Source organism: Lactuca virosa, chromosome 3 (genome assembly GCF_052849685.1).
Source record: "Lactuca virosa cultivar CGN04683 chromosome 3, Lactuca_virosa_CGN04683_v6, whole genome shotgun sequence".
Lineage (NCBI taxonomy): Eukaryota > Viridiplantae > Streptophyta > Magnoliopsida > Asterales > Asteraceae > Lactuca > Lactuca virosa.
Genome location: NC_136428.1, coordinates 218,073,229 through 218,145,317, shown reverse-complemented (window position 1 = coordinate 218,145,317; position 72,089 = coordinate 218,073,229). Strand labels below are relative to the sequence as shown.

At 36.4% G+C, this 72,089-nt stretch overlaps 4 protein-coding genes across 4 annotated transcripts; 1 reads left to right on the top strand and 3 right to left on the bottom strand.

The window, feature by feature from the left end:
* Positions 1 to 26,326: 26,326 nt before the first annotated feature.
* On the bottom strand, positions 26,327 to 28,884 carry LOC145166989 (Pentatricopeptide repeat (PPR) superfamily protein). The gene has a single exon (XM_079086058.1). The coding sequence runs from the start codon at positions 28,882 to 28,884 to the stop codon at positions 26,779 to 26,781; it is 2,106 nt and encodes a 701-aa protein (XP_078942184.1). The 3' UTR covers positions 26,327 to 26,778.
* A 228-nt stretch (positions 28,885 to 29,112) lies between these two features.
* LOC145166990 (golgin) lies at positions 29,113 to 31,936 on the top strand. The gene is made up of 11 exons (XM_079086060.1): positions 29,113 to 29,243; positions 29,317 to 29,379; positions 29,489 to 29,539; positions 29,627 to 29,731; positions 29,823 to 29,915; positions 29,995 to 30,783; positions 30,870 to 30,931; positions 31,026 to 31,122; positions 31,212 to 31,291; positions 31,362 to 31,613; positions 31,748 to 31,936. The coding sequence occupies exons 1-11, from the start codon at positions 29,151 to 29,153 to the stop codon at positions 31,782 to 31,784; spliced, it is 1,722 nt and encodes a 573-aa protein (XP_078942186.1). The 5' UTR covers positions 29,113 to 29,150; the 3' UTR covers positions 31,785 to 31,936.
* A 14,096-nt stretch (positions 31,937 to 46,032) lies between these two features.
* On the bottom strand, positions 46,033 to 47,547 carry LOC145164405 (uncharacterized). Its single transcript, XM_079083127.1, has one exon. The coding sequence runs from the start codon at positions 47,545 to 47,547 to the stop codon at positions 46,033 to 46,035; it is 1,515 nt and encodes a 504-aa protein (XP_078939253.1).
* Positions 47,548 to 48,393: 846 nt separating this feature from the next.
* Positions 48,394 to 69,592, bottom strand: LOC145166988 (salicylic acid-binding protein 2-like). Its single transcript, XM_079086057.1, has 3 exons — positions 69,203 to 69,592; positions 48,859 to 48,996; positions 48,394 to 48,785 (listed from the first exon to the last, which is right to left on the bottom strand). The coding sequence occupies exons 1-3, from the start codon at positions 69,527 to 69,529 to the stop codon at positions 48,540 to 48,542; spliced, it is 711 nt and encodes a 236-aa protein (XP_078942183.1). The 5' UTR covers positions 69,530 to 69,592; the 3' UTR covers positions 48,394 to 48,539.
* Between the last annotated feature and the right edge of the window lie 2,497 nt (positions 69,593 to 72,089).

Here is a 72,089-nt window from a genome sequence, read left to right as displayed (position 1 = left end):
TAGTACCTGAAACACATAACACAACAACTGTAAGCATAAATGCTTAGTGAGTTCCCCAAACTACAACATACAACACATACGCCTTTCCAGGCCATAACTATGTGGGACCTTCCGGTCCAAGTGTCTCAGGGGACTTCCATCCCAAATCCCGGTAGACCTTCCGGTCCTACCCGTATCGACCTTCCGGTCCGTAACCTCCCGACCTTCCGGTCCATATCATCTTGACCTTCCGGTCTTTATCATACATAACATTCATAGCACATACATATCACATAACAGTATACAACACATACATCTCATAGCATATAAGACCTTCCGGTCACACATAGGTACCCTTCCAGGTACAGTATAGTGAGAAGACTCACCTCGTACGATGTCGGATAACCTCTCGTGCTCGATAACCCGACCTAGCCTCCTCCTATTAACATAATAACATTCCTGATTAATACCCTCTCTTAGACTCATCTCTAAAGATTGGGTAGAAGGCCATTCTACCCCTCCCTGAATTCCCTTGAATCAGTTTGACCAAAACCCTAAGGTCAACTAAAGTCAAAGGTCAAACTTTGACCCGACTAGTCGAGTGCACATGGGCGACTCGGCGAGTCCAAACGGGTCTTCTGAATCCTTCTAGTCTCACTTGGCACGTCGAGTCATCCCTCCACTCGATGGGTTACACCTGTCACGAATCGCGGGGCAACCCCGACTTGACTCGTCGAGTCCACTTATGAACTCGGCGAGTTGCTTCCATGCTCACACTCAAATGACCTTTTGAGGTCAGATCTGCTTCTCTAATCTATAGATCTGACCTTCCCAAGCATGATAATCACGTAAAGGTTCGAACTTTAGGCCCATGCATCACACTATCACCTCTATATGCCAAAATAACCCTTAATATGATAACCTAAGCCCCAAACTCATAAAGGACTGCATAAAGCTAGAGAATAGGGAGTCTCTGGACCTCTCAAGGTCTAGATCTGATGATATTGACACAAGGGGACATCACATACACTAGATCTCTTACCAAAAAGAAGAGAAAAAGCCCTAGATTCATGAAATCTATTACTCAATGAAAATGGACATGAATCCTTACCACCCACAGTAGCTCTGCACCAAATGATGGAAGATTTGAGTCCCACAAGACTGCCTAGCTCGAAATCCTCCCTTCCCTTTGCTAAAACACACCAAATAATGATGAATTAGCCCTCCTCTTGCACTACAAACGTTCTCTCTGCTCTCTAGGGTTTCTCAGGGGTGTAATGGCCGTAAATGAAGGCCATAAAGGCCTTTAAATAGGGCACAGACCCCGAGATTTAGGGTTTCTGTCCGCAGCGTGGACTCGTCGAGTCCACCCATCGACGCGTCGAGTCCCTTCACTAATCCAGTCAGAAAAAACGTACAATACCTGGGAATCCGGATGTTACATTTTAACACTTCATTTCAAGTGTTTCCTAGTCCCTAAGGTAGTTTCCTTGCATGTTAGTGGTTTTAAACACTAATTACATGCCTATATATGCCATTATATGTCATTTAGGACTCGTTTGTGTCTCAGGAATTCATTCGTGGAACTTCTCATCCTTACACGAAGCTTCAAATGAATCACCCACATAAGGTGAGTTCATACCCCTATAATCAATGTTTTAAATGCTTTGAAGAGGGGGAATACAAGTTGAACACAATGATAATTGTGTAAATTTTATTTGTGATAACCATCACATTAAAAGATTTCTTATGCTTTTATAAGTGATCAAATCATTTCAAAAACTCTTCTAAAGTTATGTTACTTTGTTGTTTATAAACTTTGTTTTTAAAGTACAATCATAACTCAGTAGATAATCGAGTCTTTTCTACAAATCAGAGACAGTTCAAACCAACATACTAGTAAACTATAATAAGTATAGTTTAGGAGTTCAAACATACTATAAAGAGAAACAGGGAGGAACATACTAAGAGAAACAGGGAGGAACATACAATACAAATACAAGAAGACTATAACATTAATGTGAGCCACTATTTCACGGCTTAGCAATATACTTGCTAGGTCGCGTTTTGTAACCAGAGTCTCCTGGAGGGAGAGCATGAGTTTGTGTATAGATCTATATGGGATTGACACCCCACACCTTGCTGCTAGCTACAGTGGGACTTGAAAGTCTACGGGTGACAAATGTCACATCAGTTTCGGCATCATAAGGTCGTCGTGTTAAACACGTGTCATATCAGTATGGTTATAACCACATCACATTTTAACCTTAATTAACAAATTGGTTTTAAGGTAGTAAGTGCTTCAGTAATTACTTATACAATATTACTGAATACTTTCATTTTCCCATTACATTCATATTGTGATCTTCTCACATAAAAGGTAATGCAAACTATTTTCTAGTAAAGATAGTCTTAAACTTGGGAAAACATACATCATTACAAAAGACAAACAATACAGTCGAGTCTTAGTACATTCAGTAAAAATGGGGCCTATTATGCTAACTTTATGATTCCTTGGTAGATACATCAGGGATATATAGTAATCGGGTCCGGCAGATAGTAGGATGTGTGCTTTCCGCTTCATTTCCTGTTCCTTGTTTGGTTGTGGGCTTAGAGCAGATGCACCCAGTCTACTATCTATTCGTTCTCAGCTATACATATATATATATATATATATATATATATATATATGTATATTCCGTATACACCAAGTAATCATAAGGAGTACCAGGTATGGGTCAGGTGGTAGTATACAAATTCAATATACCGTTTTCTACTACAAAAACATACTTTTAAGATAGAACATTTAGTAGGCTAAACTAGAAACTTATCAGAGAAAGGGTTTAATCCATTTTATTAAACCAGTTTAACTTAAAGGACCTTTAGTGGTAAATTCTATAATACCTTAGGTTATACATGTGGTTATATATAATTAATATCCGATAGGTAGTTGGATGTGCGCTTTCCGCCTTACTTCATGTTCCTTGTTTGGTTGTGGGCTTAGGGCAGATTCACACAACTAACTATTCGTTCGATATTAGATTATATATAGCTAGTATAAACTAAGTGATTATAGAAGGAACTATTGTGGTTACCATTTTTACTAAAGGAAATATATGATTTTCTTAAAGAATGTTTTCATCAAATAAAGGAACTATTACAGTTAACTCCGTAAGTACCAAATGAATACGCCAGGGTTCTCTATAATGAAAATCTAACAAACAATGGGATGTGTGCTTTCCGCCTTATTCCCTGTTCCTTGTTTAGTTGTGGGCTTAGGGCAGATTCACACAACCGATTGTCTGTTTTATCTGGATTGTATATAACTTGTATCCATTTAGTACTCATAGAAGGAATTGTAGAGTCACTTTTACTTATCTTTCATTACATCAGAAGATATAGGATTTTCTGAAGGAACATGCAAACTTTTCTAAAAAGAACTTTTAGTTTGCTTTACATCACTAAAATACTTATGAAATCACCAGCTTAAATGCTGATCTACTCTTTCAAAATAACTTGTATTCTCAGGAGAATAGTAGACAGGTACGCGCTCTGGGATTCAGAAGATGGAGCATAGTAGCTTCATGTCTTGTTTTGTTATTTACTTTGGAGTCAATCTTTTGTGAATCACATACTTTGTAAGCACTTTCATATTAATGCAATTGTTGTTTGTTACTTTGATTACTATGATGCATGTGTTGTGATACTAAACATGACGTCCTCCGCCCCCGAACGTTTCCGCCGTTCCGGTTTGGGGGTGTGACAGATTGGTATCAGAGCATTGTTTATAGTGAACCAAGTATATCAACCTATAAAAGATATACAACTATAAATGCAATGGGGCCGAAGTGCTCTGAATAAAAGTATATTTTAAAATATAACAATACTTTATAAAAGTATACATACTTGCTTATACATATATACATACTAGAACAAGTATCACAAGAAGAGCAGAACAAAAGTATTTAAAGGTTGAACACTGCGGTCAAACCTGGACAGTTATGTAATCATATCTGGGATCAATATAGCCTGATCAACTATATTCATTTGAGATGTGACCGACATGTGTTTGGGAGTGATGTGGTGTTGCAACAGTCTTAAAACTTACCTAACTCTATACACAAGGGATTTCTAGATCAGAACATGAAAGTTAAAATACTATAGGAGTATTTTATGATACTACAAGACAACAACAAGTTTAAAACATACCAAGTCCATTACATTAAAATACTATAGGAGTATTTTAGGCATTATAAATAACTTATGTGAGAACTTAAAAGACCCTTTTGGTAGGTCTATGATTCCAGAGTGTATACTGCCAAGGTTTTATATAATTGAGATTTTATAGACTTAGAATTTGAGATCTATGCTTCACTTCCTGTTCCTTATTTGGTTGTGGTTTTGGAGTAGGATCACTTATTCGAAGGTTTATTTAATCTTAAATTATATACAACTTGTATACATTGCGCAATTATAGGAGGACCCGGTAAGGATCACCCCATAATGTTACACTTAATCTCATAGATTCTTTAGACACTTCCATTCTCGTACGACAAACCCAGATAGATGTAACCACTTCCTCATAGTGGGCAGCAGAAGAGTCAATGAGGAACAAGAGCAGGTTCATGAGAAGTTTTCAAAAAAGGATCAGCCGAAGAAACAAAACATCTTATGCGTCACACTAATAAATAATAACCTTGATTGACTTAGTGAGCCAGTGGATACACTGCTCACATTATGTGTTAGGATTATTTCTTTTTCGTGCAACTAGTATCAGTTATTCAACTCACAGATATTCATTCGAGGTTAGCCACTCCTGATTCATAAAGTTTATTTGATATAGACTCCCTTTATGAATTGTTTCCAGAACCCTATGAAAGTTAGAACTAGATACACTCAGAACTAGGATAACTTTGTCATTCAGCTTTCGGCTTATAACCATTGCTATAAACTCATTTCCATCTCATCTTTGTATTCTTGTTAGCAAGATGCCTCCACGTCGATCAGCGAGATGCACTAATCCGATAACTCCAACTAAAACTCCACTACCTCCTCCACAATTCGATCCTGCTGCTCTCCAAGCACCGATATCATCCGTAGTAGCAGCTGCTCTAACTCACATCAGCGAAAGTGGTAGCAACGAAACTGGTAACGGTACCCACTTAACAAACCCCTGAGTTACCCACGGACACCCACAGGAGTGTTCGTACACGGACTTCATGAACTGCAATCCCAAATCCTTTAATGGAAATGGTAGAGTCATTACTCTGATGCGATGGTTCGAGAAAACAGATTCGGTCTTCAAAATCTGTCTGTGCCCAGAAGGGAGCAAAGTGAATTTTGCTGCCTACACCTTCTCCGACAGAGCCCTATCATGGTGGAATAGCCATGTTAAGTCACTGACCCTATCAGTGGCTAACTCAATAGGTTGGTAGAACCTATAATAGTTGATGTTGGAAGAATACTGCCCAAGAGGCGAAGTTCAAAAGTTGGAGCAAGAGCTATGGGAGCATACCATGATTGGCTCAGACATAATGACCTACACTGACTGGTTTAGCGACCTGGCAGCACTATGCCCTGAGATGGTTACCCCAGAAAATAAGAAGATAAAAAGGTACATCTGGGGTTTATCTACCCCAATTCAAGGAGATGTACTGTCTTCTAACCCAACTACATTTGATAGCGCCAAACGCCTGGCCCAACGACTCATTGACCATGGAGTCCGCCATGTCGTGGTGGTCCCCGTTCCCGAGCCATCAAAGGGAGGGGACTATAAACGAAAGTCGGGGAAAAAGAGGAAAGAGCGCACAACACAGGAAACCCCGCAGGAGTAACAATTGGGTACTATATACGCCGCTACAACACCTGGTACTCCAGCACCTGCCAGTCGATATGTTGGAACTCTCCCGAAGTGTGGAAAGTGTAACTACCACCACACCAGAGTATGTCGGGAAATGAAATGCCTGAATTGCCACAGGAAGGGGCACACTGCCCGGTTCTGTAGGGCTCTAGCACAACCAATCTCCCAAGTCCCCGGTGTAAAAGTAAACCAGGCCTGTTATGGCTGTGGTGAGACAGGGCACTACAAGAGGGACTGCCCGATCACGAAGAACTCAGGAGCGGATGGACGAATTCTGATGATCACCACAGGAGAAACTACCCCGGAGTCCCCAGCGACCAGCAGTACGTCTTCGAATTATAAATTGCTTTAAAATTTGATTTATATTTATATAAGATTAAAACTTGGGGAAAACATTTAAAAGTAATTATAATAACTCACTCATATGAACAAGTCACAACATTCATGAGAGAACTAAAGATCCGTTCAGGGAAGCTATGACGGCTTAGTGTGTACATCAGGGTTGTGCATAGCTAAGATTTTACAGACTTAGAGTGAGTGATTTCGCCTCAATTCCTGTTCCTTGTTTGGTTGTGGATTTAGGGCAGAGTCACTCAGTCGACCGTCTTATTCATCTTAATTATACATAACTTGTATATGTCAGGCGATCATAGTGGCACCGAGGAGGATCATAATATAGAGTATCGACACTAGTTATCAAAACACTTGCACTATTAGTACTCGCTCATCGCGGTACGATTTGTGGCAGTGGTAATATCAAGGAGAAAACAGAAAGCACTAGAACGTTTACACAGAGTACATTGTCGAGAACACTCGGGATACACCATTGTATAACAGATGTTTCTTTCAAATCGGCCTAACTTTTGTTTCTGTAAAGAGTCTGTTGTCATCATTCGTCATGGATTGGCGTGGTCCTCACCATACTAAGTTCATAACAGATGTTTCTTTCAAATCGGCCTAACTTTTGTTTCTGTAAAGAGTCTGTTGTCATCATTCGTCATGGATTGGCGTGGTCCTCACCATACTAAGTTCATATGTTTTCATCGCCTTGACCGTCAAATTCACGAAACTCTCGTCATTCGTAACGACAACCCGACCTAGACCTTAGTATTGTCTCTTGTTTTCTAAAACCCCAAAGTACTCATGCGAGGAGTACCTTGCCCTCCGATACCTTGCCACCGTATACTCAGCAGACCTTCCCCAAACTACCACTCGTCCAGCAGATCAAGTTCAAGCATAGAGGCTAAGGACGAATACAACCCACCTATCACTATTAAGTATATACGCGAGGATGGTATATAATTATGATTATGCAGATTTAGTATGTGTGTTTCCGCCGTATCTCCTGTTCCTTGTTTGGTTGTGGACCTGGGGCAGTGTCGTGCATCCGACTGTCTTACTAATCTTAATTATATACGACTTGTATACACGAGGTAATGATAGATGGACCAGGTTGTTGGGTTTTTGGTATAATACAACATCCTATGGTGCACATACAACCCTAAATACCTTGGATCTATATTTTCACTAATTATACATGCAAATGGTTTCCAAGGCATTAAACCTATAACTAGCATACATTTGACATAAACCGTATAAGATACTAGTTAAGATAACATACCTTTTGATGGAGCTTGAAGTCTTGGTGTATTTGGCCTTAAAGAGCTTAGCCCCAATAGTGTGGAAGCCTCAAATGAAGTCACAACACATCATGGACAAAGGTAGAACTTGAGAGAGAATTCCATGCACCCAAAAACACCCATGAACTCCAAGAATGACTCAAGTGGCGTTTTTGAGGCTAAGAGCATGTATTTATATGTGTGGATTCCAAGGGTCATGGGTATAACCCAAATCCATACCCATGGGTTTTATGATCCATGGTTCATGTGGCCCAACTCTTTATGTATCCATACATAAACTTGGTCCAACATGGATCATAAGCCCAACACATATAAATATAACTAATCATCATAATTAGTCCCCATAGATTTAATTAGTCTCTTTTGATCACTAAATTAATTCCAAATTAATTCTTGATCAATACTAATTAAAACATATGATTTCATATTAATATATTATAACTTATAATATATTAATAAACCATAAATTATCTTCTCTCAAAAGTCCATCCTAACAAATTGTCCTGATGATATGCAACCCAAATGGACCATGCTACACTCGGGTCGAGTACATACCAATAATAGTTATGGGCTTAGACATCTAATCCAACATTCTCCCACTTGGATAAGTCTAAAACTATTATTGCAAGTACGACTTCATAACCCGACTAGCAATCGTAGCTCTTAAAGCCGCTGTCGAACTCTGAACAAATCAATGACGCATCCATTAGATAAGGGATCATATATTCCTCCATTCTAGATATCATATGGACTGAGACATGGATTATAATAATTCTCTCTGTCTATTTGTTGTTTCCCGATTTTCGATTTATGACGACTAACTGATTGAACAAATCAAATCAGTCCTGGCTTGGCCAAACACTCACAAGTGTCATCATTAAATCATCGAGGGGCCCACAGATATCACTTTTATCCCTTTAAGGGTAAAAGGAATGGATAAACTTCGACTCATATGGCTTGTTCTACTACTTGTTGAATCATACACAAAGGCACGTTTTATAACATCGAGTTACCAATGCGTTTTCGTGCAATCAATGTATACAACTCATAGTAACAACTCATATCTCTAGGTTTGAAGAATATAGGATATTATCGTCTCATGATCACTCGTGATAAAATCCATGAAGTGATTCAAATGAGCGTGGGTTGAATCCAATACTCAGAACTTATGAGTACTCATAAGTGTTGTAGCAACTCTTGCCATGTCCAAGATCTTAGACATCTACAAGCCAACTCATGACAATCTTGATTTAATACCTACTTCCAATGTATTAACGACTGTGGATGGTTTGAATAACTTAGTCATTCGGGAAGAATGACCTAGTTATTCTGGAAGTCAAAACATGCAAAGTGAAATATAAGAATAATACTAATCCTATATGGCCCCAACACTTTGAGAGTAAATAAAACACCTTTTATCTAAGCACCATATTGATTACTCATTATTCAATGTTTCGATTTTATCAACTTTATACTTGAATTTAAAAAATACTAGTTGTCTCATGCTCCAAGCATGTACACTATGTTTTTCTAAACACCAGTTATGCCATACACAAAGTATGCACACTATGTTTGTTTACGATCATTACTTTGTGAAATAGATCGATTGAACATAATTCCAATGATTCTCATTTCACACTCCCAAATCCTTATCGAAAAATGTAAGAATTCCAAATTCCTGCCATTTACCGAAATCTGTCAGATTTTAAACTTATATGCACTGGTCCTCTGTAATGATTATGCACAAAGTCACAGTGACTTGTCACCAGACATTATAGAGTATTCCAATGGAGATCAACTCCATCGAAACGAAGTCTCATATTCAAAGTACATTGCTTTGAACATCCTTCTTGCATTAAGTTTTCTAATCTTACACAGATTGAATAACTTCCACCTATGAGAATATTTCCATATTCCCATTTTGACTATCACTTCTGAACAAGAGTTGCCTCTTTTCAGAATATGTCAATATGGTCCTTCCAAAATTAACACTATACTTCCAACTGTCCCTAAGCAACCAATCTTTGGTAAACCTTAGATTGTCCTCGACAATTGTTTAATCATTTTAGTCATATCCAATTCTAGACCTTTTCCCTTCTTAATGCCCCAGGCATTTGGAAAATTTGGAAAGGATAAATATTATAAGCACATGTAATCGATCCTATACCCGAAGCATATGGGACACGATTCATGCTATAAAATTTTTATTTGCCATGTTCTCAAAATTTGACTATGAGGAGGGATGCCGTAATCATAATCGAATTTTGAGAACGCAATATATAGAATTTTCTTATGTTGAACCATTCCAACATAAAATTCATATATATATATCCTTGACTAAAGTTGATTAAAATCTCAATCTAAGCTTTTAGAATTGAAATGAAGTATATCATCTCCCTTAATTATAGCAAAACAACTTTTTCAACCCCTGAAACTTCAAGAATTGAAACTTTGTTTTCTATAATTAACATTGATAACTTGCAATACTTATCATAATTATCATGCTCCCACTAACATGATGATTATTAGAATAACACTTCTGCTCCCACTAGCTTTGATATGTATCAGAAAACAGCTGAACTTCTAGAAGTCAATACTTTATTGACTTTCTTACTAAAGTTCAGATTTCTGATACGAGATTGCTTTGACAATACTTTATCAAAATCATACACCTTTTCTTAGATAGCTCACATGTGTGTCTAAACAATTTCAGAACTATGAAAAGGGATGCCGTAATCATAGTCTCAATTGTTTAGACCTTTGCCATTTCTCATAAGTCCATGTTAGTGTGCCGGTTAACCACGCACGCTCCACTAACGACTTTGAGAATGCAAAGATCACAATTGCTATCTACTTAAAATCTACTTAGTGAAAGCGTTTCCTCACCATCATTTTCATGAATCGGAGAGAAACCTTATGACACTTAGATTTTTTATGGTGTAAGTGTTCCTATCCATGTGAATTTGTCATAACCTTAATCACAAGAATATGTCAACACAATAGGTTACAAACCTCAAGTTGTGTGCTAGTGATTAACAATAGGTTTACTCTTGATTAGATCTTGAAACTATTCAAGATCTTTAAGACTCCCACTGTCCTCTTGACATATAAGATTCTTTTTGTCAAGAACCATTCCTTGACAAAACAAATATTCAAGAGTTAGTGCAGATTCTTATCAAGTTAAACACTTCTCACAATTGGTCTTAGTTGGTCTTTGTATTATCCAAAACATCACAACTTACCAATTTCAAATATACTAGAGTAAGAAAACATTTTACTCTACATTTGACAAGTGTTTTAAACCTTTCTTAAGATTATGTCACTCAAGTTACAATCTTATAGTATGACTCTAAGATTTGATTTTGGAACGAAGTACGATTTATCTTTTGATTTAACCCTTTCAACAATTCATGATTCCTCTCCTTAGTCAAACAAATGCACTAAGGTGTCCTTAGAGAATCAATTATGATATGGTTTCATAATCACTAAGATAGTCATAAAACAAGATACTCAAGTACTCTCCCATCTCTTCAGATTGGAGAAACTTTTATCTTTCTGCCTTATTTGATTCTTCTCATCCGTTCTGCCATACATTGAAACTTTTCCAATGTTTCAGAATTACACTTAAACTTGTAAGCATAACCATATTTACTAAACTTTAGTAAATCATAACGAATAATCGTATTGACCTTTGTGGTGAACCTGATCAGCCCACAACCAAGTGTACCTAATCCTTTAGTCCTTCACTCGACTCACACATACATGTGAACAAGGTCTTATTCTTAATTTCCCAAAGATGAAAATTCTCATTCATCACACAATACAACTTGCATGATTCCAAGTTTCTATCCAACTGAAACTTGGATGATGAGAATCTTTCCTTATTTGGTAAATTATGACACTACCATAAATGAAAGAATCAAATTTTATTTTCCAATATTGCTTTCAATGGAAACATATAAATAACAACTTTTTACAAATGCCATTGTAAGGATACTTAAAATAAATAAATCAAAACTTTTTTTTATTTTAAAACTTGCGGAAAAATCTTATCCTTACAATGCAAATACATATGAAAACTATGTTGATATCTATTCCTAAGCAATCTATCGTAACTCTTAAGCAGTTGCTCAAAATTCTGATCACCGAACCATTTTCGCGATCAGAATCAGCATACTCTTTCTTTAAGCTTCCTTTAATTTTCTAAAACATCAAAATGTAATTAGATTACATTATGTATTAAGAATCTCCAAAAGATACTTAATAAAGTTAGATAATGGACTTTACCTGAAGTAGAGTCAAACTTTTGACTTTACCAGATCTTTCAGGTAAATCTGGCAGCTTCGCAACCAATGCCCCTTCTTTTGGCAAAAGAAACATATGGACTCTTTGGAAATGGTACATGAGACTATCTCAGACTTATCCTTTCTCTTTACCATTAGGTCAAATGACTTGACCATGGCCGATCCCTTTCCATTGGGAAGAGAAAGCTTTTCTGGACTTCTAATGTTACCATTGTCAATGTCCATGGAAGTTTGGGAAGTTGATCTTCCAAACAAATTTTGCTTTACCAGTGCCCCAAATCATTGCTGATTTAGCAGCATCAAGCAAATAGTTAAGATGATTAAGGGTCATGTCTTGATCTGTCATCAGAGTGTGACTGAAGAACCAAGTCAACAGCCAGCTACCTCGAGACTTCGACACCCGACTCTCCCGGCTTGCCAATAGGGATTGAGTGACCTTGAACTTTTCAAGTATTTGAACTTGTGGGATAGGGAGAATAATTGGAGGAGGTGGAGGAAGTGAAGCATGATTTCCAGTCCCATTAATGCACAACAAAGGGATTAATCTTTCACCTTGATTGCCATGTGGGATATCATCTTCAATAGGAAAGCTTTTTCCTAAAGATTTGGGAAGACCATAGTTGTCTTAACTAGACATCTATAATGGGAGAAATTCAAGTTTAGTTGATTTAAAGTCCTTAATATAACACCCAATATGAAATATTAAGGCTAGGATCCAACAACCTATTTATAACCGGAAGAGGGATGCCGTAATCCAAGCTATAAAATAGTTGAAGGTAGGTAAATGACGATTTACCAATTTCCACCATGAAAATGAAATATAATTAAGTTTTAATTGGATTTGAAACTCCTAGATCTTTTGAGATACATTAAACTTTCAATGGCATGTTTGAATCTCGATTGTGCCCTCTCAAGTTTGTGACTGGGATGCCGAGGATCACAAACAAGGTGTGAATAACCATGCAAATTGACTTGGTACCCTCAACTTTGTCACCTAATTGATGTGCCGGTTAACCACACACGCTCCACCAATCTATGATAAACTTAAGTTACCCTTCGCCACACATTGTCAGTCACATGTTAGTGTGCCGGTTAACCACACACGCTCCACTAACGACTTAACAAAGGTGCAAAGTGTAATTTCATGGGTTAGCAACATTTCACATTTTCCTATGTAGCTAAGATTGGGAATTTATAAGTGTTTAGTTACTTAGTATTTATCATTATACTTTTAATGAAGGGAGAATTATAGTCTTTATCCTACCCGTTCGACTAACGACCCTCCACCAGTCAAGGAAGCGGTGGGTGAGAGTGGACACTCATTAAACTACCATTTTATAGGCAGTAACCTTATACCCCCCTTATAGACCGGCTTCGTGAATGAGGCCTACTAATGGTAAGATTGACTTTATCTTATACATATCTATATAATTAAAATTATAATAATAGTATAAGGGTTGAATTTTAAACTTTTAAAATTCTAGGGCTTGATTTGGAATTAAAGCATTCATAAGTAAATCTTTACAAATTCCAAAACTTGAGGGCAAGTTTTGGAACTATTCAAAACTCTTTGATTTTTATAACTTATGAGTTTAATTGAAGTTTTAGAGACTTAAATGAAGAGACTCTTGAACATCCATAACTTGAGGACAAGTTATGGAGTTCATAAAAACTATTTATGAGGAAAAGACTCTTCATTTTGTAACCTATGACATTATTTATGAGTTTTAAGAATCATAAATGTGTCTTTTCATATAACTTGAGGACAAGTTACAAAAACACATTTTATGAACAATTTGATTGAAAACAACTAACACAAAGTTTTTTCATTAATCTAAATTAACTCATAAAACAAGGTAACGCGAAAAAACTTTTGATAATCCATAACTTATGGAAGTTTCAAAACTCTTAAGATCATAACTTTTAAAAAAGACTTTTGAGTTCCAAAATTTTATGACAAAATTTGTAACTCCTTAAAAAATTTAGATCAAACTTTTAAAACAAATAAAATAATCATATCATTCTATCTTTTAATAAATTGACATAATTCAACTCTTGTAGTAAAATGACTCAAATTTTACAAATAATTAGTTTTCCATAAAATCAAGTAATTATCTTAAAATTGACAAACTTCATGTTTTTTTTCTTTTTTTTTTCAACTTTGAAAATCAAACATTTGCATCAAATATAATAGAAAACAACCCATGGCTCTGATACCAACTGTTGGGTTTTTGGTATAATACAACATCCTATGGTGCACATACAACCCTAAATACCTTGGATCTATGTTTTCACTAATTATACATGCAAATGGTTTCCAAGGCATTAAACCTATAACTAGCATACATTTGACATAAACCATATAAGATACTAGTTAAGATAACATACCTTTTGATGGAGCTTGAAGTCTTGGTGTATTTGGCCTTAAAGAGCTTAGCCTCAATAGTATGGAAGCCTCAAATGAAGTCACAACACATCATGGACAAAGGTAGAACTTGAGAGAGAATTACATGCACCCAAAAACACCCATGAACTCCAAGAATGACTCAAGTGGCGTTTTTGAGGCTAAAAGAATGTATTTATATGTGTGGATTCCAAGGGTCATGGGTATAACCCAAATCCATACCCATGGGTTTTATGATCCATGGTTCATGTGGCCCAACTCTTTATGTATCCATACATAAACTTGGTCCAACATGGATCATAAGCCCAACACATATAAATATAACTAATTATCATAATTAGTCCCCATAGATTTAATTAGTCTCTTTTGGTCACTAAATTAATTCCAAATTAATTCTTGATCAATACTAATTAAAACATATGATTTCATATTAATATATTATAACTTATAATATATTAATAAACCATAAATTACCTTCTCTCAAAAGTCCATCCTAACAAATTGTCCTGATGATATGTAACCCAAATGGACCATGCTACACTCGGATCGAGTACATACCAATAATAGTTATGGGCTTAGACATCTAATCCAACACATGTATGAATCCTATCATGAGCATTGGGGCAAAGTTGCCCAGGTCTACGAGTGGGTATTCTACCATTCAGAGGAGCACAACCCCACGAGTACTATTGTCTTCTAGCCTTGTTAAGGGTCATTCTAATGAGTTCTAAGCCTATTACACTTAAGGATTGAGTGTTAGGAAGTATTGGCTCGAGATCAGAAGGCTTTACCCGAACCAGAGAACCCAACATTTGAGGTTCACGGCCGCAAACCTAGTTCACGATCGTGAACTCTCTTCTGTCCGTGATCTATCCCCATTATGTATAGATTTCCCTCATTTCTTCATCATTCTTCACAATCCCAACTCAAGAACTTCCATTCTCTCTCAAGTATCATCAAGAATTACTTCCATTTCTCATCCAAGTTGTAAGTGATTCTTCCATTTGTTCCTTGATATCCTTCTTGATCTAGTACAACCCTATGATTCATCCATGAATTTACCACTTTTGTCTAGATCTTCAAGATCATCATCTTTCACCAAGAATACCAAGAACACACACTTGTTCTTGGTGGCCGTGAACTCCCAAGGGATCCCAAATCGTAAGTGTTTCATCATTTATCTTGTTATACTTGAAAGACTACTAGATCCTAGCCTTGATTCCTCAAAATTCACCACCATCTTCATGAGCTTGAGGTGTTCACGGCCGTGAACCCTTCATAGGACCGTGAACCCTTCATGAATTCATACATGTCCGTGAACCATTCATCCATTTGGGCCGTGAACACTTTCCTTAGGTCGTAAACTCCCTTTGATCAATCACATGTTATTTTAACACTTCATTTCAAGTGTTTCCTAGTCCCTAAGATAGTTTCCTTACATGTTAGTGGTTTTAAACACTAGTTACATGCCTATATATGCCATTATATGTCATTTAGGACTCGTTTGTGTCTCGGGAATTCATTCGTGGAACTTCTCATCCTTACACAAACCTTCAATTGAATCACCCACATAAGGTGAGTTCATACCCCTATAATCAATCTTTTAAATGTTTTAAATGCTTTTAAGGGGGGGAATACAAGTTGAACACAATGATAAATGTGTAAATGTTATTTGTGATAACCATCACATTAAAAGATTTCTTATGCTTTCATAAGTGATCAAATCATTTCAAAAACTCTTCTAAAGTTATGTTACTTTGTTGTTTATAAACTTTGTTTTTAAAGTACAATCATAACTCAGTAGATAATCGAGTCTTTTCTACAAATCATAGATAGTTCAAACCAACATACTAGTAAACTATAATAGGTATAGTTTAGGAGTTCAAACATACTATAAAGAGAAACAGGGCGGAACATACTAAGAGAAACAGGGAGGAACATACAATACAAATACAAGAACACTATAACATTAATGTGAGCACCTATTTCACGGATTAGCAATATACTTTCTAGGTCGCATTTTGTAACCAGAGTCTCCTGGAGGGAGAGCATGAGTTTTTGTATAGATCTATACGGGATTGACACCCCACACATTGCGGCTAGCTCCAGTGGGACTTGCAAGTCTACGGGTGACAAATGTCACATCAGTTTCGGCGCCATAAGGTCGTCGTGTTAAACACGTGTCATATCAGTATGGTTATAACCACATCACATTTTAACCTTAATTAACAAATTGGTTTTAAGGTAGTAAGTGCTTCAGTAATTACTTATACAATATTACTGAATACTTTCATTTTCCCATTACATTCATATTGTGATCTTCTCACATAAAAGGTAATCTAAACTATTTTCTAGTAAAGATAGTCTTAAACTTGGGAAAACATACATCATTACAAAAGACAAACACTACAGTCGAGTCTTTGTACATTCAGTAAAAAGGGGGCCTATAATGCTAACTTTATGATTCCTCGGTAGATACATCAGGGATATATATTAATCGGGTCCGGAAGACAGTAGGATGTGTGCTTTCCGCTTCATTTCCTGTTCCTTGTTTGGTTCTGGGCTTAGAGCAGATGCACCCATTCTACTATTTATTCGATCTCATATATATATATATATATATATATATATATATATATATTCTGTATACGCCAAGTAATCATAAGGAGTACCAGGTATGGGTCAGGTCATAGTATACAAATTTAATATACCGTTTTCTAGTACAAAAACATACGTTTCCGATAGAACATTTAGTAGGCTAAACTAGAAACTGATAGTTTGGTTGTGGGCTTAGGGCAGATTCACACAACTAACTATCTGTTCGATATTAGATTATATATAGCTAGTATAAACTAAGTGATTATAGAAGGAACTATTGTGGTTACCATTTTTACTAAAGGAAATATATGATTTTCTTAAAGAATGTTTTCATCAAATAAAGGAACTATTACAGTTAACTCCGTAAGTACCAAATGAATACGCCAGGGTTGTCTATAATGAAAATCTAACAAACAATGGGATGTGTGCTTTCCGCCTCATTCCCTGTTCCTTGTTTGGTTGTGGGCTTAGGGCAGATTCACACAACCGATTGTCTGTTTGATCTGGATTGTATATAACTTGTATCCATTTAGTACTCATAGAAGGAATTGTAGAGTCATTTTTACTTATCTTTCATTACATCAGAAGATATAGGATTTTCTGAAGGAACATGCGGACTTTTCTAAAAAGAACTTTTAGTTTACTTTACATCACTAAAATACTTATGAAATCACCGACTTAAATGCTGATCTACTCTTTCAAAATAACTTGTATTCTCAGGAGAATAGTAGACAGGTACGCGCTCTGGGATTCAGAAGATGGAGCATAGTAGCTTCATGTCTTGTTTTGTTATTTACTTTGGAGTCAATCTTTTGTGAATCACATACTTTGTAAACACTTTCATATTAATGCAATGGTTGTTTGTTACTTTGATTACTATGATTCATGTGTTGTGATACTAAACATGACGTCCTCCGCCCCCGAACGTTTCCGTCGTTCTGGTTTGGGGTTGTGACATGGTGCGACGATGAGTTTTTAGTAGTGTTGTGCTCGTGGATTGATAGTGACTATTACGGTTGACCTAGCGAGTGTGCTAAACTTGACGGTACCATGGATTGTTGATGGTATAACCTGCAACTGGAAAAGCATCGGTCGCTCGAGCAAGAGGTTATGCTCTACTGGGAGGCGTATCATGGAGAACTTGATCGTTCGCGTGATTCTATCCCTCCCATTGTGATTGACCAAGGTAAGTGGTAAATGTTTGATGCCCAATAGCCATAGGATGTGCCCTATGAAGCCTATCAATGGTCCACTTGGAGGGGGTTTTAATCCTTCTTTCCAAGAGGTGGGCAACTTCCTAAAATAATGCTCGTACAGTATCTCCGTGCTGCTACCGTTGTCTATGTAGACACAGTGGACTTGCATTTGGCGTATGTAGGCAGTGATCAGGAGTGGATTCCTGGGATCCCAATCTGGTGGCCTAGGGTCATCAATCGAGAATTTGACGTTAATTATGTTACCGGATAATACCTCGGTGTCATCCTTTGCTTTGTGGGGTTCGACCCTCTTGCGTGGCCTAGAGATGGTGAAGATGTCGTTCTTTTTCTCTGGGTGCTTGATTGCGTCTTTCCGAGCTCGAGCATTCTTATAATTGGCATCGAACTTGGATCTTAGGTCCTTTGCGATGTCACAGAGGTCGCCTTTTAGCTGATTTTCTTCAATCTCTTTCTTCAACACCGTGTACTTGCCGATATCGTGAGTTTTGCTCTTGTGATACTCACAATACCTACCCTTTTCTTTTTCCATCTTCGGAGGAGTTTTCTCGATGGTGTGGACACCGATTTGGTAGCCCCAATACTCGTCTTTGCCAAATAGATGATATCTCCGGGATGGGTGTCGTGAGTGCCGATTATGCTTTTCGTGGCCTCCGTCCTGGCGCTCTCAATGGCCAGTGTTGGGACGAGAGACTGCTTCTTCTTGCTTAATGTACACATTGGCAATAGCTTTTGAATTGGCTTATTTTCTCTCTTCACCTTCGATCTATAAGAGATACTTCTCGACTTTATACTAGAGCTCATCTCTCAACCGAGTTACCGTCCCTTGCATCTTCTTCGACAAAGGTACAGCGAGAAGCCCTTAGGCGATGTCACTAGTTACAAGGAACTCCTGATGGCCTGGGGCGTTGATCTTCGCCATACCGAATCTATCATAATACGCCCGTATCGACTCTCCTTCTTTTTGCTTGCATGCCATTATTGAGTTCGTATCTCCCTTGCGCTTCCTTAGTTGCATGAAACTGTTCAGCAAAAGGTATCGTAACTAATCGAAACTCAAGATGTTGACCGGTCGTAGTGCCTTGAGCCATTGTCCGGCGTTTCCCGATAACGTAACAGGGAAATACGTACAAATGAACTGCTTGTCCATCCTCAGTGACGTCATCGTCTATTCGTAAGTGTCTATATGCTCGTCAAGCTCGGTTGTACCATCATACTTGGGAATGTTTGGTATCATCGTTGAGTGTGGGATCTCATACTGCAATAGTTCATGGAAAAAAGCAGAGCTGGTGTTTCTCACTGGTTTTTCCATGTGTGGATATGGAAAGCCACCGTACATCATGAATTGTTGAGCATAATACAGGTTCCCGTACGCTTGGTTATACATCGCTGTTTGCAAGATGTACGGTTGCTGCTGAGAGCTCGATTGCATGCTTTGTTGCAGTTGTGAGCCCGACTTCGGCTGCTGGAGCATGTTCAGACTCGATCCCTAAGGCTGTTGAGCATGGGTATAAGGGTATTGAACTGCTGCGTCACTGACAAGTGAGGGTTAGATTCTTGCGACGACGGTGCGTGGGGGATGGATCCCCGTAACTGTTGGAAGTATGGGTTAAAAACCGGAGGTTGTTCAACGAAAAGTGGAATGTGCAACATTCCAGCTATTGGAGAGAACTGATAGCTCCACATTGGGTATTGTGCGGAGGACAATATGGTTCCTGGGGACCAAGTGTTTGTCCCTGCTTGCTGCGGTAACGATTGCGGATGAAAAATCACTGATTGTTACTACTGAGTCGACAGTTGTGACTGATGGGTCAGTAGTTGTGACTGTTGAGTCGTTGTTAACTAAGGCGTTGTAGTCGTGGTTGTAACCAGGTGCTCTGTTGTGACCGGTGACGGTCGCCATAAGGTGACGATTGCTACCGATGTGGTTACCATTGTTGGACCTGATGTATGTGCTATTGGCATGTGGATGGAGGCTTGTATGTACAATGCAAATGGTTGTGTGCCGTCGAGCGATGACATTGATATGAGTGGACTCATTTCTCATCTGTCGGTGTCGTAGGTTCCTTTCCCTTCATCACCAAAGTCTAGAGTCGTATCAAGGTTGTGTAACTCTGAGTACACGCCCGGATGATGTGACATCCCCAAATTTCTCGGCCAGAAAAGACCGGTTTAATTTATGCTTTTAAAATAAAATCAGAGTAATCTTTTAAAAGATGGTGTAGAATTTGTCCCCAAAACAAAACATGATAAAAATTTATCAAAACATTTCTTAAAGAAATATATATTTTCATTATATATCAAAACCTCGGGATGTCATTTTCCGATACAGACCAAAAGCATAAACAGTACATTATAAGCCTTACAACAGATATTTACATCTACTGGCCTATAATCCAAAAATCCCTCGTCATCATCCAAACTATGCTCTGGGTCCACTACCTGTAATATAAAAAACTGAGTGGGTCAGGCTTGGGAGCCTGGTGAGCATATAGGGTTTTCAACCCACAAATAATAAATTTATTAATTTCATTAACCAACAATAAATTTATTAATTTCATCAACCAACAATTACCCTGATTACCCGTTCCCGTTATCCTCACTTTACGTCCCTAAACACCTATCACAAGGGACCTAGCCTAAGGATCATCATCAGGATGGACACTATTGCTAAGGGGATTCCACAGCCATACATGTCCTTAAGGTAACCATGAGGGGGATGGAGTATACCAATGAACATATAGTTCACCATCACCTACAGGTTGCGAACCTACTAGCGTTCCACTGGACTGTCTAGAAAGGTTCGTGGTCGTCATCTATACTCCGCTAGATGACTACAACAACAATAACAACATCAACATCAACATCGAGGCCCCTCATCATTTTAACACACATCAATTATTTCATCTACCCATGTTTTACCCAACATATTTGTAGATAAAAATAAATATATAGTTTAAAACTTGTATAAAACATACATTCAACAGTCATCTCAAATAAACAATCAATATAATTACACATAGCACGTATTTTATAGAAAATTCTTCATATCTATGTGTAAGATGAAAGTGGCTATACACTCACATGTTAAGACGATGATTGGGTAGCACCTCGTCTCTTAAAATAATATTTTCCGATAAAACTCGGATGTTTTCCCAAAAACCGGGCCTTGCGAGGGTTGGGCTTCAAACCAAAAAGATAAATTTATCGGGCTCTTCGGGCACTCCGGAACGTGTTTCGGATGTTGGAAATGATCCCGGGGCTTCGGGGGAAGTCGAAATGATAAAAATATTGTTTAAGGGGTGAAAAGTGGCAATTTTCCAAAATTACCCGGGAGATCTCGCAACCCTTCTATTTATAGGGGCGAGGTTCGGAGCTCCGGCAGAAGGAAGGGACACTCGGCAGCAGCAGTGAGGCTCGGACAGGGCAGGTGGCGAGACACGCGTCGGTCTCGGATTGGACCGAGCCTTCGGTGCGAGAAGGGTGCGACACGCGTCGGATGCGAGGGCGAGGAACATGGCTCGCTTCGGATCTGCCACCGGTGCGAGGCGCGTCGAGTTCTTACTGGGCCGCACCTTCGGTCGAATCAGCAACGAGCACGTGGCGGACACGAGGCGGGCTCGCATGCGAGGTGATGTGGCCGAACCCCAGCCATGCGAAATTCCTCGGTTTTAGCATTTTTCTCGAATTTTGTGTCTCAAACTTCTAAAATCCATAACTTTCGCATACGAGCTCCGTTTTCGACGTTATTTATATGCACGCGTAGGTAAAACTATGCTCTACCACTTTCGTTTAGACTCCGTCGGCTAATTTTGAATTTAATTTTAATATTATTATTTTTAACAGACCGGGACAGGAAAATCTGATAAAAATTCATTACTTCTTCATCCGATGTCCGTTTTCGTCTGTCTTTTTACCGTTTTACTACTATTGATGAGACCTTCGATGCTCGTTTAGGTTGTGTCGGCTAAAAGTCACTCGATCTAAAAGTCGAGTTTTTAGCTGTCTACTGCTAAGCTAAAACTTAGAAAAATCATAACTTCCTCATACGAAGTTAGATTTGGGCGTTCTTTTTATGAAAATTCTCGGTTTAACGAACTCTACGACTTTCATTTAGATCACCAAGGCTAAAAAGTAGTTTATCAAAAACTCACTTTTTACGTCATTCGGCGCCGTGCCGGTTTTGTCGCGAAACTTCGACAAGTTATAACTTCTTCGTTATAACTCGGATTTCGGATTTTTTTATATATCCGAAATCCTTGTCACGACCACTACAACTTCCTTTATAGATATTGGGTTTATCTAATATTTATTTTCAACGCTTATTTTTATTCTTAATTCATTAAATTACAATAATTAAGCATAAAACACATAATAATCAAATAGTACATCTTATTATTTCAAAACAAGTTACAAAGGTTGACCTAGACTATAACATCATCATTAGTGCCTAGACTAGAAACACGGGTGTTAAAGATGACGCCAAATGTTGCGATACATGCTTTGGACTTAACAATGTCACTAGCTGATTCCGGTTGAGTTGAGCCCTGTAATCACAGGAATGAAGAAATAACGTCAGTCGATGTCCGAGAGGGGGTCCTGGGATGAAGCTCCGACAGTCTAGTTAGTGTTTTTCTGAGAATAAGGTAATCAGGGTTTGATACGGAGAGAGGGCGATCCCTTCTTCTGGAGAAGAAAGGTGCTTTTATACTTGTTCCTTTCTGTGCATGATCCTAACAGTTCTTTTTGTCCGGTCTGGGCCGACAGAACGTGGAGGAGTCCCATTGGAGGATCGTGCACCACTACTGGTCATCTCCTATTGGTGTGGAGTAGATAGAGGACAGCGCCTTGGGCGCAACACGTGTCGTTCTGGGGGGTGACCAACTGTGTTTTGTCCTATTATAGACCGGGGATTGTCATCAGGAATTGAACCTAGGCGCGAGGGCGCCAAGTGGGAGGGTCCTAGTGCGAGTGCGAGGGCGAGGGCCCGGTCTGGCACTAGGATAGATTTGAGACTTTTAGCTAGGTCGTCCTAAAGAAAACGGTTATGTTATATTTAACGTATTCCTAGTGGGATTCGTTAACATAATTTTCTCAAATCCAAAAAGTGTTCACGGATCGCGGCACAAAATTCCTAATCATAACACGATTTTAGATCAGAAACCTAAATCATTTAGGTTTTGGTGTTGATCACTGAGGGATCTGTCAAGGTTACTGATCTGCGTTTCTTGGGTGTGACTATGGAAGTGGATTTCTAGTTTGGGCTCTTTACATCCATACAATCAGCAATAATTTAATCAAAGGCTTCAAGGGTATGATTCTTAACTATATCGTTGTGTTTAGTTTCATTAGATCTATTTGAACTTGGATCTTCTCTTGAGTTATGTGATTAGATTTATTGTATTTCTTCTGATGTAACTTTATGGCTTATAAGTTTTGTTTGTATCCGCATAACTCTACACTTAGGGAGATTATGTTTATGAAAATGAAAAACCTAAAAAACTCGTCGTGTAGATTATAGTCAGTCGTTACCATTATGATGAACATTAGGCATGATATTTGATTTTCAACACCACTGTCTTCTTCAATAATTTCGATTTCATCAACGGGTTCCATATATTAAACGAAATTGGTGTCACAAAATGGACTAGTCATGTATTCCTCATCCTCTTCCCAAATAATTGGCTAAGATTCAAACAAACTCGGGTGAAACACCTCTAAAAGGTAGCCATCATCCTTCTCTTTGTCTGGAATGGCCAGTTCAGATATTGTATACTCAGATGGTGAATTCAATATGAATTTGAATCTTACATAACTATCACATGTATTTGATTAAGATTTTATCTTGCTCTATTAGGAAATATATTAGAAAATAAGGATTTTGGAATAACAATAAAACTTGGATATTGCTTGGATCATGATTACTTCACTTTCCGAAATCTGTAATTCACCCTTTATAGCCTGGGGTATACGAATTCAAAAGTGGGATAATCCAAGAAATTTGATTTGGATTATAGGCCTAATCCAAATCTTAAACACAATATACCTTGTGATGTTATGTGTTCTTTAGATGTATATGTTAATGATCAACCCTATTACTGGAATCATTACCTTGTATTTATACAAGGATGGAAAAAGTAGTTCAAAGTTGGTTACACCAAATTGGTGCCAAAACAGGTAGGTTTTAGACACAATCGACACTTACATCACCATGATGTCATGAGTAGATTTTGGCAGGAAATTGCATGGATGGACATTTTCCATATATAGAAATCTGTTTAGGTTTCGGGGCGGTGCCCCTTGACCTATCTGTTGATCAGTCAGTGGAACCACCGTCAGGGGATCTGCCCTTTGGATCCTGCTAGGGGAGCAGCCTCTAGACCCCGCCACCAGGGGAGCTACCCTTTGGAACCCCGCACGTAGGGGTGCTGCCCCTGGAACCCCCTATACCCGAGTTCATATTTAACACTTCGAGTGTACACTTCACACCTCCAATCTCGGATGACTAACTGAACCAATCTGTCTCGACAACAATAATAATTACACCAAATATATGCTGACAATACTAAAATTACCAACAATATATCGAACGTCAATCATTTCGCGTTCATCCCAAATTCACGATGGTTTGCAACTCCACAACCAACTTACTTGGCATATGATACCAAATGATATGAAAATTATGAAACATAAATGACCGGACTGGAGGTAATAAATAACGACAATACCAATCGTTGTCCTTAAGATATTTTTCCACAAATTCTTGTTAATTTATAAAATTTCAAAACATGAAAACCTATAATAACAAATGTCTTATTTATAAATATACTATATTCATCCTATAAAGAAAGACTTATATGTAATTTAAAAGATAAGTTATGACCAATGATGATAATATTAAAATATTAAAATCATCTTTAACTGCTCCATAGGCTCCATTCCTTTTACCTACCTTGGTCTCCAAGTAGGGGCATCCATGGCAAGAGCTGTCCATTGGAACCCTTTAGTAGAAAAATTCGGGGCGAAGCTATCAAAATGGAAGTCCTCCACTTTGTCTTTCGGGGGACGCTTAACTCTATGCAAAGCGGTCCTAGGTAGTCTATGTTCTTTCTATTTCTCTCTATATAGAGTACCTACCAAAGTGATCAACAGTCTGGAAAAGATCAGAATGCGTTTCTTCTGGGGCAGAGATAAGGATAACAGGAAAATTGCATGGATTGCATGGGATAAAGCTCTTGCATCTAGAGACAGTGGCGGGTTGGGCATTGGTAGTTTGAAAGCTCAAAATATCGCTTTACTAGGGAAGTGGTGGTGGCGGTTCAAAGTAAACCCTAATAGTTTTTGGGTCGAAGTAATAAAGTCTATATATGGAGCTGATGGTGGTTTCTCCAGGCCATCGGTGGCTAGAAGGAAAAGTGGATGTTGGGGCGTTATTGCTAACCTCCCTAAACTCCTCGAAAAGGACAAGGTTTCTTTCATGGAGCACTTCCTGTTGGCAACAAATGACACTAGATCAGTTAATTGGAGTTGGGGGTTAGAAGCATCAGGGTTATACTCAGTATCATCTTTGAGGAACCACATCGACAGATCTATTCTCCCCCGGTCAGATGTTAGTTGGAAATGGAACCCATTAGTCCCCAAGAAACTAAACATTTTCGCATGGAGAATTAACCATGGTAGATTACCTTCAATGGCTAACTTATCTAGATTTGGCATTGGATCATCTAATCTATGCAGGTTATGTGGTGGTGCTCCAGAAACTGAGAATCATATTTTTGTTGAATGTGAGATAACAAAGGTAGTCTGGCAAAGAGTTTCTAGTTGGTGGCGCTTACTGGACTATTCTTTTCCCTTGGTTCGGGACCTACTAAACTGTAAAATGATGTTGGGTGGGCATAAATGGCTATTAACCATTCACGAAGCAATTATGCTAGTATTTATATGGGTGGTTTGGAATTTTCGAAACTTGAAGGCTCACTCCTCGAGTGTCAAATCCCACTTGGTGCTGGCTTACGAGGTGCAATCGTTGTCTTTCTTATGGATCAATGCGAGGAAGCGGAAGGGTGAAGCTTTTAGATGGGATGAATGGTGTAGTGATCCCATTCGTGAATGCTACTCTAGGCTTTAGTCAAATGTTCAGTAATTTTGTTTTTTTGTTTCTGTTCCGGTTTGTATCTCCTAGCCTCTGGCTAGTTTGTTCTTTTAATATTATGTTGCCGTTCAAAAAAAAACAATATCATCCTTAATTAAGATAACATTAATTAAGATAACATGAACAAACTTTTTAAAATACTTATGAAATAAACAAAACTTAAAGATACATCATAACCTTGAAACTCTAAAAACAACTCATTAATAGCTCGTCCACATAGCATTCGAGGTAGGGTTTGGTGCATCATACACTCTCCTACTAAAGCCACTATAATATATTGTGACAATATACATTATCTATATTTTAACGAATCTTGTTCAACATAAAAAAACCAAGCACAATGAGATTAATATGCATCCATACGTGACAAATCATATTGGGGCATGTTTGCATTCTACATGTAAGTGAAACTTTGAGTTCCCGATTGTTGATATCTTCATAAAAAGTCTTCCTATATAGAATGAGTTTGGTTCCGGTTTAAACATTCAAATGGCCGTATATTGATGTACATATTGATAGCTCTTTAGATTGGCACATGTTTTGTATTATGAGTTGTGACCTATATAATATAGCCTAGAGCTTCCCTTGTAATTTATCCATATATTAGTATGATCGAGATCAACCACTTCACATATCTAACAATCGAACACTATCTTCTTCACATTTCATCAAATTCATTTGCAATGACACCAATTCGTCTCGTAATTCATCAACCTTCGGATGAGTCTCATCTCCCGAACAAAAAACATGTGTACTCCTCCACAACTCAATCCAACTCAACCCCGCATCTTTCTCACCCACATCTCTCATCTTCCTCCTCATATTTGCAACATCATCCCATCGTCCCATTAACGCATAAAAACTCGTCACCAACACATTCGTAGCAAGATTTTCTTCACAAATCTCCATAATCCTATCAACCACACGACTTCCCACTTCAACATTCCTCCTATCAATACACGACTTCAATAAACTCCTCCACATTTCAAGATTACATTCATCGATTTCCATAATCATCTCCTCAGCTTCTTCAAGTAACCCCGCACGACTTAACAAACCCACAAAACAAGAATAATGTTTACTTCCACGAATCAAACCGTTTTCCTTCATCGAACTCCATAACAACCTCCCTTTATCGATCAAACCACAATGATTACACGTAGAAAGCATGGAAAGATACGTCACTTCATCTGGGATTAACCCTCGTTTCACTATCTCATCAAAGATCATAAACGCTTTCTCCACTTTCCCATGGTGGCCATACCCCGAGAGAATCGAATTCCAACATTTCAAATCTGGGGTTTTGATCTCGGAAAGAACCGATTCCGCCGATTTTAGGTCACCGGATTTCGCGTACATATCGATCAAGCTACCAAAAACCGACATTTCTATATTCAAACCGAGTTTAATTGAACTACAATGAATCATCTCTCCTTGATTATTAGAAGCAAGATCCGCACATGCACTTAACACAATACTTATCGCAAAGCTATCGATCTTGTGTTCTTGTGACATTTCATGGAAGCATTTGATTGCGTGAGAACCATCACCCGTTTTAGCATAACCCGTGATCATTTCTGTCCAGAAAACCACATCCTTAATCGGGATTGAACTTTGAAGCTTTTGAGTAGATTCGATATCTAAATTATCAAAATACATCGACACCAATGTGCTTGCAATGTACACGTTTGAATCAAACCCTAATTTGACAATTTGGGCATGGAGTGGTTTTCCGTAGTTACAAGAAGGTAATGATCGAGTTGCAGAGATGATAATGGCGAATGTGTAGTCATCGGGTTTAACATAAGAAACTTTGGAAAAGTGGATAAACATTTTGATTGATTTGTCCTTGTCTCCATTTGAAGATAACCCGGATAATATCGAGTTCCATGAGACTAAATCTGGTTTCTCGATGTTATCAAAAACTTTGAGTGCTGTTTTGGTGTCCCCACAATTGGAATACATGTTTAGCAACGCATTAAGCAATGGAAGATCCGTGGGTAATCCGGATATAATTACTTTCGCATGAGTGAGTTGTCCGATGTTATGGTGTTGTAATTTACTACAAGCGTTGAGTACCATTGAATACGTGAATTGAGTAGGAAAAGACTCAGAATTAATCATTTCTCTAAAGAAATAAAGTCCTTCAATGATCTTTTCATTTTTCATGTGTCCAACTATGATGGAATTCCAAGCCATGGCATCTTTTTTGAGTATACAACTGAAAACCTTCTTTGAGCTCTCTAAATCGCCACAATCGGAGTACATACCAAGAAGAGAAGTTTGAACTAATGTATCACTCAAGAATTCGAATTTTACAATCTGTGTATGTAAAGAAGATCCTAGAAGAAGGTCTTGAAGGGAAGAAGATGCTTGTAGTAAGCTAGTGAAAGTAGGCCCATTTGGTATGAATCCTTCGATGTTTAATTGCTTCAGTAGGTCAAATGCTATATGGGCGTTGTTGCGACTGCGAGAATAGGCAGCAATGAGGGCGTTATAAGAGACGATGGTTCTTTGAGACATTTCGTCGAACACAATGTGTGAGTGTAAGAGGGAACCGCATCTTGAATACATCGAGAGGAGATTGTTGTTTAGGTAAGGAGATTTTCGGATTGGGGGTGTGGCAGTGATGACTCGAGCATGGAGTTGACGGGCTTTTATGAGGGAGTTGATGGAAGTGCATTTTTGGATTAGAAGTGTCGCTAGTGAAATGGCTTCTTGAGGTGATGACATAAAAAATGGAACTTGTTGCCTGTTTGCTTTTTGATTTTGTATTTCGCTTATCAAAAAAGAAACCGGAGAGAAGAAATCAACTTTCTTGCTGTATCAATGGTATCTGATCATGGGTAATTTAGGGTTTCGTTGTATAACCCACATGAGTTTTTATTTGTTATTTTAAAGAAAATGTCGTTAACGAGTATAAGATAAGCGATAAGCGAACCCCTGTTTTCTCATTTCTCTTTCGTGCTTTTTCCCTCGCAAATTTCGAACAACCAAAAATGTCAACAATCGTCTCTGGCGACGGCGAGATGCTCCGGCTTCAATACTCACGCCTTTGTTGTCTCATACACAACTCTCTCCATCCATTCACAGTAAGTTGTTCTCTCTTCACATTGTTTCTTTCCTCTTTCCCTCTTTTTATCATCTCCCGTTAAATTTTCTCAGGCGAAATCAACGGAATCGATAACCAAAGAACAAGAGAAATCGCTGTTAATTACACTCTCTCAGGTCATTAATTACCAACTTAACGTTTTACATATACCATTACACGAATTCGTACTTCAATTACTGAAATTTGAATCCTCAGTTTATGCAAAACCCTATTTCCATGTTTTAGGTTTCAAATCAAATAAAGCTTTGGACTGACGAATTTGCCTCTGGTGATCATGTTGGTGCTTCTTTCGTTGTAGTTTAATTCGAGTTGATTACTGTTCATCGCCATCGTTGCTCAATCAAGCTTGTATTTTACACACAGGGCAACCCAGTAAACGAAATTTCTAGTAATAGCAAATCCACCATCGTTAGCTCAATCTGCCATTCTTCAGCTTCCGAATGTGTATTCAAGATCATAAACGAATTGGTACAGTTTCATCACTTCATGTCATTCTATAATCAAGATTATGAACTCGATTACTCAAATTAAGCCTCTCAATTTGATTTCTTTCTTACAGGTGTTCTTGCTAGCAATCCAGAGTCCATATGTTCGACATTTATCAGGAAATGTTCTTGTAGCCATATCTAATTTTGTGGTGTCAATGTCATCTGTATGTTTAAATAAGTAAATAACCATTCATTTTCCACCTCATTTCTTCCATTCTTTCTTACAAAAAACACATTTTACAGGAAAACCATTGGGAAGAATTCATCAAATCACTATGTATCCACTTCAAGCTCATAATTCATAAAGCAATTTCACCTTCTTCAAACCCACCAAAAACCAAACATCTGGATCATGATTCTTCAGCAAGCTCTATCATATTAGTATTACGAAATATTCTAAAACACCTGAAACACGAAGAAGATGATGAAATTTTGGAAGTTTATTTAAACACTCTTTCTTCTTGCTTACAAGATATACCATGGGAGTCATGTAACACGGTTTCCAATGAGTTTTGTGGTCATCTTCTTCAGTTGTTTTGTTCAATTGTTTCAAATTCTGATGACAAAAATCCATTGATTCTTGAAATCTTTAACATCTTTCCAAGATTTCTAACATGGTATCAGAGCAATCAAGCTGAAAATAATGGTTATACAAAAATCTCTCAATACATTCAACACAAGATTCTTGTATTGATGATGAGACTTAGTTCTATCATTAAGCTAGATTGTGAGATGATTGTTTCATGGTTGAATCTTATCGAAAAACACTTCCAAGATTTACTATTTGAATCTTTAAATCAATCAGACACCAATCAAGATGATTGCCTTAAAGATTCTCCATTTCTTCTTGATGAAACTTGTCATCATCAACATTTACAAAGACGAGTTGTTTTCCTTTACTTGAAGTGTAGTTTTCATTTGATTAGATTACAAGAAACAAAAGGATTTATTGCAATTCATGAGTGGCTCAAAAAGCATCTTGTGAAATGCAGCCAATTTGCAGAATCTTTTTTACAGCTTTATATCCATGAGGTTGTTCTTGATTTATTTCATTTTTCCTTTTTCATAAATATTTTGTTTATTAGTGTTTTTATTTTTGTTTCATCTTTGAATTGCAGGATGATATGCTGTTTGAAGTTCTCTTGTTGCTAACTGACATGCCTTTTTGCAACAAACAACAGTGAGAAACATAACTTATAGTTTAATTTTTTTATTCGTGTATACATATTTTTTGGTATTTATTCATATATATATTTTTTTGGTATTTGTAATAGGAAAGATTGGACATTGGATGTATATGAGAAGGATATAATTGTCCTACTGTTGGATATTTTTGAAACTGTTCATCTTTTCCATATATTTCTTTCAGAGGTAAGTTCTTCGATAGTTTGTTATTTTGTTTCAAAAATACTATTATTTTAAGGTTACAAAATTACAGTCTTACCCTCAATTGTTTACAGATACATTATGATCATCAAGTGCTTCTCGATTATCTTATCTCCAAAGACACTGGAGCTACATGTGCCGAGTATCTTTTAAGGCACGTTTCACTATCTTACTGTTTTTTTTAGATCTTTTGCTTAATAATTAATTAATTCAAAAATATTCAGGTGCTTGCGAATCATATGCGATAAATGGGACTCCTTTCTAAAATTCCCAATTTGCAAAGAAGTTGGAAGCCAATCATCTAAAAAACGAAGAAAAGTGATGAATGATTCATTTGAAACGGATCATAAAAACCAGAAAAGCTTTAAAGAACCATTTCATGATGCAAGGGACTGTTTACTTCTGCTAAAGAAATCGATTGAGAGTTTACACCACAAAAACTTGTTTCCATATAATCCAAAAGTGCTTCTGAAACGGTAATTTCTTGATCTTTTTGTATGATGTCCTTAAGTTTTGTCGTTAGTTATTATTTCATACAAAAAGATGATGAATTTTGATATATGCGATGCATATGGTCGTATTTTGATAGTAGATTTGTTTGTTTTTGAAGGTTGAGTAGATTTCAAGAGCTATGCCCAAGGCCATAAGTCGCTCTGGCTTGTTTGCTCGGTTTGTAGGATCACATTTTTTTGGGTTTAATGTTAATTTTGTGAATACATATAGAAGATATGACCTTTTGATCATTGTGACTCCTTAAAAATTAGAAATGAAATGATAAGTAGTTATTTATGAAACTTAATTTATGTATTTGATAACATAAGACATGTTTATTGTTTTGAGTTTGCATCCGCTACACTTGTTTTTGGTCTAAACCTCCCCAACGTTTAATCCTTCTCGTACTCATTCTCAACCCGATTTGAAACCTTAACGACTTTTTTTATTAGGATCCTAATGGAGTAGAGATTCTAAAGGAACCACCCTCATGCTCCCTTTGCATTTGGATAATCTAAGAAACGATCATTGTAAATAAAGGAACCAAAGTTGAAGACCGGGATGCTCTCAAATAATTTGAATCTCAAACTCTCTGGGATGCGGGTGTGGTTTAGTTATGTGCTTCGTTAGAACTCATGTTGCTCCTATGATGTCGTAATCGTTCTCCGAACTTGACTCTCTCTCTTCCCTGAGTTTTAATCTCTCGTCTCATCATGTATGGGTTTATCATCATGCACAATTGGATTACTTTCAATGTCTACCGATTTGTCTTCCATATTGGTGACTTAGACGTGTTCAATGACATTGATGAGATCCGTGTTGTAGGTGAATTTGATGTCGTAGATGGGACGTGGGGTCATAAATGAGACCGATATCATACACGAGATCGACGTCAATAGGATCGATATCGTATATAACAAGTTTCTTCTTTTAATTCGGTTGACCTGAAAAATGAATCATCATTAAACATCATTAAAAATGGTAAACCACACATGGAGCGGGTTATTTTTCATAGATAGAATTTCGATATGAATATCACCGGTTGAAATTAAGAAGTGAATATGCGGAGAAAACAACATTCCAAACCAAAGGACACTTTGAACTTTTAGTGATGCCTTTTGGCTTAACAAATGCGCCAACGACATTTCTGGACATTATGAATAAGGTTTGTAAGTCATATCTTGACAATTTCGTTATTGCATTCATTGATGATATCCTCCTTTATTCTAAGACCATGGAGGAGAATAGGGATGATTTAACGTTGGTGCTTGAAACATGTGAAAAATGAGAAACTTTATGCTAAGTTTTCTAAATATAAATTTTGGATTAGAAATATACAATTTCTCGGGCATGTGGTGAACGAAGATGGATAAAAGTAGACCCAACCAAAATTTAGGCATTCATAAAGTGGGAGTCGCCAAAAGCCCCACCAAAATTAGAAGTTTTCTTGGATTGGTTGGTTATTACTGATGATTCGTAGAAATGTTTTCAATATTTTTGAGTCATTTGACCGCGTTGACTTGGAAGAGTGAAATATGAGTGGACCAAGTTCAAGACAAGGTTTTGAGGATCGAAGAAAAGGTTCTATAAGAAACCCATCCTCACATCACCATAAAGAACATAAGATTTTGAAGCTTACAATGATGCACGGATTTGGACTATGCCATTACCAAAAGGGGAAAGTGATATCTTATGTATCTCATATGTTGAAGGTACACAAATTGAAATTATCCTACCCATGACATGGGGTTAGGAGTTTTCATTCATGCCTTGAATACTTAGAGACATTATTTGTATGAAACAAAGTACAAGTTTTATACAGATCACAAAGTTTTATTATTATTATTATTATTATTATTATTATATATATATATATATATATATATATATATATATATATATATATATATATATATTCAATAAAAAAATACTTAAACATGAGACAAAGATAGTGGATAGAACTATTTAAAGATTATGATCGTGTGGTTTTTACCATCCTGGTAAAGCAATTATAGTAGTTGAAGCTTTGAGTAGGAAAGAAGCGAGTGAAATGATGCATGTTAAAGCTTTGAGGATTGAAGTGGTCTCTTGTATTATAGAAGTGTTGAAGGAAGCTCAATTGAACGCAACTAGGAATGAGAATGTGAAAAATGAGAAACTAGGAAGATCAATAATGTTTAGCAGTATTCGGATGAATTAAACACATTTCAAGGAGGTATGTAGGTGCCTAATGAGGTATGTCACCTCCAAACAGAAGTGGTTCGGTTAATCCGAATCCGAACCACTGATATAAGGACGAACGTATCGTGGAGTGCCGAACCCAGGAAAATGAAGTCGGATCACTTGACTTGCAAAAAATGTTGTGAGCTAGTATTCACGAGTGTCAAGTCAAGGAAACATAGGGAACGCCACATAAATAGCATGTCATGGACCAACGGTTTGATACAGCTTATATAACGAGAATGACAAGATTATCGATAGTTCATAAGTACTATTTTTGTATCTTTGGCAATGGACGCATTAATGACGATGAGATGTGAACCTATTCGGATCGTCCTCATCACCATTTCCCCGTGCGAAGAAAGTATAAAGGCAAAATAATTCAACCACGAATAGGTATGCTCTTGACAACCTCATTTCACTCACAATTCGATTTTAATTACCCATATCTTGCATCTGACCTAAGCATGCATCTGACCTAAGCATTAGAGCGTTCTCTCGGGTTAAACGTTCGGTGAACATCTGACGTTTACTCTTTTTCTTAAGTATGGCTTGTCTCCGGACGAACCACTATCACCCCGCATATGATTATCTAGCCCCCTAAAATATGAGATTCATCAAGTAGCACCGTCCGCCAGACGAGAAACAAATGGTCACTATCGGCAACACTATCGATAATTTAACTGAAGAGGCAAGTCCGTTACAAAGAATGCAAGATTTGGAGGCGCAAGTGGAAATACCTTAGGTGACGACTGTTGTTAAGAAACGTGATATGGCAGGTACTTCAAAAGAACATGAAAAAGAAGATAAGGAGTTGGAATAGTTTGAGGACTTTAAAAGGTACAAGGCAACATAAAAGAGGTGTGGAGAAAAGGAAAATCAGAAGAAAGAAATGAGGGATAAGGAGTGGGATCGAGTTTCCATTCATATAGATCATTTGAGTGATTATAGTGATAAGCGCAGTAAAAGAAGGAATAAATAAAGAAAGGGAGATGATGAGCAAGGGAATAAAGCTTTTCAGAGGCACCGACACACTGAGGACCACCATAAAATGGTCGGGGGATGGAACTTCAGGTCGCCATTCACCGGTGAAATAAACAACACTCCAATCTCGGCAGGATTGAAGGGCCCTAGGGTAAAATCTTACGACGGCTCTGGAGACCCGGATGACCATGTAGAAAATTTCCAATGGGCGATCAAAATGATTCCCATGGATCCTAAGCTATAGAGCCTATATTTTGCGGGTACTCTCAATGGGTCAACACGATATTAGTTGGAAAGTCTCCCACCCAGAAGCATTGGGAGTTTTGAGGAACTTTGCACGAAGTTCTGCAACAGTTTCATCCAACAGCGAAGGTTTCAACAACATGCTCACTCCATATTTTCCTATAGACAAAGGGAATGGGAGTCCATTAAGGCTTATTTCATAAGGTTCAATGAGATCAGCCGAAAATTGCCAACTCAAGATGACCCAATGATCATCGCGGCGTTCGCGTATGGATTACTCAAAGGAGACTTGTTTAGGAGGATGGTGGGAAAAGAATGGGTGAACACAAAGGAAATGATAAGGAAAGTTAACAGATTCTTGAGACAGGAAGATGAGAGTGCCAGAAAGCGACGTACCGAGAAAGGAGGTTCACATCCGATCGACCGTAAAGAAAGGTACGTCCCTATCCCAACGAGCTGATTTGGGAAACATAGGGGGAAGAGGAGAGGAGACCGAGACCGAGGAAGGCACAACATATATGCCCCGTTTAAAAAAGAGATGTACGATGTGCAACCGTCTAAAGAACAAATGTAACATCCTAAAAACTATAAGTAAATATTTCAATTTTAGGCCAACCAAAAGCCATTAAGTATTCATATCAAACCATCCAAAGTATATCATAGTGAAATAACATCATAGTACAAAATCTCAAAATCACGTAATGCGGAAAACATGGGCCCTTCCCTTTCGAGCTGGAAGTACCTGAAATATAAACTGAAAACTATAAGCACAAAGCTTAATGAGCTCCTCCAAAATACCCCATACCATACATACGTAACAGTCAAAACATAACTGGGTCTATTTCACCCCCTCCGGCCTCTTTCAATCGGTACTTGGGTATATTTCAACCCCTTCATTCTCTTTCAATCGGTATTGGGTCTATTTCACCCCCTTCAGTCTCTTTCAACCGGTATTGGGTATATTTGAACCGGTACTCGGTATATTTCAACCCCTTCGGTCTCTTTCAACCGGTATCGGGTCTATTTCATCCCTACAGCTAGCATATAATCATATAGTAAGAGCCACAGAGAAAACAAACATATACATGCAATACATGAAATTGTCATGAAGACAATTATTATCCTACCAACATAATCTAGTGGGCCGATATTGGTACCTTCGACCCACGAGTATAGTGAAGGAAACTCACCTCTCAGTCTGAAAGATCGCTGAACAGGACATTACTCCGAATATCAGCTCTACCGGTCACATATTCATTGGAACATGAGCATACTTAACTTATAATCAAAATACCCAAAATACCCCTAGGTCAAACTTGGTAAAAAAAGGTCAATGTCAAAAGTCCAAAAAGTCAACTGAGTCAACTCAGCTGAGTACGTGTAACATCCGGATTTTCAGGTATGTTACTTTTAATTATTTATTTTTGAGGATCATTGATCTACTCGACGAGTTGGTGCTATGACTCGCCGAGTAGAAGCGGGGTGGCCACGCAAGTTTAATGAACTACTCGACGAGTCCAAGAGTAGACTCGCCGAGTAGGTGCTGTAAGTGGAAACCCTAGATCCTCGGGTTTGGGACCTATTTAAAGGCACTTATAGCCTCATTTGCGGCCACACCTCTCTGAGAAGAAAACCTAATCGCCTCTTGAGCTTATGAGAGAGTCTTGAGACTTACTTGAGATTTGTGAGTGCATTTTGGTGAAGCAAAAGAAGATTACAAGCTAGGATTGAGAAGAGGCTGATAGATCTTCTGCTTATTCGTCCAAGAGCTTCTATTAGAGGTATCAAGTTCGAACATTTCCATTTCATTTGAGTAGATCTCTCATCTTGAAGATTAGGGCTTCTTTTCCTTTCATTTTGGGACTTTGAGGATTTGGGGTTCATGAGGAGGCTTGAACTCCAGATCTGGGCCTTAGAGGGTCTTTAGCACCCAAAGGTTCCTGCTTTATTCAGCCTTGATGGTATTTATGAGTGAAAACCCCATTTAAATCATGTTCTTGGCATTTCATGCCCAAAATGCCATGCATGGACCCCAAGTTCAGACCTTTACGTGATTATTGGGTGTTAGAAGGTCAGATCTATAGGTTAGAGAAACAGATCTGACCTCAGAAGGTCATTTGAGTAATCTAATGGACGAAACTCGCCGAGTCCATGAGCGGACTCGACGAGTCGGGTCGTGTTGCACCACGATTCGTGACCAGTGGTAACCGTTGAGAAAAAAGGTTAACTCGACGAGTCGAGTGAGACCTTAGGAGGATTCAGAGGACACGTATGGACTCGCCGAGTCACCCGAGTGCACTCGACGAGTCTGCTCAAAGTTGGACCGTTGACTGGGGTTGACTTTTAGGGTTTGGTCAACATTTGGACTTTGGACCATTGGAGGGGTAAAATGGTATTTTCCCCTTCTGAGAGAATATAGGGATGGATTAGTTTAGCCTTTGAGAGTCGTATTAATTAGAGATAATTACTTTATGTGATTAGGCGGAGGCTAGATCTGATATTCGAGTTCGAGACTTTCCGAGATTACCCGAGGTGAGTCTTCTCACTATACATTACCTCAAGTGGTAGCTAGGTGCAGACCAGAGGGTCCTATGTGTTATGTTTATATTTGAGTTTATGTGCATTGTGTTATATGTATGCTATATAGACCGGACCGGAGGGTCCAACGATTCAGACCGGACCGGAGGGTCCAACGATTTAGACCGAACCGGAGGGTCCAACGAGCTAGACCGGACTGGAGGGTCCAACGAGCTACGGGACTGGAGGGTCCCGCTGAGACACATTGACCGGAGGGTCATATCGAGTTATAGCCTCGAGTGGCTTATGTGTTGTATGTGGTATTTTGGGGAACTCACTAAGCATTTATGCTTACCGTGTTATGTGATATGTGTTTCAGGTACCAGCGAGGATCGCGGGAAGGCGCCGGCATGATTTGTACACACTGGTAGAGGATTATGTTTTGAGATTCTGGGATATGTTTTATTATGATGACATTTGATACATGAGATTTTGAGAATATTATATGAGTTTTTTATTATGTGGAAAAATGAAAAATTGTTTTAAAATTTACGTTGTTACAGTACGCCCAGCGTACTCAGCTTGTACGCTTAGCGTACTCAAGCCTTGACCAGAAACGAGGTGTTGACCTCGTACACCCTGCCTACCATAGTGTACACCCAACACACGTTAAACCATCATTTCCTTTTATTAAGAGCTTAATCCCTTAAGCTCTTCTGTCCAAATTCCAGATCTAGTCCTCAAATGATGTCCTTAACCATAAAGTTTCCAACTTTATGGTCTTGCATGGCATTAAGTGCTGAATACCAAAAAAACCCTAACTTCTTAACTCTTTAAGAGATCCTAGCTTATGCATGGAAGGAAACTAAGGCCCAATATTATATTTTTATGGTTCCTCATAACTCCATAATGGATAAAGTTTCCAACTTTATCCATTACAATGGTCCAAACAACCAACATCTAGTCTTTAAATCTCCAAGGGACCAAAAGTGCATCTTTTTCAACTTAATCCATTGAGTCCAAGACTCCAACCTTCAGATCTGAATCAATATGATGTTTAGATGGATAAAGTTTCCAACTTTATCCATTACAAGGTCACAAACTTACAAGGTATAAAATTTATGCACTAAAGTGACCAAAAACTCATAACACCCAAAACTAGCTAGATCGAACAAATACATCATGAAGATTCAAGCTTTATACCTCTAGAAGAAAGATCAAGTTAAACAAAGTCTGGATCTACAGGTTCCAATGCATCCAACACTTCTCAAATGAGCTCCTTCTTCTCCAAGATGCACGAAGAACACTCCAAAGAACTTAAAAACACCTTATTTTTACTCACAAGGCTCGGGTTAGGGTTTCAACGGAGGGTGTTGGAGAGGTGGATGTTGAGAATGGAATGGATTTGGGGAAGTTAAGGAGCTTAAATAGGGCTCAAACCACGAAAATAGGGTTTGGGCACTGATCGTGTACGCCCAACGTACCAAGAGTACGCCCAACGTACTCAGGGATACCCTAGTACGCCCAACGTACTTCCCCTGTACGCCCATCATACGTTGTTTAACCCAAAACCGCCCTAACTTAAAACGGTCATAAGTTCTTCGCTTCAACTCCGATTTCGACGATCTTTATATCCACGTGAAGGTATTGAGGAGCTCTACAACTCTATCTAATTACTTTGAACTTTAAATACATCGAACTAAAATCCTTAATTCATAAAAGAAGTCTAAAACACCACTTTTCCCATTATACCCTTGGGCTCCAAGCACAAATCAACTCTTGGATCACATAATCTACATTACCCACATCCAAATGGATCTAAACCTCTCTTTCCCCAAGGCCTGAAGCCTTATGATAATTGATCTTCGGGTCACAGCCCCGAACTATGGAACGAATCGAAACAGGGTGTTACAACAGAAGAAAGACACAGTAGCAAGAAGTACAAAGAGATATCTTTGTGACCCAAATAAATATTGTGACTTCCACAAGGAAATGGGACACTATACGATGGATTGTGAGATCTTGAAAAGAGAAAAGGAAAAAGGGAGGACGGGACGACCTAAGGAAGAACAGGCTGGAAAGAAACAGAATGTGGTGTACGACGCAGAGATACTCATGATATGTTCGAAGGACAGAATGATGTCGGTAAAGAAAAGAAAATGGATGAGTTGGAGTTCTCTCATAATAGTCAGGTTCCTGTAGGGCATGAAGGGACGGGACCGCTTATAATCAAAGCATCGGTGGGGAAGAACCCCATTCATAGGGTATATGTCGACAATGGGAGTTCAGTGAACATCATATACGAACATTGTTTGGATCAGTTGCGCGCTGGAGGTAAAAGGTTTCGTGAAACCAGCCACCTCGTCAGTAGTGGGATTTGCGGGGCAGGCGGTATGGCCGGAGGGAAAATATCCCTCCCTTTTACATTAGTCGATTATGAAAGTAACCTGACCAAGAGCATCCTAGCAGAGTTTATCATAATAAAAGCTCCCTCCGCATAGAACATGCATCTCGGAAGAACTAGACTATGGCAATTACAATCGGTGCCTTCGACAGTACATGGCCTGCTCAAATTCCCATCGAACCATGGCATTATCAGTTTAAGAAGCATTCCTCTACGACCATCAGATCGGAGTCACGCTACAGAACAGAGATAGGGGCTAGAGGGTTCAGCAGCTGAAGGTAGTGCCTCGGCGAAGGTGTAAATAGTATATATAAATCCGATGTATGAGGATCAGATGGTGAGAATAGGTGCAACCATACCGGAAAGCTTAAAGGATAGGATAAAGAAACTCTTACAGACTTAAGCAGACGTTTTTTCTTGGAAACCAGAGGATATGACGGGCATCCTAAGGGCGATAATAGAGCACAAATTGAATATCAACCCTGAGTTTGTCCTTAGAAAATAGAAGAAACGATTAATGGCGCAAGAACGGAATGAGATTGTCAACAAGGAAGTAGCGGACTTGGTACAGGTCGGGGTGGTGCGAGAGACACAATTCCCGCAGTGGATCGCCAACCCAGTTTTGGTAAGAAAAGGGGATGAAACTATGAGGATGTGTGCAGATTTCACAAACTTAAACAAGGCTTCTCCAAAAGACAACTACCCACTGCCTGAGATAGAACAAAAGGTGGAGTCACTTGGAGGGTACCGGTGGAAGTCCTTATTAGATGCTTATAAGGGATACCACCAGATTCAGTTATCGAAAGAGGATGAGGACAAGACAACCTTTCACATGGAGAAAGGGAAATTTTGCTATACAAAGATGCCCTTTGGTTTAAGGAATGCATGGGCTACGTATAAAAGAATAGATGATAAGGTGTTCGAGAAACAGATACGATGAAGCGTGGAGATGTATGTGGACAACATGGTCATCAAGAGCAAATGAGAAGAAGGATTTCTGAAGGACGTGGAATAGATTTCAATTTCTAATTTGTAACTAATTAATTTTTTTTTTCATTTTAACAGTTAGAACTTTAGTGTTATGCCAGGATGGTGGTGACATTGAAAACCACTTTTAACTATTCTCAAAAAATAATTGCATAATCTACTTAATTGTGGCTATGTATTTACTTTTTTTCCTTATTTCAACTTCAATGTTTTTTATCGAATTTTACTGATGGGAAGTGTTCAAATTCATTATGCTAAATAGATTACAAATATGGTTAATTTGTGTTTGATATATAAGGTGGATAAGCAAAGCAAGAAAGTGTACTTCATAAAGAACATTTTCAGAGAGTCCTTCTAAATATAAATATCTTTTATTTTATTTATGGATTTTCCAAGGAAATACAGTCTACCACACAATCTGGTAGTTTTCCTAATCGGATAGGCTTTCTTTATTATCTTATTTATTTTCATGTTTTATGTAATTGTATAGTTGCGTATGCTGACTTTTTAGTTGACACTTTTGTTTTGATGCTTGCAGATTTACGTATTCTTGATTCTTCATGAATGTGAATCATATGGGGGCTCAGCTACTATGATGTAAAATGGACAAATATGAACTTTTTGTGAGCCACTTGAGTGAAATACAAAATGGGTATTGTAAGTTTTTAAAATTTATGTTATATATTGTTAGTGGGAACAGTTAAGAGATTAAAAATTTAAGGCAAAAGAAGAAGTTGAAGATTCAGCTCTGGAAATGATTGAGTTAAGATACAAGTTAACTGGATTGCTTGAAGACGAATATAAAAGACACACATGTATACAACAAAGAGCTATACAAAGAATAACCGAGTTATAGGCTCAGGTATTAGAAATACAAGTACAATTTCTAATATTTTATCTTTCTATTGCAATCAAAATTGAAAATGAAAAAAAAAAAAAAATCTTTTGTTGATTTTCGTGCTCTTCTAAATGCTTAAAAGTTGATTTCTAAGACTAAAGTTCTTAAATCTTTATGAATTATTGGACTTGATTGTACTTATTTTAAAAAATGCAAAAGGTCATTTAAAAGTGACAGTTCATCTCCATCAGGTGATTCTTATAGTCGGACAATTAAATATGGGGAAATATGAAATGGTAATAAAAAAAAACCCCTCGGCGGATCGGACTAACCGTGGTTGAACACTTCGGAGATGATGAAGGCCATGATGTGCTTCTCTTTAGTTTAGTTTAGTAAATTACATAATCCCTTGAATGTGGAAGAACATGGAATGAAAAGGCTACAATTATTATGGGAACTAAAAAAACCTATTTAACCGTTTGTAGAGATTCAAGTTACCTACCCAATTTGTATCAGTTTTTAATATTTACATATTTATTTGCAATTTGACATCTAAGAGCATTCTAGATTGAGCCTTTAACTATGGAGAAGCTCAAGATAAGGATTTTTTTTAACGTAAGAAAATGTTTATTTTTTATTCTCATAATCTCATTAAGTGTTTGTTCACATAAATTGTTGTCTGGATAATTATGTTTAAAAAAATTTGATAAAATAATGACTCTTGGAAAATGGATAAAAAAATTTAATTGAGATCAAATTTGGATAAATTAGGAGTAAAACAGAATACACGAGTAATAATTGGTTTTCATAATCTGTCTTAGGAACATATTGAAGGGTATCATGAATTGACTGCTAAAACTCGCATATTCTTTTCTACTATGTCTGCAATCGATATTAAAAACAGGAACAAAAAGATGTAAAGCTGAAAGTACATTGCTATTTAGTACATATACCACCTAAATATGAAAAAATGCAAGAAATTGAAAGTACAGTGCTATTCAATGGATTTATAACCAAAATATAGAAAATGAACAAAATAGCAATGTATTTTGGTTTTTTGGTAAAGAAATTAGAAGAAATTGAAAAAGAAAAAAAAAAGAAAAGAAAAGAAAAAACGGGAAAAAATAGGTATAAATGCAAACTGCATTACTATTTAGGGCATTTTACTCCTAAAGATGAAAAATACACCTAATGGCTCACGCTTCACAGAAATGTAATAGCACACAATATATATCAAACTACTCTTTGATTAATTTGGAAATATAACTCAAAAACCAAATTAGTTTACAGTGTGTTTTTGTTTCTCTGTGTTGGTGTGTTTTACCCTCTTGATAATACACTGTATTTATAAGATGGACTAAATCATTTCCAATCCTATAATAATAAACATGAGACCCAACCAACTTGTTGGTGTCCCCTACTTTATTTGTGGGTGGAAGACATGAGTGGAGTGAAATGAGGAATTAGGATTCCAACAATCACCCCCGAATCTCTAAGTCCTTCTAGAGATGTCTTCAATCCCGATCAAGTCCCGCATTATCTTGAACTTGGTTCGAGCCAACGGTTTTGTGAGAATGTCTGCCTTTTGTTCTTCACCTGGAATGTACTCCACCTCCACTTGTTCCTTTTCAACGCGATTACGAATGAAGTGAAACCTAGTGTAAATGTGTTTACTTCTTCAGTGAAAAACGGGATTCTTTGTTAGTTCGATAGCCGACTTGTTATCAACTCTAAGAACCACCTTCTCTTGCGTTTTGTTCAAGATTTCTCCCAGCAAATCTTGAAGCCATATTGCTTGACATGCAGCCGCAGTGGCTGCCATGAACTCTGCCTCGCAAGATGATAAAGCAACAGTATCTTGCTTTTGCGAACACCATGTTATTGGAGACAACCCATTGTAGAAAATATGACCAGTTGTGCTTTTTCCGTCATCTGGATCAACATTATGACTACTATCACTGTAACCAATTATTCGATTTTGTCCCATCCTCTCGTACTTGATTCCGTATCCCGTTGTTCCTCGTAAATACCTTAGGATGTGTTTGATTGCAACACCATGTGATTCTCTTGGATCTTGCATGTATCGACTAACAACTCCAACCGCATATGCCATATCGGGTCTTGTCTGCAAGAGATATCTAAGGCATCCTACCAACTTTTGGTATTGTGTCGGGTCGATTTCGGGTTCATCTTCGGCCTTCAACATTTTGGTTCCTGGATCCATGGGAATGTGGGTAGGATTGCAATCATGTAAACCGGCTTCCTTCAGAATGCGTTGTGCATACGCTTCTTGGTTTATTGTAATCCCCGATTCATCCTGTTTGACTTCAATGCCCAGGTAGTAAGTTAATCTTCCAAGATCAGACATCTCGAAGTTCTTGGACATTTCAAATTTGAACCTTTTGATCATGCTCAAATTTGTACCTGTGACAAACAAATCATCAACATAGATTGCTAAAATTAGCAAGTTGGATCCTTCGTTCTTCCGGTACACCGATGGTTCTTTCATGCACTTGTGAAATTTCATTCCTTTCAAAATCCCATCAAGTTTCGTATTCCATGCTCTCGGTGCTTGTCTAAGACCATATAGTGCTTTTGAAAGACGGTACACCTTGTGCTCGTCGCCTTTCCTTATGTAGCCTTCCGGTTGATACACATAGACGGTTTCTCTCAACTCTCCATGTAAGAAAGTCGTCTTGACATCCAAGTGGTGAAGCTCCCATCCATTGGTAGCGGCTAAGGTAATGAGAAACCGTATGGTTTCGATGCGAGCTACCGGAGCAAATACTTCTTGAAAGTCAATACCAGGTTGTTGTACGTACCCTTTAGCAACCAATCTTGCCTTGTGTTTGTTTATGGTGCCATCTGCATTTTTCTTCAGCTTGAACACCCATTTGAGTCCAATGGGCTTCACCCCCATAGGCTTGTTTACGAGAGACCAAGTATTGTTCTTGTTGATCGAATTGATCTCTGTATTCATGGCTTTGACCCATTGTGGTTCTTTCTTTGCCTCTTCAACCGATACCGGCTCGTCATTGGTTGCTAGGAGAAGTTCTTCAATATCATCAACATAAAGTACATAATCTCGTAATCGAATTGGAAGCACCTTTGGTCTTGTGGGCCTTTGGTTTTGAACATTGTTTACGTTGTTGTTGACCGGACTTGGTTGCTCATTTTCTTGTACCTCCACTCCGTCTTCAATCTCGTGATCCGATTCGTTTGGTTCAATTGGTTCGTTGTTTACATCGTTTCCTTGGTTGTTGTTCGCCTTATCTTCCGGTAAATCCCATGGTACTATGAATGATCCTGGTTCTTCATTGTCGGGTGTAGCTTCGTTAACCCAATTCCACCCTTTGGTTTCATTAAAAATAACGTCTCGACTTACGATTATTTTTTGTGTAACCGGGTTAAAAAGACGATAAGCTTTCGTACCCGGTTCAGAACCAAGATGCACCAGTGGTCTTGATCTATCATCCAACTTCTTCACGTTTACCGGTTCAACTTTTGCATACGCTAGACACCCAAAGATGCGTACGTTCTCCAAATTAGGTTTTCTTTTATACAACTTCTCGTACGGAGTTGTATTACCAAGTACTCTTGTGTAAACACGGTTGATCAGGTTTGTGGAGTGTTTTACCGCTTCTCCCCATAGATAGTTTGGAACATGCATCGCCTTCATGATACTTCGTGTCATGTCCATAAGTGTTCTGTTTCTTCGTTCCACAATACCGTTTTGTTGTGGTGAATATGGGGCGGTAAGATGACGTTTGATTCCATTTAGATCACAAAATGAATTGAACTGGAGTGAGGTAAACTCACCCCCTCGATCACTTCGAAACACCTTCAAAGACTTTCCAAGCTCATTCTCCGCCAAAGCTTTGAACTTTTTGAAGTGTGAAAACGCCTCACTTTTCTCTTTTAAGAGAAAAATCCACATATACCGTGAAAAATCGTCAATTAGTGTGAAAATGTACCGATTTTGACCCTTCGCTGACGGTGTTATCGGACCGTATAAATCACCGTGAACTAGCTCCAATGGCCGTGTTGCTTTGTACGTCGTCATTAATGGAAATGACTTTCTTGTTTGCTTGCCCACCAAACAAGACTCACATAATTGATTTTCATTGTCAAAATGTGGTAACCCTTTAACTAGACCATTCTTGGACATCTTCTTCATAGACTCGAAATTGATGTGCCCATGTCTTGCATGTCAGCGCCACGTGTCTTGACTTAGTCTTGAATGAAGGCAAATAGGTACTCCAATGGGCAACTGTATTTTATAAAGGCGGTTTGGAGTTCTTTGTACCTTCATTAATAAGCAGTTGTCGGCATCATGCATTGTCAAATAGTTGTCTTTCATCCGAATATCGCACCCGGCTTCGGTTGCTTGTCCGAGACTGAAAATATTATTTTTCAAATCCGGAATAAAATAAATCTCCGTTATCAATCGTTGTTGCCCCGATTTTCCTTGGAAAACAATTGAGCCTTTCCCTTTTATTTCGACACACGAATTATCACCGAATTTGACCTTTCCGGTTATTCCTTCGTCGAGTTCGGAGAAAAATGAACGATTTCCCGTCATGTGATTACTCGCCCCGTTGTCCAAATACCACACATCGTTGTCTTGTGAGTTGTATTTGGATGGCATCACCTTTTCTTCATTTAGAAACACTTTTTCATGAAAAAATACAGTTTCATCAGCGTCGTCTTGCTCGGTGAAATTGCTTTGTTGGAATTTTTGAATTCGTTCCGGACATTTGGATGCGTAATGGCCCGACTTATCACATCTGTAGCATATAATCTTCGACAGATCTTTTTTCGGGTTTCGGTTTGAGTCCGAATTGGAATTGGGCCGGTTATTGGGCTGTTTGGGCTTATTATTGGGTTGGGTCGATTTTGACCCGGATCCAATGGTTGACCCGGATCCGCTACCCGACCCGCTTGAGCTGTTTCGATTAAAGCTTCCCGACTCGGTGCCATTAGAACCCTTCCCCCGTTTTCCCCAATTTGTCTTCCCCGACGATCCAGAACCTCCTCCGCCATCGTTTCTCCATCCGCCACCACCACTCGTTCTAGCCATCAACACCTTTTGTTGCCCGTCTCCGTCCTCATCTGCTTTGATTCTTTCTTCATATGCTTTCAGACGTCCTACGACGTCGTCGAAGGATACCGTCTTCAAATCGAGCACTTGCTCGAGGGAGGCGACGATCTGAATGAACCGGTGAGGTACCACCGTCAAGAGTTTCTTCACGAGTTTCGTTTCTCCGATGGCTTCTCCCAGTGACGCTGACTTCGAGGCGATTCCAGCGAGCTTTCCGGCGAAAGCGTCTATCGTCTCTGTCTCCTGCATCTTCAGTCGGTCTAGATCGGCGGTGAGTGTTTGAAGTCGGACCTCTTTTACTCTGTCGGCTCCAACATGTCGAGCCCTAATCGACTCCCAGAGGACCATCGCTTTATCGACGTCCCCTATCTGCATTATCAAGCTCTCAGGGATTGCTTGATACAGCAATCCCATGGCAAGGTAATTCTTTTCTTCATTTTCTTCTCCTGGATCAATTACTGACCAGCTTTTATGAATTCGTAGGACAACTTTCATACGGAGGGACCAGACCATGTAATTGGTCTGGTTTAGCATTGGGCAAGCCACTGATGTGGTTCCAATTTCTTTGATTCTGACCGGAGGTGTAGCAGCACCGGTACCTCCAGCATCTTCAACGTCTGACATCTTCTTTTACTGGTGTCCTTCTTGATCACCATGTATTGAATTCAAGGCCCCTGTTCTTGAGCTCTGATACCAATTCACGCTTCACAGAAATGTAATAGCACACAATATATATCAAACTACTCTTTGATTAATTTGGAAATATAACTCAAAAACCAAATTAGTTTACAGTGTGTTTTTGTTTCTCCGTGTTGGTGTGTTTTACCCTCTTGATAATGCACTGTATTTATAAGATGGACTAAATCATTTCCAATCCTATAATAATAAACATGAGACCCAACCAACTTGTTGGTGTCCCCTACTTTATTTGTGGGTGGAAGACATGAGTGGAGTGAAATGAGGAATTAGGATTCCAACAATGGCAATGTAGTTGGGTTTTTGGAAAAGAAAAAACAAAAGAAATAATACAAAAAGCAGGGAAAAAAACATGTAAATTCAAAGTACACTGTCATTCACTGCATTTCGGCTTCCTGAAGAAACTACTTCAAGATGCAAGTGATGACGGCCATTAAATGGAACATAATCTGGCTTTCATACTTGCGTGTATCCACAAAAGAATTCAAACTTATAAATGTATAATGAATGATGAACAAATCTAATGTAAACTATATCTATTGCCATGTCTACAACAACAATAATAAGTTCTAATCCCGCAACTAATAACTTCTAATCCCGCAACGCGGATTTCTTCACTAGTTTTATTTAAATTAAAACTTTTCACAAATGTTGATTTCAAGAAAGTTAAATGATTTAAAACGATTTAATTGTCTAAATTATATGAGGGGTGCTTCACTATGTCCTATTATTTTCAAGTGCTTCAAAGTCCTTAAATAATAAGTCAAAACTTCCTGAATTTCAACATGGCTTTGCCACACAAAAGCAATAATACGTTATCATTAGACGTTATTTGCAATCAAAATCACATACATATAAAATAATTTATAAATGAACAACATGACTATGCATATTCATGTGCTATGTCGAGGAGGCAAACACTAAAGTTGCTTCGGGTCGCACAACATCGGCATATGATCCACACCATTCAACTCTTTCACCTCAACCATTGGATTGTTTTCGATCATCCAACGTTGAAACTCTTCTTTGATTGTTATATCTTCATCACAAATGACAAAAGCTCGTTTTACAGAACCAAACATTCCTTCTGTAAAATGTTTTGCTGTGGCTAGGTCTTTTAGAAATAAAGATCCGGACCTTATCAATAATTTTCCTAATTCACGATCCTATATGTAACAGAACAGTGTTATCATTAATCCAATGATATTAATTATTTTTGAGAATGATGACGATTATTACCTCATTGGAGCAAAGTTGATAGAGTTTCAATGATAGAAACTCGGGACCAAAAAGCATCGATGTTTCAGACTCGTTTTCATCATTGTATGGCAATAATTGTGTGTCCAACCAAGCTTCTAGTGGTGTGCTTTTGTTATACTGTATATTCAGTAAATAAAATAAATTGTAAGATATAATGCATTGAAAACTAATAGAAATTATAATTCTAAATACATCTTGGACAATAAATAATGGAAGTATATATTAGTTAATGTGCATTCCATTTCTATGTAATGTTATTTAATATCTATATTTTTGATTTCACGTCCATAGTTTTTTACCGTTTTTACCATTTAGGGGTTCATACATGAGCTCAATGCTATATGTATATTTTCTTTTTTGTAACTTTTTACATTAATTCAGTCATATGATCTTAAAATTTTCTTCTCAACTTTGTTCTTATGAGAATAGAAATTATTTTAGAATAATTTACAAATATTGGGTTATGATATTACAACTCAAAATATTAATGAATTACCACATATAATACAAATTATAGAAATTTATGCTCATGATTTAATTCCCTAATGTCAAGAAATTGTTTGTATCGACAATTTTGATTGTTTGAAAACGATATACATATCAATCTAGCAATTAATTTGAAGTGTAGTGGATCTAGTTTTCAGGCCCCACGAGTCCACAACCACAATTTTAGATTTCACTATTTATGGACACTATTTGAAAATGTTACACGTATACTTATTAGTCATGGCCGAATTATTGCTTTGTGTTGATAACTATGTATAGATTCGTTGAAAATATGACGTACCAAATTTAATACCACATGTGGATGCAAAAGTTATAATTAATTTTTTTTAGGATTAACATGATAACATGTTATTTATATTTATGTAGATCTTAGTTATGACAATAACAAATTATGTTTCAAAATTATACAAAAAATAATGCTTAACTTTGTTTAGCAACCGGTAGAAAGCGTAGATGATGCGAAACGAATAATTTATCCTTCTTCTCATCAATTTCTTCAATCCCCTTAACAGTTCCAGGATGGAACAAACCGCTCCGACCAACTATGAAGACCAAACTGGCGTGCAACAACATTCAAACCTCTCCCCACCGGTTGACCTAAACCTAAACAGAACATTAGATGCCCCATTTGAGCCTGAAATAAGTGAAGACTGCTCCTCAGGTCTGGAAGCTCAGCAGACAGTGAAAATAGGAAAAGAGCTCGGTTTTGAAATCGAGCAGGATAATCCTATCCTAAAAGAAGTAATGGGTGAATCCGGAGAACAAAGAAATCCCAATGATTTTGGGAAACCCCCTTTTAGGTTCTTCAATTTGTGGATGAACTGGGAGGGGTTTGATAAAGTTGTTACCTAAACTTGGACTACTTTTGTTAGGTAGGGAACACCTGACAGGTATCTGTTGGCAAAATTAAAACACCTAAAAAATGCAATCAAGGAATGGAGAAACATGGAATTCCCAAAGGAGGACATGGAATTGAAAAATCTAAAACAAAGAATTCAGGAGCTTGATCTAGCTACAGAGAACCGGGTCCTAAGTAATGATGAGATACAAGAAAGAAGTATGGGCTTCTAGAAAATTGTAGACTTGGAGAGGATGGTGGTTCTCGATCTCAAACAGAAATCAAAAATAAAATGGACAGTGGACGGGGATGAAAACACACGCTTCTTTCATGGGTGCGTAAACAATAAAAAGAAAAAAAAATTGAATTCACGGCCCAATCATCAATGGTGAATGGAATATGGAGGCAAGTGAGATCAAGAAGGAGGTGTTTAACTTCTACATTAGAAAATTCCTGGAGAAATAGTCATCAAGACCGAAGCTTGTAAACCCCAGATTCCGTTCACTGAGTTTAGATGTTAGCAACACCCTTGAGGCCCCTTTCACCATTGAAAAAAAATAAAAATGCAGTTTGGGAATGTGAGAATGAGAAGGCCCCAGGACCTGATGGTTTTAGTTTTAAATTAATCAAAAAAATCTGGGATATACTAAAGGCTGACATATTATCATGTGTGAAGCATTTTGAGGTGTATGGGCAAATCAGCACGAGATGTAATTCCTCCTTTATACCATTGGTACCAAAAATAAAAGATCCACTTAAACCTGGCGACTACCGTCCAATTAGCCTCATCGGATGTATTTATAAGATTATTGCAAAATCGCTTGCAAATCAGTTGAAAGTTGCCATTGGGCAAAATATTGATGAAGTGCAGTCGGCCTTTGTGTAACGCCCGTGTTTCTAGGTTAGGCATTAATGATGATGTAATAGTCTAAGTTGACCTTTGTAACCCGTTTTGAAATAATAGAAATGTATTATTTGAGTATTATGTGTTTTATGCTTAATTGTTGTGATTTAAATGAATTAAGGATAAAAATAAGCGATAAAATAAAATATTAGATAAGCCCGATATCTATGAAGGAAGTTGTAGTGGTTGTGGCAAGGTTTCCGAAAATATAAAGAATGCCGAAATCCGAGTTATAACGAAGAAGTTATGACCTGTCGAAGTTTCGCGACAGAACCGGCACGACACTGTATGACGTAAAATACGAATTTAAGATAGAGCAGTATTTAGCCTTAGTGATCTAAACGAAAGTCGTAGAATACATTAAATCGAGAGCGTGCATAAAAAGAACGTCTAAATCTGACTTCGTATGAGGAAGTTATGATTTTTCTAAGTTTCGACTTAGCGGTATGCAGCCCGAAACTCGAATATGAGATCGAGTGACTTTTAGCCGAAACAATATAAACGAGAATCCAACGGTAAAAAGACAGACGAAAACGGACGTTGGATGAAGAAGTTATGATTTTATAACGGAGTTTTCCTGTCCCGACCTACTAAAAATAATACAATAAAAATAAAGTCAAAATTAGCCGACGGAGTCTAAATGAAAGTTGTAGAGCATAGTCTCACATACGCGTGGATATAAAGAACGTCGAAAACGTAGCTCGTATGCGAAAGTTATGAATTTTTGAAGTTCGAGGCACGCATACCAAAGTTTATCCGAACTACACCCCGCGTAGATCTTCGTACGCCCAGCGTACTGCTTGTAGAGGCATTACGCCCAACGTAATCAGGATTTACACCCAGCGTAAATGGGGGTTTCAGCCCCTATAAATAGAACTCAAGGGCTGCCGAGTTTTGTTGCTCAATTCTTCTCTCTCTCTCTCTCTCTCATTATTGCCTCGTTTTGCGTGCAACTTATACCCCAAAGCCCCAGTATCATTCTCGAGACTCAAAGCAAGTCCCGAAGCCCCGAAGATCCTGAGAAGTAAAGTTTCCGAGCCGAAACTCTGCCCGCGAGAAGCCCGGTTTTCAAGAAAACATCCCGGTTTTATCGAAAACAATTGTTTTAAGAGACGAAGTGTTGTCCGATCATCATGTTATCAAGTGAGTGTATTTTCGTTTTCTTCTAACACATAGATATGAAGTATTCGTTATAAAATACGTGCTATGTGTTTATATATTATTTGTTTATTTGAACTAGCTGATGAATGGATGTTTTGTACAGGTTTTAAGCTGTATATAAATGTATATATTTTATCTACTAATATGTTGGGTAGAACATGGGTAGACAGTTGGTGTGTGATGAAATAAAATGATGAGAGGCCTCGATGTTGTTGTTGATCTAGTCATCTAGCGGAGTATGGATGACGACCACGGACTCTTTCTAGACAGTCCAGTGGAACGCTAGCAGGCTCATAACCTGTAGGTGTTGTGAACAATGTGTTCACCGGTGTACTCTATCCCCCTCATGGTTGCCTTTAGGACATTTATTGTGGAGGAAACCCCTTCGCAGTAATGTCCATCCCGATGAAAATCCTAGATTAAGTCCCTTGTAATGGTTGTTGTTTTAGGACATAAAGTGAGGATAACGGGAATGGGTAATCGGGTTATTGTTGGTCGATGAACTAAATATAATTATTTATTGTGGGTTGAAAACCCTATATGCTCACCAGGCTCCCAAGCCTGACCCACTCAGTTTTTCTTTGTATTACAGGTAGTGGTACGAGAGCATAAGTTGGATGACATCGTCAAGATATTTTTGGATTATAGACCAGTAGTTATATGTAACTGTTGTAAGGTCTATTTTGTATTGTTTATGCTTTTGGTCTGTATCGGAACATGACATCCCGAGTTTTGATATATAATGAAAATGCATTGATAAAACTTTATTTTATCATGTTTTGTTTTGGGGACAAATTTCCGCAACTCTTTTAAATCAATGGATTTACTTTGAAATTATTTTAAAAGCATAAATGAAACCGGTCTTTTCTGGCCGTGATTTTGGGGATGTCACACTTTGTAGAAGAAAGAAATATACTGGACGGACCACTTATAGTCAATGAATTATGCTCATGGGCAAAAAAGGTGAAGAAGCAAATTCTGTTGTTCAAAGTCGACTTTGACAAGACATTTGACTCAGTAAATTAGGAATACCTTGATTATCTCCTAAATCAAATGGGATATGGCGAGAAATGGAGAAGATGGATCAAAGGTTGTCTTGTATCCGCTAGAGCATCAGTCCTCGTGAATGGCTCACCCACAGATGAGTTCACCATGGGAAAAGGGGTTAGACAAGGCGACCCCCTCTCCCCTACCTATTCATTATTGCAATGGCCTAAATGTAGCTATGAAATCATCGTGTGAAAAAGGAATTTTCAAAAGCATTAAAATCCCACATGACGAGATGACGATCTCACATTTATTTTACGCGCATGACGCCCTTTTTGTAGATGAATGGAGCAAAAATAATATAAAGAATCTTACCCGAATCCTACGATGTTTCCATGTGACTTCTGGTTTAAAAGTAAATTTCCAAAAATCTAGAGTGTTTGGAATTGGTGCAAGTACAGAAGAGGTGGCTAGATGGGCGAGTCCACTTGGATGTGAACCAGCAACACTCCCTTTCACTTACTTGGGTGTTCCTGTAGGGGAAATATGAAACTAAAAAATATTGGAAGCCGGTGATTGAGAAGTTCCATGTTAAACTCTCCACATGGAAAGCAAAGGCACTATCCTTTGGGGGTCGGACGACCCTGATAAAGGTAGTTTTGGGGAACCTCCCAACATTTTATTTCTCACTGTTTACTGCTCCCATTGGAGTGATAAACACACGCGAATCCATTAGAAGACGGTTCCTATGGGGAGGTCACGTAGAAAAAAAATGCATTGGGTATCTTGGGAAAAGGTCAAAGCTCCAAAAGAAATGGGTGGATTGGGAATTGGATCGCTGAGAGCTCTAAACTTAGCCTTGATCACGAAATGGTGGTGAAGACTCAAGATCGACTCCTCACAGTTAAGGCTCAGGTGTTTACAAGAATACATAACTTACGGAATAAACCATCGAATATAATCTAAATAAAAATCATTCCAGGGGTGTGGAACAATGTAGCTGGAATCAAAGAAGATCTCAAGAATTGGGTATTGATATGGATGAAGTACTGGTGAAACAGATAGGGAAAGGATATAATACTCTATTTTGGCTTGATAAATGGATAGGGCCACAACCTCTAAAACTAGCCTTCCCGGAGTTATATAAGTTGGAGAGACAGAAATCGTGTAAAGTTGCATATAGAATCCAAATTGGTCATCACACCTAGAACTGGAAATCAAACCCATCTTCGGTTGATCAGATACACAAGTTACATGCTTTATCCTATCTGATAGGAAACTTTCAACCCTCGACAACGATGGATAGATGGAACTGTGGCATATCATCGGATGACATTTATCATGTTGATATACTTAGGCGAATGATCGACAAACCAACATCCGCGGTCTCATCAGGTAATATTGATTGGATTGGAGAGGTGCCTATAAAAGTTCTATGTTTCATATGGCGTGCATAACAGGGGAGAATTCCAACCCTTCGGGAACTGGGAAAAAGGGGATTAATTCAAGGACCCTCTTCTCTTACCTATTATAATTCTGAAGAGGAAGATGCGACTCATGTCCTCATTAGATGCCATTTTGCTACAATCGTGTGGGATTGTATCCTTAGATGGTGCGATATTCCAATGCCACCTCAGTTTGTATCAGTCCTTGATATAATTGAATTCGCAAAGAACTGGTCTGTTTTTCAAAGGAAGAGAAATACCTTGATCAGTATTTGCTATGGCACATTATGGTGGATTTGGAAGGCAAGGTGTGACCGGACTTTCAAGAAAAATCATATTAATCCGACCAAGGTGGCTCATAACGTAAAATCGCAGGTCTTCACATGGATCAAGCATCGAAGGGCGAAGTGCAAATATAACTGGAATGAGTGGTCTGTTTGCCCATTCCTTTGAATGTAATTTGTAACTTGTCTTTTTTTCATATATTTTGTACTTTGTTTCCCTTTTCTGCCCCGTCTAGTTACTTGTTAGGCGGGTGTCAGTTTTAATATATTTGTCGGTTTCAAAAAAAAACACGTATGACACTTGTACACACATACACACACACACACACACATATATATATATATATATATATATATATATATATATATATATATATATATATATATATATATATAGGATGGTGTAGGAACTCAAATTTTGGTACGAACCGTGAGGACTAATCTTGACCATTGCTTTTAAAAGATAAGTGGCTGAAATTAATTTAGTATTTTCTCTTTTTTATTAAAATCAAAGGTGACATTGTATGTAATTATTTCTAAATTTTTGGAGCTTTCCATAGAAGGGCGAAAATAAAAGGGTTAAAATTGTAAAATGCAAAAAGGAGGAGTAGAAACTCACGCGTCGAGGGAATTCCACAACTCGCCACACGCACGTAAACCCTCCCAACACCAAGACACGTGTCACCCTTACACCCTTACATGTAAGTGAGTTTTTTTTTGTTATTTTTCAATTTCGTTTTTAACTAATTAACTTTTTTTTTCTTTGTAAAAAAAAATCTCGGAATATTAAAGTTCTTAAAATTTAATTCTCTACAAAATAAATACAATTATGAAAAATTTAAAATTTTATTTTTATTTTTTATATTTATAAAAAAGCCCAAAAAAAAATTCTCCAAAAATTATAAATAATTTAAAGAATACTTCTACTAACTACTCTAATGACTTCGTAAAAAAGAATTTTTAAAAAAATAAGATGTTTTAGATACCAAACTTGATTTTAAAAAATTAAAAGTTCTTTAAAAAATTATTGAACGTAATATGATTCAGATAAAGATGATTCAAAATATTTATAATTCAAGAATACTATGATTCAATATGTTTCTGACCCTTAACTTGTTATGATCTAAAAAAAATTTGATTCAAATATTTAATGATCCTTAATTATTATATTTTTTTATGATTCAAAGTTAAATGATTCAAAAATATAATGATCCAAATGTTGTATTGAACAAAAACTTTATTTAATTCAATATATTATGATCCAAATTAATATGATCCAAAATGTATGATGCATAATATCGTAATGATTCCAAATATTATGATTCAAAATTTTATGATCCAAAAACAATATGATTAAAAAAACTTGAACATAATATGATGCAAATAGAGATGATTCAAAATATTTATGATTTAAAAATATTATGATTTAATATGTTTATGATCTTTAACTTATTATGATCTAAAAATATTTTGATTCAAATATTTAATGATCCTTAATTATTATATTTTTTATGATTCAAAATTAAATGATTCAAAAATTATAATGATCCAAATGTTGTATTGAACAAAAACTTTATTTAATTCAATATATTATTATCCAAATTAATACGATCCAAAAATATATGATGCATAATATCGTTATGATTCAAAATACTATGATTCAAAATTTTATGATCCAAAAATAATATGATTCAAAAAAAATATGAATGGAAAATATTATGATCCTTAATATTGAAAGATCCAATTTCTAAACTTTCGTATTTCTGAAAGGCCCAAACTTTCATACTTGACAATTGTTACTCCAAAACATGCTACATGCATATTTATAAAACAATATTTTACATTGATAAAGTGATTACAAAAGATTGGATACAAACCGACTATGTTTTAATATTTTACATAACTACCCAGGATATTGTAATTTTATACAAACATAAACCGAAATACAAAAGTAATAGTAAAAACTATTCTACATCTTTCGACAGTATATAACCATACTGGTTACTTATCTCCTGCAATTGTTAAACCTGAGAGGGGTAAGCGGTGACGCTTAGTGAGTTCAATAATAAATACAATATAACGTTATGCCATATATATACTTCAATATGGCAGAAGCAAAGAGGAACAAGGAACAACAAAGACATATGTGAATCATGAGACAAACTTTCCATATCAATCAATGATTTGATTCAAAGATATACGATCAATGAGACATGACAATTTCTATACTTGATATACACCAATAAAGCTTCGGCCCAAATGGCACAGAAGACATACACTTTCTGATTTACACATTTCGGTAGATTTCAGGCTTATAGCCCTGTCTAACCATCTGCCAATGCCATAGAATAGAAGTCATTCTCTTACGGAGACATGCTCTACATGGCTAGAGGCTACGTATCAGTACCACCGTGAATCTAAGTCCTTTCAATGATCACATGGTCAAAGGTATAACTTTGCTATCATAAATAGCAGAAATAAAAATAACACGGGAAAATAACTCGGAATAATAACACTGAAAAGCACATAGCACATATAACACATAACACATAACATACAATTGTTCCTATATATTAAACTCACCGTGAAATAACCGGGGGTTAAAATAGTAATTTGGGCAGCACTTCGTTACTATAATTAGTTTTCTTCGTTGAAAACCGAGAGTTTTATTGAAAACCGGGCCCTGCGAGGGTTGGGCTTCAAAACCGAAAAGATAAATTTTTCGGGCTTCTCGGGAACTTCGGGGCGTCTTTCGGGCGTTGGAAATAATCTCGGGGCTTCGGGGGAAGTAGAAATAGCTTAAAAATGGGTTTAGGGGTCAAAATTGGCAATTTTCCAAATTTACTCGGGAAGGCTCGCAACCTTCTATTTATAGGGGAGGCTTCGGATCCGGAGAGGGAACGTGGATTCACATGCGAGGTGCCAAACGTCAGCAGCGAAGCGGGCAGGTGGCGGTTGCGAGGGCGAGGCACGCGGCAGACACGCCTCGGACTCCGGTTGGACCTCCTGTGCGACACGCGATGCTCCTCGGACGCGCCACGACTCAGATGACGCAGCTGCTTCGGATACGCGGCCAGCTCGGAGCGAGGGTGACGTGGCTGGTCCGGATGAAGCTTATCCATGCGAATTTTCTTGGAAATTGAACCCAAAACTTCTAAAATCCATAACTTTCGCATACGGGCTCCGTTTTTGACGTTCTTTATATGCATGCGTAGGTAAGATTATGCTCTACAACTTTCGTTTAGACTTCGTCAGCTAATTGTGATTTATTTTAATATTATTATTTTTAACAGACCGGGACAGGAAAATCCGTTAAAAATTCATAACTTCTTCATCCGACATCTGTTTTCGTCAGTCTTTTTACCGTTATACTACTAATGACGAGACCTTTGATTCTCGTTTAGGTTGTGTCGGCTAAAAATCACTCGATCTAAAATTCGAGTTTTTAGCTGTCTACTGTTATACCGAAACTTAGAAAAATCATAACTTCCTCATACGAAGTCAGATTTGGGCGTTATTTTTATCAAAATTCTCGGTTCAACAAATACTACGACTTTCATTTAGATCACCAAGGCTAAAAAGTAGTTTATCAAAAACTCACTTTTTACGTCTTTCGGCGTTGTGCCGGTTTTGTCGCGGATCTTTGATTGGTCATAACTTCTTCGTTATAACTCAGATTTCGATGAGGTTTTCGCCTAAATGTTTCTAACGAGATTCTTTACAACTTTCAATAATAAAATTTTACTTATTTCAAATTTTATATTTTTGTTAAATTTGGATATTTGTCTTTTAATTGGAATCTCATAAGACTTCCAATATTTTCCGATTGATTCTAAACATAGTTTTACTTCATTTCTAGTAAAAACTATCCGTTAGAACTCAATACTCATAATTATATACTATTTCATAATATTATTTACTTAAAACACAATTTCAAAACGTGTATGTTACAAATACCTCCTCCTTTTGAGGATTTCGTCCCCGAAATCATAACGATAAAAATGACTGGGAATATTTCGCTCTTATCTCATTCTTATTTTCCTAATTATAATTTGGGCCTCGATGGTGTTTCCACTTGACGTGCACCAACTCCAAGACATATACACAAAGCATACCTTCTACCGTTTGAATTATTCTTTCCGTCTGACCATCTGTTTGGGGATGATAAGCTGTGCTGAGGGCAACTCGAGATCCCAATTCACGTTGGATACTCGCCCAAAAGTGAGAAGTGAAACGAATATCAAAATCATAAATAATCTTTAGTGGCACACCATGTCTCGCCACAACTTCGTCTAAGTAAACTTGTGCGTATTTCTCCATTGGAGCCGTTTCACGTATGGCGAGAAAATATGCACTCTTAGTCAGCCGGTCGACAATATCCAAATGTTATTATTCTATATAGCAGTCTTTGGCAATTGGAGCAGCATTAGGTATAAGATCAATTCAGAATTCTACTTGCCTATCCGGGGGTAGTTCAGGTAATTCGTCGGGGAAAACATCAGGGTATTCATTAATGACGGGAACATCAATTACAGTTTTCTTCCCCTCTTTTGAGATATCAAATGTATAAGCCGGATAAGTAGAATATCCCTTCGATATAAATTTACGAGTTTTTAAGAAAGAAATTATTATTTTCACCATAGACATTAATAGAATCTTCCCTTTTGATAGGGATGAGTACTATCTTTTCGTAGCACAAGAATTTTGCGCGGTTCTTTGACAACCGATCCATGCCAAGAATAATATCAAAGTTGGGCAAGGAGATAGGAATTAGGTTAGCAAGAAGATTATAACCTTCAATTCCTATGACACTATCTCTATAGACTTTATCAACAAGTAATGATATACTTCCTATGTTATCTATATGAAATGATTGGACAAATGCGTAACAAGCGATTTGAAAAGAATATTCGAATTATCGAGACACAAAAGAATTTGAGGCATTGGAATCAAATAAGATGTGAATAGGTCTAAATTTGACGAGAAATGTACCAGTCACAATATTCAGGTTCTCGCGTGCCTCTTCAACGGTAATCTGGAATACACTGCTTTTAGCTTTTGGCACCTCCTCCTTTTTAGTTGGAGTACTCTTTGATTGTTGAACGGAAACTTGACTCCCCGCCATTTGACTAGTAAGAGTAGGGCAGAAACGTTTCTTGTGGCCAGTAACACCACATGCATAGTAAGTAACATCTCTAGCTAATGATTGCTCAATCCTTTAATGAAGATCGTTATATTTCTATCAACTACCTCGACCATCTACTTCTTCAATATTCCTACTGAAGTTTCGTCACTATACAATACATGGTTCTCTGAACCAATCAACTCCTTTCGCGGATTTATACGAATCGGACTCGATTCTTTATGACCACTAAGGTTCGAATGGAAATCGTCTCCTTTTTCATCACCGAAACAAAGGTAATGACATACTTGAACAAGAACGAAATCAATTATTAGCTTCTTGGTAACCTTGTGACTTTCCCTGATCCAAGTGTGAGTCCTGTGCTTCCAGTAGTATAGGCCTCTACTACTATTCACACCTACTCATACTCGTCCCGAGTATTGTCTCGCAGTTTCCAAGTCACCATTCAAAATCACAAAGCAACTTATCACACATGAACGTGTTCAAACAAGTACTTATGACAATTTCTCCTAGACTCAATTAGGGATTTCACATTTCTATCAAACATATCTTAGATTTCCTATACTCGCCTTCTAAGATTCTTCTCATGCATATGCTCGATTTAGTATATCCTAATACTTTTTCATAGGTCGATAGAAATTTTACTTCCATTTCTTCATATAAATTCTTTCTCGGGTAGTGTCTACTTTGCAAGACACACTATGCTAGAATTTACTCTAGTATCGTGGAGACAAACGGTCTTTAACTATCTGCACCATCTTCTAATTCATGCAAGTCGCCATGCACATTTGTTCATTTCTGTATATGAATAAGTCTTCCTCTCATGAGTGTATCTTTTAAGTCTACTTCATAGGAATCTATCCTAGGAAATCCGCATTATAGCTGCATCTCAGCATGTTCTACTAGCTTCAACTTGATTCTCTGTCATTCCTAACTACAACATCTCTTCTCATATAATAATATGAGTGTATATCTTCTTCAACTAAGTACTCTACCTTACTCTAACAAGTAAGCCACTCAGCCTTTTCACAACCAAATAACCTATTTCACCATCCTAATCATGTATGTTAAAGTCGGCTTAACACACAATGGAATTTCCATAAGGATGTGATAGAAGTCGCTCAGTATTATTAAATACTAATTCTGAACATCCTGTATAGGATTACAACTTGAACTACACACTATATCAAAATGTTTAGGCAAAGCCTTGGCTTATTGAGTCTGAAAACTTCATTAGCCTTTCCTTTGATCTTCATTTAATTCTTCTAAATCTTGTACCACATTAATTTCAATACCATCGAAGTATTTATCACCATCTTCGGTTCTTCCGACTCTATAAACAATCACTGCTTCAATCTGGACAGCGGTGGAACAACTTCATGGATTTGTACCAACACATTTATCTTTCATAAACGTATTTCAAACGCACATCTTTCTTCCAAAGATGTTATTATATATCAAACATACTTTAAATGTATAATACCACTCTATTGGTATTAATACACTATTTATGATAACACTTCATATTTATTATTTTACGATATCCCGCGATCGTTTATTCATAAACTTATCGATGTCAACTATCATAAGTCTCTTTATCACTTCGAAAAGTTTCATGTAAATTCTATAACGGAAATTCTTAGAATTCTGAACATAAAATTTTATAAACCAAGGTCGGCAACAGACCTTAAACTTTCTCAAATAATAACAATATAGGTATGAAACCTAAAGCATGCTATATTTACTTATTATTTAGCACATATTAGAATATAAGGCATATCTCCTCTTAATATTCTAGTGCTTGTGTCCATTAGGTATTCAACCTAAAGTATACTAGATACATATCGTATCATCTTCACTTAACAATCCATGTTTAAATCTAGAAATTCTCAAAATTCCTAGTTCACATAAACTAGTTCTCTGAAAATTTTTGAAGTAACTTAATATCTTAGAATACTAGGGTTTAGCACTACCTAATACCCCACTTAAGTATTTCCTATGGTTTGTATCCATATATTTACAATGATTCAGTTCATATATTGAACTTCCAATAGTTTAAGTCTAAATACCAACCCGTGGAATTTAGTTCACTTAAACCACCGCTCTGATACCATGATTGAAAGATCCCCTTTCTAAACTTTCGTATTTCTGAAAGACCCAAACTTTCATACTTGACAATTGTTACTCCAAAACATGCTACATGCATATTTATAAAACAATATTTTACATTGATAAAGTGATTACAAAAGATTGGATACAAACCGACTATGTTTTAATATTTTACATAACTACCCAGGATATTGTAATTTTATACAAACATAAACCGAAATACAAAAGTAATAGTAAAAAATTTTCTACATCTTCCGACAGTATATAACCATACTGGTTACTTATCTCCTGCAATTGTTAAACACTGAGAGGGGTAAGCGGTGACGCTTAGTGAGTTCAATAATAAATACAATATAACGTTATGCCATATATATACTTCAATATGACAGAAGCAAAGAGGAACAAGGAACAACAAAGGCATATGTGAATCATGAGACAAACTTTCCATATCAATCAATGATTTGATTCAAAGATATACGATCAATGAGACATGACAATTTCTATACTTGATATACACCAATAAAGCTTCGGCCCAAATGGCACAGAAGACATACACTTTCTGATTTACACATTTCGGTAGATTCCAGGCTTATAGCCCTGTCTAACCATCTGTCAATGTTATAGAATAGAAGTCATTCTCTTACGGAGACATGCTCTACATGGTCAGAGGCTACGTACCAGTACCACCGTAAATCTAAGTCCTTTCAATGATCACATGGTCAAAGGTATAACTTTGCAATCATAAATAGCAGAAATAAAAATAACACGAGAAAATAACCCGAAATAATAACACTGAAAAGCACATAGCACATATAACACATAACATACAATTGTTCCTATATATTAAACTCACCGTGAAATAACCGGGGGTTAAAATAGTAATTTGGGCAGCACTTCGTTACTATAATTAGCTTTCTTCGTTGAAAAGCGTGAGTTTTATTGAAAACCGGGCCCTACGAGGGTTGGGCTTCAAAACCGAAAAAATAAATTTTTCGGGCTTCTCGGGAACTTCGGGGCGTGTTTCGGGCGTTGGAAATAATCCTGGGGCTTCGGGGGAAGTGGAAATAGCTTAAAAATGGGTTTAGGGGTCAAAATTGGCAATTTTCCAAATTTACTCGGGAAGGCTCGCAACCTTCTATTTATAGGGGAGGCTTCGGATCCGGAGAGGGCACGTGGATTCGCATGCGAGGTGTCAGACGTCAGCAGCGAAGCGGGCAGGTGGCGGTTGCGAGGGCGAGACACGCGGCAGACACGCCTCGAACTCCGGTTGGACCTCCGCTTCGGATGACTCATGGATCGGACACCTGTGCGACACGCGATGCTCCTCGGATGCGCCACGACTCGAATGACGCAGCTGCTTCGGATACGCGGCCAGCTTGGAGCGAGGGTGACGTGGCTGGTCCGGATGAAGCTTATCCATGCGAATTTTCTTGGAAATTGAACCCAAAACTTCTAAAATCCATAACTTTCGCATACGGGCTCCGTTTTTGACGTTCTTTATATGCATGCGTAGGTAAGATTATGCTCTACAACTTTCGTTTAGACTTCGTCGGCTAACTGTGATTTATTTTAATATTATTATTTTTAACAGACCGGGACATGAAAATCCGTTAAAAATTCATAACTTCTTCATCCGACATCCGTTTTCGTCAGTCTTTTTACCGTTATACTACTAATGACGAGACCTTTGATTCTCGTTTAGGTTGTGTCGGCTAAAAATCACTCGATCTAAAATTCGAGTTTTTAGCTGTCTACTGTTATACCGAAACTTAGAAAAATCATAACTTCCTCATACGAAGTCAGATTTGGGCGTTATTTTTCTCAAAATTCTCGGTTCAACAAATACTACAACTTTCGTTTAGATCACCAAGGCTAAAAAGTAGTTTATCAAAAACTCACTTTTTACGTCTTTCGGCGCTGTACCGGTTTTGTCGCGGATCTTTGATTGGTCATAACTTCTTCGTTATAACTCGGATTTCGATGAGGTTTTCGCCTAAATGTTTCTAACAAGATTCTTTACAACTTTCAATAATAAAATTTTACTTATTTCAAATTTTATATTTTCGTTAAATTTCGATATTTGTCTTTTAATTGGAATCTAATAAGACTTCCAATATTTTCCGATTGATTCTAAACATAGTTTTACTTCATTTCTAGTAAAAGCTATCCGTTAGAACTCAATACACATAATTATATACTATTTCATAATATTATTTACTTAAAACACGATTTCAAAACGTGTATGTTACAAATATTCTTCTTATTTAAAATTTTATAATTGTTAAACATTAAAAAACTCAAACAGACATTTAGTTTAAAAAAAACCGTACAATCTTCAAGTATGTAGTAAAGATATTAAAAAAACAAAAAAAAAGAAAAAAAGTATATTTAAAAAAAATATCAAAAAACGAAAAAAAAATAATAAAAAACATTAAAACCGAGCATATATCTGTTTAAAAAAAAATTGAACTTTTTTTAACGAAAAATAAAAAAAATAATAATAAAAAAACGAACAAAAACCAAAATAAATGAAAAAGAAAAGGAAAACACATTTAAATGGCGTTCCATGGACGTTTGTCGCGCGTTATTATTTCTTCGAGTCCGTATTATGTTTCATGCACGTGCACAGCAAGCGAACGGGTCACAACCAAGTAAATGAGTTTGACGTTTGTGCCCTTGACGAAATAATTGTTGGAAAATAATCCTCGCAGTTCTATCAATTTTTGAGTTCCTACCGGATCTAAACCCTATATATATATATATATATATATATATATATATATATATATATATATATATATATATATATATATATATATATATATATATATATATTAAAGTTATCTTTTTATTCTAAAAACATATTGTCATTACCTCAGGTAAGTTGGCAATTTTTTTTATTGAAAAATGACTTAAATATAGAGTTTCTAAATTATACAGAAATATCAATTTACTTTGTTTAATACAAAACTTTACCAACAAGGTTTATACCTCACATTTTGTTAAAAAAAAACTCATTCTCGTTATCGACCATAGCAGGTTCATAGTTGAGTTGACAATGTTTTTTACTGCTTAAAATGTAACAAAGTTTTAAAATTATACAAAAAATATTATTCAATTTTGTCTAGTACAAAAAATACCAACAAAATATAATATTTGTAACGTACACATATGACAATTAAAATTAGAAATAGTTATAAAAAACAATTTAGTTTTTTGTAAAAAAAGAAACATTGTTTTTTCTTAACAACACTTTTTGGTGCGTTAAAAGTAGAATAATGTAAGTAAATTTTTTTCTTATTTTTATCCTTGTTACGTGTTATTCATTCTTTCCAAGTTAACTTGAAATAAAAATGGATAGAAAACTCTTATGTGAACAAACGTGTTTAACCAAAGTGTTTCTAACCCAGCGGTATCAGGTGATGTCCTCTTTCTTTGCGGTCGAGGATTCAAGTCCCGTAGTGGATAAATGTGTAATTAGGTGTTACTTTAAGAGTAAATTATAATATTTGAATTTACCGATTCAAAAAAAAAAAAACAAATGTATTTAGGCATGCGCGCATATATATATATATATATATATATATATATATATATATATATATATATATATATATATATATATAGAACCATAATTAACCAAGGAACCAATCTTTTTTTCAACTTTTAGAACTTGTTTTTTATCAAAAAAAAAAAACTAAAAATACAGAAATTCATAATTTTTTATCATTTTTCCAATGATATCAAATTCGAATTTTTTTTTACGTCAAATTCAAAATGTGAATCTTTGAAAATTCACAATGTGAATCCGGATTCACACGGTGAATCCGAAAAATATTTTTCACATTCACAATGTTAATATATGAATTTAGATATTTTTAGATTTTTTTTTCGATAAAGAATAAGTTCTAGAAATTAAAAAAAAAAAGATTTGGTTCCTTGAAGAACCAATAATTATGGTTCTCTATTAAACTTTTCCCTATATATATATATATATATATATATATATATATATATATATATATATATATATATATATATATATATATATATATATATATATATATATAAACTTTTTTATATAGTTCAAAAAATAAAAACATGTTTTTAAAAGTATAAATACATTTTTCATAAGTTTTAATATATAAGTTTTAGAAGTATATATATATATATATATATATATATATATATATATATATATATATATAGAGAGAGAGAGAGAGAGAGAGATGTAGGTTCAAATGTTTTAACTAATTATTGTAATATTGTATGCACCAATCAGATTTTAGATAAATCAAATCATTTAATAAATAAGATAAGGGTATTATAGTAATCTTATTATTAGTTAATTATGGTAAAATAGATATATAATTGGATATTAGCTGTATTTCTAGATTTAAAACCCTAAATTGAAGCCAGTATCGTTTTTTCCTTCTTTACTTCTCAAATCCGATCGACACCTCCCAAAATTGCACCTCCTCTTCTTCGCGTCTCCTCCCTCCGGTCGACAGAAGCCAAATGATTGCAACTCCCTTCTCTATTCTCCAATCGATCGATGAAATTAACAGCTCCTTAATCTTGCTGATTGATCGGACGTAATGGTCTCCCTTTTCCTCCTCGATTTCTGATTCGAATAGAGGAGCCGGAGCCGGTGACTCTAAAATCTCCAGTAGATGGAAAGACGAAGGATAACCTATTTTCTCGACTTCAACATCTGATGCAACTCCTGGAGCGATTTATCGCTTGTCGCCCTACAGGTTGCGTAATAGTCATATTATTTCTTCTCCTCCTCCATATGAATCACCGTTCACCATGACAGAAAACTTATTATGCGAATGTTGAATCGTTCAGGTCCGACGAGGAATCACAGGATTGTGATGGTGGCTTTGTACCCGATTGTGAAACAGAGCATCTATATGTATTATGACATGACCTATGCCCTGAGTATTTTGATAGGTCAGTTTAGAGAGATTGAGATTTCAGATTCCGTCAAGGTTTACGAGTTTTTGAGACGAGTAAGAAAGCAGTTCGACGAGCTTGGCAACTTTTACGATTATTGCAAATCTATCGGCCTTGCAAAGACTCTCTTCAGCTGTTCTAAATGCCATTACTTCTTCTTATATGATAAAAATCAATTTGTTTCTGTAGATGATTAAATGGATGATATTGGTGCGATTCCAATTCTTTTGGAATGGAATCACGAATTCCAATTCTGTTGGAATGGAATCATGAATTCTAATTCTGTTGGAATGTAGTATGGATATGAATTCCAATTCTGTTGGAATGGAATCATGAATTCTAAATCTGTTGTAATTCTTAACAATTGTTACCTGTATTCTATAAAAAATAATGTATTTTTTGTTTTTATTCTTCAATTGATTGTTCAAGAATTTGTTGTTTTACGAGAAGTTTTTAAAGTCATGATTAAGAAATAGGTTCAAGAATATTTTTATATTTATAGTTCAAGAATATTTTTATTTTTAAATATACTTATAAAAATATTCTGTAAGAATCTCCGAATTAAAAGAATTAAAATTCGTAAAATCGAGTTTTTAAAATTAATAGAATCTATGATCCCTTAAAATATGCAATTTTCCTTTATTAAATCTATATTAATTGACTAAAATACCATTGTAATTAAATTAGATGATATTTTTCAATTATATTTAATTCAATAATATGTATTAATCATTTTCTTAAAATAAGTAAAATTGATTTGCCCACATTTATGCATACAATAACACAATAATTACTTTGAATAGAATAACTTAGGCATATATATATATATATATATATATATATATATATATATATATATATATATAATTTTGAAAGATTGTTATCCTCACCGTATTTTTTTATTTTTTTATTTGAAAAAACTTAAGGTTATATATATATATATATATATATATATATATATATATATATATATATATATATATATATATATATATAATTTTAATGGTCATATGAGTATAAATATTGTAGTTTGTTTGTATTTTTTATACTAAACAAAGTTGAATTATGTATGTAATTTTGAAAATATGATATTCTCAAAAGTATTTTTTCCGAACTTTTTTTTTTGTCAATTAGCTATGAACCAACTCATTAAATAGTGTTTTTTTCTATAATTTTATAACTTTGTTATACTTTTAAGTTATTTTCTATAAAATAAAATGACGTGCAGAGTTAAACTAAACAAAGAATCATGAGAATTGGTATTCCACCACATATATCAAAACATCAATAAACGGGAAAGGGGTGCGGGAAGGCTTACCTCTCACTGGAACACTGAACCGTGGGTGAGGGGAGCAACCCGCGGGAAAGAGGTGGGGGAGGGGGTGTCACACTCTCTCTCCTCATTCTGTTAGCTAGTTCTTTTTTTTTTTTTTTTTATCTTTTTTAATATTTAAAAATTATATACCTATTAAAAAAATATAAAAAATATATCAAAAATTCATGGTTTTTAATCCCCTACAAAATAAATATAATATATGTATGAAATATATTTAAAAAAAAAATTTAAAAATCACGAGGGGAGCTTCCCACCAATTCCTTGGGTTTTAGGTGAGGGAAAGGAAAGTGTGGGAAAGGGTAAGGTGGCCCACAAAAAGTGAGAGAAACTCCCCACCCATACCATCCGGTCTAAAGAAAACGTATAAACTTCAAAGTAATTAATTTTTATAACAAAACGTTAACTAATTATGATGTTATATTAGAAGTATTTGATTAATTATTAAAGGACATAAACAATATACGTTAACTGACGCATATAATATACTAGTTTTTTTAGTTATGGAAACATAATCTTTTCGATTAAAATTTGTTGATAAATATAGACATATGATAATAGCAAGTAAAGTGAAAAAATAAATAAAGTTTGATTAAAATCTCGATTAAAAGGGTAATTTATTTATTTTAAAACAATTAAAAAGATTATTTTACCTGGTCTATAACATAGGAAGGAGTATGTACGGTATCCGGCATGAAGGCAGTGAGGAAGACTGAGATAGAGATCTTTTCCGGGAACTTCTCCATGGCCAGAGCCAAGTTCATACCACCAAGGCTATGTCCGACGAGCACCACCTTTTTCTCCGGCGGAATGGTGGCCATGAATTCCAGCAACGGCATACTGTAATCAGCAAGTGTAGCCACGTCTTGTATTACTTTGGTGTTTGTGCCGGAGGCTGAGAGATCGAAGGCGGAGACGCGGTGGCCGGCAGCCTCAAGAAGAGGTTTGAGTTTGAACCAACACCATGCTGACCATGGCATGCTCCGTGTACCAGAACAAAATGCCTCTGCTCATCTCCTGTGTTTGCCATTTTATCCTCCATCTAGTTGTTTGTGTGGTTATTTAAATAAAGTTCCGGAGGACAAAATCGTCTATAAAAATATGTCAAATCATCAAATTGACTAATATTAGATATCGGAATAGCCGGATGGTGGCTCGCTCACAAGAAAATATAAAATAAAATAAAATAAAATTGAAATAATTCTTATGACCTAGGTGTCAATTTATTTTCATTTCTAATTTACATGTCAATTTATTATTGGTTTGTAAAATATATAAAATAAAACTTATTATCTGAAAATTTTGAACGATTTCTTTTATATATATATATATATATATATATATATATATATATATATATATATATATATATATATAAAAGAATGATTTTGGCACCTGTCTTCTTCTCTTTCATTTTGACACTTGTCATTTTCTAGATTTTTTTGAATTATTTAATATCCACCTGTCATTTTTATTATTTTTTCTTTTTATTCAAATTTCACCTATTAAATGCCACCTAATATTAATTAATTTTATAAATATATTAGTTAATGTACATAATAACTTTTTATTTGTGAATTCCTCTTTCTATTAATATATTAATTAATTTATGTGTATATTAATGTAGATAGTACATTCCATTTGTGAATTCATATTAATTAATTTTATTATTATAGATTAATTAAAACCAAATTACATAAATAGTCCATGTGGTTTAACAAATGTAACAAACTCAGTCGTTACTTATTTTTATGAACATGATCTTTGTGGTTACCAAAAGTTACGTGAATGACATTTTTTAGTTCATATCGTTACTTTTGATCCTTTTAATAAACCCGTTTAATACACGAGTCTTACACCTAGTATATATATATATATATATATATATATATATATATATATATATATATATATATATATAGTAGGGTACAACCAGTGGAAATCACGGACAAAAGATTTGTAAAATTTTATTAAATTAATAAGATATAAATTTTGTTAGACTTTAATTAAGACAACTTCACATTAACAACCATCAAAATAATATTAAAAAAATCTAAAACGTTATCAAAAAGGAAAACCAATTAACGAACAAAAAGAAAGTAAAAACCAAAACAAAATAAAAAATTATAATAAATTAATATCATATCAGTGATATTAATTATCATATCAATTGATTTAACTGAAACCAACCATTAGGTGAGTAGTTTCACCCCTAGTCTTTTTTAATTTTGCCAAAAGATATAGAATTCACGTTATCACTTGATTTATTTTCCAATGAATTTTTATCTTTCTCTTTCTATAATCTGTATACTATAATTTGATTAATTTCTAATTAACTACTTAAACTTTTAGTCCTTTTTTAGAGCGATTGTTTCTTGATTCATCTTCTTTATAAGATTGTTTCTGAAAAAAGAAAGTTATTTGTCAAATAAAAAATTCATACAACTTCCTCCTGAAGGAGTAGTTCAAATGTAATCCATATGAAGTCACCAAATAGTATTTTAAAAGAAACCATCACAAATGTCTAAAATGACAAACTAATAATTACAGAAAATAGATTAACTTGACAGATTTTAGAACATGTAAAATTGAAAGAGTTTAAAACCTGTAAACAGATTTTAAAACTTGCATACACAATCAACAAAAAAAATCAAACTCAAAATCATACTACAAGCAAGGTTTTGAAAACTGGACCAGTTCCTGGTTGTACTAGTCGAACCACCCGGTCTGATTTTTAAAACAATAACTATATTTTGATCTTGTATCATTTGCTTCACTTTTCGAAACTGAGAAAGTTATGTTGTCAAGACGGAGGAGTGCATCAAGAAAAGTTATAATGTGTAGAAAATTGGGCAAACGTCATCCTGCAAAAAAAAAAACTCATGAAATATTAAACACCACAACTTATCAGAAGAGGCAGTAGGCAACTCCAACCAAGGTGATTTATCAGTACCAAGGAGAGTATCCTGAAATAGCAACGAACTTTGTTCAACCCCAGTAAAATCCAGAATACAGCTTACACTTCAATCTTAATATTTAAATTAGAGTCTAATGGTTTCAGTTGTTTTTATTACTGTATCATACCTTAAAATTTGCTAATAAAGCCATTATGATGAAGCCCTATGACATATAAAATATCTTATCATTTTCCTGCAATAAAGAAACAAATAGATATAAGGGTCTAATGCTAAAACTCATTTATCTTGAAAAGCTACCTTACCATTTACTATTGTTGCACCCCCATAACATATATTACCAATTTCTTGGACCTATGATGCATATCAAAACTACATGTCAGAATATTTATGAGAGCCTTTTGTATCATTAAAAAGGTAAATTACCTTTGGAGCTTTCTTTACATGACCAAACTTTATCTGAGAAACCAAATTAACGATTTTAGCTAGAATATTCAAGATATTTTAGGTTAATTCAATTGTATTGTAAGATATTTTATCAATCGAACAAGATCTAATTTCCCAAATATCTAACATCATAATGTAAGCTAGAAAAATTAACGCTTGATGCTAAATTTCCCAAAAA

Excerpts from the sequence above, each read along its gene's own strand:
- LOC145166989 (XM_079086058.1), bottom strand. The coding sequence starts at position 28,884 with ATGTCATCACCTCAAGAAGCCATTTCACTAGCGACACTTCTAATCCAA.
- LOC145166990 (XM_079086060.1), top strand. The coding sequence starts at position 29,151 with ATGTCAACAATCGTCTCTGGCGACGGCGAGATGCTCCGGCTTCAATAC. Across the intron at positions 29,732-29,822 it reads TCAAGATCATAAACGAATTG|GTGTTCTTGCTAGCAATCCA; the intron begins GTACAGTTTCAT and ends TCTTTCTTACAG. Across the intron at positions 29,916-29,994 it reads TTGTGGTGTCAATGTCATCT|GAAAACCATTGGGAAGAATT; the intron begins GTATGTTTAAAT and ends CACATTTTACAG.
- LOC145164405 (XM_079083127.1), bottom strand. The coding sequence starts at position 47,547 with ATGTCAGACGTTGAAGATGCTGGAGGTACCGGTGCTGCTACACCTCCG.
- LOC145166988 (XM_079086057.1), bottom strand. The coding sequence starts at position 69,529 with ATGCCATGGTCAGCATGGTGTTGGTTCAAACTCAAACCTCTTCTTGAG. Across the intron at positions 48,997-69,202 it reads CTTCCTATGTTATAGACCAG|TATAACAAAAGCACACCACT; the intron begins GTAAAATAATCT and ends CTGAATATACAG. Across the intron at positions 48,786-48,858 it reads ATCAACTTTGCTCCAATGAG|GATCGTGAATTAGGAAAATT; the intron begins GTAATAATCGTC and ends TGTTACATATAG.